General features: G+C 40.2%; 1 protein-coding gene across 1 annotated transcript; it reads right to left on the bottom strand.

The window, feature by feature from the left end:
* Window positions 1-1,960: 1,960 nt before the first annotated feature.
* Window positions 1,961-27,398, bottom strand: SPMIP3 (sperm microtubule inner protein 3). Its single transcript, XM_056106926.1, has 4 exons — window positions 27,343-27,398; window positions 22,041-22,136; window positions 14,131-14,207; window positions 1,961-2,055 (listed from the first exon to the last, which is right to left on the bottom strand). Exons 1-4 carry the CDS (start codon window positions 27,396-27,398, stop codon window positions 1,961-1,963), a joined length of 324 nt encoding a protein of 107 aa, XP_055962901.1.
* Between the last annotated feature and the right edge of the window lie 34,886 nt (window positions 27,399-62,284).

Genomic DNA, 62,284 nt, shown 5'->3' with positions numbered 1-62,284 from the left:
TATAAATTTATGTTTATTGGGTACACTGTATAAAAATGCAATTTGTGACAACATAAGGGAGAAGAATGGAGCTGTGTAGGAACAAATGTTTTTTGTATTGCTGCTAAACTGAGAGCAGTTAAAATTATATTGTATATTTAAGATATTGTTATCTCCATGCTAAATATAATTTTTTTTTTATTCAAGGTTATTGTAAAGGAATTAAAACACTACAGAAAGCCAACTAAATACAAAGGAAGACAGAAATGGAGTAAATGGGGGATGAAGAGACAGTATAGGTCTGGGAGATGGCCCAAAGAGTTGGAATGCGTGCCTGGCTGGGACAGTGCTCTGGGTTCAATCCCTGGCACTGAATGTCCCAGGCGTTATATTTATGGCATAAATATAGGACTTGAAGAGCACTGTAAATCAGTTAGACCTAACAGAACATTAATAGAACGATACACCCAAAAATGAATAAACATTCTTAAGTGCAAATAGAGCATTCTCCAGCAGAGATCTATGTTTTAGGTCACAAAAACAAGGGTCAAATTCCAGAGCATTTTACCTGGTCACAATAGGAGATAACTAGAAATTAATAATAGACAAAATTGAAAAATTAAAACATCTGGAAATGTAAAACCAATGTATTGGGGAGAAATCAAGAGAATCAGAAACTGCTTAGAGGGTGAGAATCAGAAACTGCTTAGAGGGCTGGAGCGTTAGCACAGAGGATAGAGCGTTTTCCTTGCAAGCGGCCGACCCGGGTATGATTCCCAGCATCCCATATGGTCCCCCAGGCACCACCAGGAGTAATTCCTGAGTGAAGAGCCAGGAGTAACCGCTGTGCATCACCGGGTGTGACTCAAAGAGCAAGAAAAAAAAAAACTGCTTAGAGATGAGGAAATTTGAATAGCACAACATACAAAAAACAGATGCAATGAAGAGAGTTTTCAGGAGGAAATTTGGTGAAAGGGAAAGCATTTCAAATCAACAGCATAACTTTATACTTTTAAGGGGGGAAAGTAGCTATATGAGTTCAAAGTCAGAAAAGAAATAACAGATTAGAGCAGAGATATTATTTAACAGTAGAGAAAATAAGAACAAAATCAATTAAACCAAAAGTGGTTGTTGGGGATTTTAATTTTCATGTCCTTGGCAATTGCACAATCTCTTTATTTGGGGAAATTCTGGTCTTAAGCTTTGTAAAAATATTTCTTAAGTTTCTCTCTGTTCTATCTGTAGAAAGTTTGTTAGATGATGTGCCTGATTTGTTACTGCTTGTCCTTTATTTTAAAGCAAAGTAGCATTTTACTAATTTTTTTGTAGTTATGTTTTTAATTTCTACAAGTCCTGAGAAATACAGCTTTTTCTTGTTTATTGGCATAATTATTTCCACACATCTCTTGTTAAATATTGTTTAGCACTTCTCAGGTGTGTGTGTGTGTGTGTGTGTGTGTGTGTGTGTGTGTGTGTGTGTTTCTGAATTCTGTTTCCTCTAGGGTTATCTGTTTATTTTGGTCTTGATCATTCATGTTGCATTACTACTTTTCTTTCAAGTATCTGATGATCCTTGTTTGGTTCATCCCATCTAAGATTAAGGCAATGAGAAGTTCTTTGCAACTATGTTCGTGGTGGTAGATTGTTAGCTAGTAGGCTTCACTTTGAGTATGGAACCAATGATATACTTGTGGAGACCTGGGGGCTAAACTTAATATTGTTTCAGAGCAGTTGCAACAAGACAAGTAGCAGCTTCAGAACAAATGGCAAAATTTTCATGAATCTTGAGTCCCTGCCCTAAACTGACCAACTTAATCGGAGAAGAATTTGTAACATGTAAATATTTTAGGTTTGTAGCCATGGGATACAAACTTAAAAGTAGTTCTGTTAGCATTATTTTAGTTTAAATGAATCACCCAAGAACACTAAATATTTGTTTCAAGTGCCATGGTTATTTTAGCTTAAAAGCTAAGCCATACTCTCAAAAGTTTTCTTCACAACAGTAGGACTCTGGCAGAGAATTAAGTTGTGTTGAATTCATTGATTTCAAAATTATGGTTGATCCCTTTTTCTGATCTGTAATGAGAAACAGATTAATGACTTACTTTATGATTAATCATGTTAGTCCTAAATAACTCCCAAAATATGTTCCATTGTCCTTTAAGCATTCATCTACAATAAGAAAAATATTTTGGGATTTATGATATGGAAATAAAGTTGGATTAAGAGACATATTTAGACCTGGGGCTGGAGTGGTACAGCGGGTAGGACATTTGCCTTGCACACACCCAGGTTTGATCCCTGGCATCCCATATGCTTCCCTGAGCACCAAATGGAATAATTCCTGAGTTCAGAGATAGGAGTAACCCCTGAACATCATTAGGTGTGACCCAAAAAGCCCCCCCAATTTTTTTTAATTAAAAAATAAAAACACAGCGGTAGGGCGTTTGCCTTGCACGCAGCCAACATGGCTGACCCGAGTTCGATTCCTCCGCCCCTCACGGCAGAGCCTGGCAAGCTACCCGTGATGTATTTGATATGCCAAACACAGTAACAACAAAGTCTCCAATGGAGACGTTACTGGTCCTGCTCGAGCAAATTGATGAACAACGGGGTGACAGTGACAGAAAAATAAAAGATACATACAGATCTATGTCAAAATGTTAATGGGATGGTAAATCAGTCTAGAATTAGGATGTTTTGTTTTGACATCCTAATTCTAGACCCAAAACTCTTTACATACTACATTACAAATAGGGTACTTTGTACAAACTGTAGTTATCACCCCTAAATCTGTATCCATTAGAGTTACTTCATATTCTATAAACTCTTGTTAACAATCACTAACAGTTACGCTTGTCTAAAGTTAAGAATTCAGTTAAGGCTTGGTTGAATCCAGCAATCATTGTATCTGCATTTTATGAACTAAAGACCAGGTGGTTTTAATGAGGTAAAGGTAACAAGTTTAATTTGTGCAGTGCTGTGCACTGTATTAGATGTGTTACCGTCGAGTCTCAGAAAGTCTATCCCACAGAGATTCATTGATTTGCAAAAGGTAATGGACTAGAGAGAAAGCTCAGTGGGCTGAGCTTATGCTCTGTGTGGAGGAATGGGTTCCATCCTGGCATGGTGTTGCCCCCTTCCCAGCACTGCCAGGCATGACCCCCTTCCAAAGATTCCCAGCACAGTACCTGAACATCACAGTACCTGAATATCAATATCAAACTGAAAATACTCACATTCATTCTAGGTCTTAAAAATCCCTGATTGTTCCACAGCACTTCAATAGCATTTAAAGAGGTAAATATTTATTGATATTAAGAATAGATCACATTTTATCCAGAGAATATGGCTCAACTTGCCATCTCTGGAGGATTTTTTAAATCTAATTTTTAATACTCTCTGAAGTTAGTAACATTGAACTGTACAATACTCATGAAGTAAAATAGCAACCCAAATCTTCTTAAAGATTGTACTATGTCCAAAATTCTATTATTTAAAAGTCTGAGGAATCGTCCTTGCTCCTAGTGATCCTTGTCGAAGGAATTTACACTGAAGCTGAATTATACACACATTTTACCAGGTGAATTCAACAATGAAGGTTCTGAGAACACACATTTCTAGAGGGATTCTTTCTGCCATTCAACTTAGTGACAGACAGGGATGTTCTTGGACCTGAAAACTATAATACAGAGCTGGGAAGGGTGGGTACTATGGGAAGAGTGAAAGGTGTGTGACAGAATAATTTTTTTTTACTCCCTTACCATATGGCAAATTGGAAAATTTTTTTAATGTGAATGTGATGGTGACTTCGTTGAAAGTCATAGAAAAATTAAGTGATCAATGGTATATAAAGCACTACTATACTAAATTATATGGATATCTTGATTCTATAAGGTTAATCTTATTTTTAATCCCCTTTCCAAGAGAAAACAATGAAAAATTTAAGGGTTATATGCTATGTTAAAAGCATATTTTTGAAGAATGACTTCCAGTTTTATAGCCTCGACAATTTCATCTGTGGTTTGAATTTCTCCGTAGCAGTTTTTTCTGTGTCTTCTACTGTGAGCTGCACACAGTGCTTACTAAACCTTTTTCTAAATTACTGAATGAACTCTCATGTGCTATGAAGGAATTTTAACAGATTTTTTCTAAATTACTGAATGAACTCTCATGTGCTATGAAGGAATTTTAACAGAGCAAGGATTTTTACTTTGGGGAGGAGGGTGTTGTTTGGGGGCCATATCCTGTGGTTCTCAGTGCCAGGGATCAAACCCAGGCTTCCCTGCAAAGTTTGTATTACAGCTTCTCCCCTAATGGACTGAGGAAGCAATAACTATGATTAATGTTTAATTTTTAATTTGTTCTTCAAAATTCCCAAATAAAAAAATTAATTAAACATTAAGGACATCATTTAGACATACATTCTGCCCTCAGAAACTAATTGCAAAGATTGTGACCAAAAGGTGAATGTAAAGATTTAACTTAGGAAAGCAACTTCATATAATTTCTGACTTTGCAGAGAGTATTTCTCCAAAAATTTCTTCAAGATGTCAGTTTCTTGATTTGAACAAATATTTGATTCAATTCCTTCTTTGTACTCTATCATTGCTCATGCTTACAATATTTCTTTGTTAGATTTCTTACAGATCAGCCTTCTGCCTGATCATTGTTTATAAAATAATTGCCACCTGAGTATCTTTCAAATCTATCAAATTCTCTTTACTGCCACCACCCATCATTACTGAAATCCCTAAATTGTTGGTTCTCAAACTGGATTGAGCCCTGGAATTATCCAGTGAATTTCAAAATAGATGCTTGGCATCTCTCACCTGATTTTCCCTATGACTGTGAGATTCTAATTCAATAAGGAATAGCTGGGCCTTCTAAAGTTCTTCAAATGATGTAGCTAAGGTTCTACTGCAGTTGATTCCTGATTCACTGTATTTAATATTTACACCATTCTACTTCTACCCTGCACTTCTTTTTGTACCTACAGATAATATTTTAATGCAACTTAAAAATGTCTTATTCTATAATACTAAAAGTTTGCCATTAGTCTAGAGGCATAAAAATCAAAAAAAGAAAAAAAATGAACTATAAAGCCCTTGTTCTGGTTTGGTATCTCTCCAGAAGCATCCAGTTCAACAATCCTCGTTGATTTCTGAGCACTGGCACACTTACGGAATTCCCAATGTGTTATGATTCTACTATTGGACATTTGCACATGCTATAGTTGCTGTGAAGCTCTTCTCCCACTCCCTACCTATCTCATTTTAGCATATATAGCAGATGAAATGCCATGGTTATTGTAATATTAGCTTTCCTCTTAAGCTCCTTGAATGTAGAAAACTTGTGTCTATTTTTGTTTCATTTGGTATTGCCAAAATCTAGTACACTGACCTGCAGATAGTATCTTAAATTATTTACTAAGGGATTAGATTAAATTTTAAAATAGTCAACTTAAAATCTCACCAAATACAATTGATGTCGTCACAAAATTTCAGGAATAATTCCTGTCCTCCTTGCTAATCCAAGCAGTTATCAACTCTAGTCTGTACTAAGTAGCTTCCTCATGGATTAGCATGCCCTCTCTCTCCAAAGATTGTCTAAGATACCGAGCAATCTTTCTAGAGTTCAAATGCTCAGGAGCTTTCAAAATCTCCCCATTGCTCTTAGAATACAGTCCAGCTCCCTTGACCCTCAACTACCCATCAAACAACACTGGTCTCATTTCTGTTCTTCAGACATGCCAAACACCTTTCAGCTTTTAGTTGCTATTCATTTTGCCTGAAATGTTCTTTACATGACTCATTCTTCTTTCCCAAGATTCTTCTAAAAAAGTTTTACAAATTTCTCTGAACTATGGTATTAAAGGTAAACCTCCCTTAGCTGAAGTAATCATCCTGCTTATTTCCCTTATTATCACACTACTTCAGTCTTATTTTTAAAACAGTGTTTTTGGTTATGCTATCTATACCCCACCAGAATATCAGTTCCAGTCTTTCCTGGCCACTGCACCCCCAGGAGACCGGGCTGTTAAGTTCATAAAGGGTCTTGGTCAATAACTGATTGCCAATTTACAGGATGCATCCCCACCCTGGTAATTTATACTTGCACTCCCCCTCCTTCCCCTCACCCCTCATGTTGATGCCTTGTGTAATTCCCCCTCAGGTTGATTTGGTGCTGGCTGGGATGACTCATAGGATACATTAGAAGAGATTGTGACTTTGTGATTTTGGAGCTGGGTTAGAAAAGTCATTGTCCTTTCCAGTTCATCTGGAAGTTCTCACCCTTGAAGCACTTACTGCCATGCCACTAGAACACTTGGCAGCTCTGTTGCAAATCTCACTTGAAAGGCACTGAGAACACAGCTCCCAGCTTTTTTTTTTTAATTTTTATTAGTGAAACACAATAAGGTACAGTTGTAGACTTAAAAATTTTTGTGCTTGGGTTTCAGTTATACAATGATCGAGTACCCATCCCTCCACCAGTGCCCATTCTCCACCATCACTGATCCCAGTATCCTTCCCACCCCCCATCCCTCCCATCCCACCCTGCCTCTGTGGCAGGGCATTCCCTTTTGTTCTCCCTCTCCTTTTGGGTGCTGTAGTTTGCAAAAGAGGCATTGAGTGGCAACCATGTTCGGTCTATAGTCTACTTTCAGCATGCATCTCCCATCCTGGGTGGATCCTCCCAACACCCTTTACTTGGTGCTACCTTCTCTATCTGAGCTGCCTTTCCCCCTAGCATGTGCAGCTGGCCTCCAAGCCATGGAGTGAACCTCCTGGAACTTATCTCAACTATTCTTGGGTGTTAGTCTCCTATTTTGTTTCTTTATATTCTCCAGATGAATGCAGTCTTCTGTGTCTGTCCCTCTCTTTTTGACTCGTTTCACTTAGCATGATACTTTCCTTATAGAACCACCTGTAAATTTCATCATTTCATCTTCTCTAACAGCTACATAGTACCCCATTGTGTAGATGTACCAAAGTTTCTTTAACCAGTCATCTGTTCTCAGACACTCTGGTTTTTTCCAGATTCTGGTTATTGTAAGCTGTGCTGCAATGAACAAACAAGTGCAGATGTCATTTTGACTATACTTTTTTTTACCTCTCTGGGATATATTCCCAGGAGTGGTATTGCTGGGTCAAATGGGAACTCAATTTCTAATTTTTTGAGAATCGTCCATACTGTTTTCCAAAAGGGCTGAACCAGTTGGCATTCCCATCAGCAGTGAAGGAGAGTCCCTTTCTCACCGCATCCACGCCAGCACCGCTTGCTTTTGTTCTTTTGGATGTGGGGGAGTCTCTGTGGTGTGAGATGATATCTCATTGTTGTTTTGATCTGCATCTCCCTGATAATTAGTGATGTAGAGCATTTTCTCATGTGCCTTTTAGCCATTTGGATTTCTTCTTTGAGAAAGTTTTTGTTCGTTTCATCACCCCATTTTTTGATGGGGTTGGATGTTTTCATTTGTGGAGTTCAACCAGTGCTTTGTATATCCTTGATATCAACCCCTTATTAGATGGGTATTGGGTGAATATTATTTCCCATTCTGTAGATTGTCTTTGTATTCTGGTCACTGTATCTTTTGAGGTGCAGAAGCTTCTTAATTTAAGATAGCCCCATTTGTTTATCTATGTTTCTACTTGGTTGGTCAGTGGAGTGTCGTCTTTGAAGATACCATTAGCCTCAATATCGTGGAGGGTTTTGCCAACCTTGTCTTCAGTGTACCTTATGGATTTTGGCCTGATGTTGAGATCTTTAATTCATTTTGATCTGACTTTTGTGTATGTTGTCAGGTCGAGGTCTAAGCCCATTTTTTTTGCATTTGGTTGTCCAGTTGTGCCAGCACCATTTGTTGAAGAGGCTTTCCTTTTTCCACTTCACTTTTCTTGCTGCCTTGTCAAAGATTAGGTATTCATACATTTTGGTGTTGTGTGTGTGGATATTCCACCCTCTTCCATTGGTCTGCGGCCCTGCCTTTGTTCCAGTACCATGCTGTTTTAATTATTACTGCTTTCTAGTAAAATCTGAAGTTGGGGAGGGTAATGCCTCCCCACGTCTTTTCCCCAAGAGTTTCTTTAGCTATTCATGGCCTTTTGTTGTTCCATATAAATTTCAGGAGTGCTTGATCTATTTCTTTGAAGAATTTCATGGGTATCCTTATAGGGATCGCGTTGAATCTGTATAATGCTTTGGGGAGTAGCTCCCAGCCTTTTTGTGAGACCCATGGAATATGTGTGCCTGATAATTATGTGAGTGTTCTGCCTTGGACATGAATTCTTCAGCCCTTGACAAACTTTCAGATGATGCAGCACTCTGACTTCTGGTCAGAACCTTGAGAGCATCTCAGAGCCAACCTGTCTAAGTGACTCAAGTCTTAAGTCCCTAATTCACAGAAATCATGAGATCCCTAATTCACAGTTATCATTACTGATATTTAAAAACAGTAGATTTGGGAGTGATTTTTTACTCTGCCATAGATAACTAAGATATACTTACTCATTCTGTATGGTCAAGGGATTGGAACTATAAATCTCAACTCTTAAATTGATCACTTAGTTAGATCACCCAATATAACTAAGGGATCACCCAACTATATTTCTCATCTGATGCTGTGTAGTCTGCACTTTCCATGATCTCATTTTCTATTGTCTATAGATCCCAACTTGATATCTCTACTGCTTAAATCAAGTTGTTCTGTTAGAGGTACCAACAATCTTGCAGACAAAGTGAGAGGCTGTGGAATTATTTTTGATGCCAATTTTGTCTTGTAAGTTCTCTATTAAACATTCCTTATATGTTTTCCCATTTCCCATGTAAGCTCCTTCGTTCAATTTGAGAGCAAAGATCAGGGAATGTGACATTTCTAGAGTTAACCTGCACTAATGACTAGCTGCTTGCTTGAGATGGTTTCTTTCTTTTTTAATGATCTTTACCACTTTATATTTTATTAATAAAATACCGTGCTTTACAAAGTTATTCATAGTAGAGTTTTAGGTATATAACATCCAACACAAATCCCATCACCAGTGTCCCTTTCTATCCATCATTATCCCCAGGTTTCCGCCCATCCCCTAAAGAGGCTTATAAAACTGTTATATGCCTCTTTGGCAGGCATATAACAATTTTATTTCATATTACTTTATTCTATGAAACTTGAAGGAATAACAAGTCAAATTATCAGAAGATGAATCAATAAAAGTCAGTTTGTCATGGTTGATTGCTAACCTTTCTTTACCTATAAAGGGCAACTATATGCACCACTCATGGTGGACATACCCAATGCCACATGTTGGGAAATTTCTCTTGTCCTTTAAAAGAGCTCTTTTAACACTTCTTGGAAAATTGACTTCAAGACTATGAACTCCCTAATCTGTTGCCTGCCCATGAAGCTCTGTATTTTTCCTTCAAATCTGAATGATAATTTATCTGCACAGTAGCACTGTCACTGTCCTCCTGTTGTTTATCGATTTGCTCAAGTGGGCACCAGTATTGTCACCATTATGAGACTTGTTGTTACTGTTTTTGGCATATTGAATACTCCACGGGGAACTTGCCAGCTTATCCCACTCTGCCGTGTGGGTGGGATACTCTCGATAGCTTGCTGGGCCCTCTGAGAGGGATGGAGGAATCGAACCCGGGTCAGTCATGTTCAAGGCAAACACCCTATCCACTGTGCTATGGCTCCAGCCCAATTTATCTGAATAGAGTATTTTTCATGAGATGTTCATTTTGTTGAATTCTTGTACCATATCTTTCTAGTTCATAGAGACTATAGATTTGATAGATCTGTACATCTTATGGGCTTTCCTTTGTATTGTAAATTCCTTTTTTGATCTTGCTGCTATGAATATTCTCTCTATCTTTGTTTTGTTTTTATCTTGAGCAAAATGTGTGTTGCAGTTTTTCTCCTTGGGTCTATTTTTGTTGGACCCTTTGGGTCTCTTGCATCTCAGTGCCTATATTCCTCAGCTCTGAGAAATTCCTTGTCTTTTTTTTTCTCTACAAACATTAAAACTGGTTTATTAAGAAGAACGTGAAAATGTAAAATATCCCACATAGATTATACATATATTTTTTTTTTCTTCTTTTTCTCTATCCCCAATAGACAGCATTGTCTAACATGGTGGCAGCTACCACAGACTACCTGTCATTCTGCCTCTGCTATAATTAAGGCCTGTCCCACAGGCACTAGGATAGTCAGTGCATGGGACAAAGGGGCCCACCTAGCCCTCTTTTTTCAGTTCCCTGTCCAAAGTGGGTATGTGACTCTGCCTAGCAGAGACACAGACAGTTCAGCTGAGGCCTGCAGGCTAATCCTGAGAAGTGCAGAATGAGAACCTTACTGTGCTTCATTTTGGTACACACTTTGGCATTGAATATTGTTCTTTACAAAATTGATCCAGAGCATTAGATCTACCAGCCACTTGAAACACTGAGGATAGCAAATAAAATGAGCCAAGAACATCTAATGCCATTTTGTTTACCCAACTCTGGAACCTTTAATCTCCAAACTTTGTTATAAGAGATAAACATCCTTATTTCAAAAGTGATTGTTAGTCTAGTTCCCCATCATTTGAGCTGAGTACAATCTTGATAGAAGCTGTTTCTGTGATAACTGAATAAATGCCTTATGTTTATTTTAGTTTTAATGCAACTCTATTAAGAAGCAGATATTGTCAATTTTATAGACAATAAAGCTGAGTATAGGGAAAGTAATTATCTCCCACCCAACTTATTGGACTGGGGTGGCTTCAAACTTAATCCTGATTAAAGCTAACACTTTGTCACTCAGGTAGCTGCAAAACATGAATAAGCCTAAAGTTCTTTCAGTACCCTAACAAAATGCATGGACACAGATGCAACATGTAAAAAGTTCACATGCTTTTTCACTTATATTTGAGAAATTCTTACTGATTTCTTTATTGTTTCTTCATCACATTTGCCTTCCTGTTCTTCAGGAAGTCTGATGATTCTTTTATATTCTTATATTCTCTTGAACTTATCCCATAGTTTTCTGCTGCTGTTCATTTCTTTTCAGACTATTTTCCACATTCTGCTCTTTCCCAGTGTTTTTCTCCTTCTCGTCTTGGAGCTCTTTCCTTCCTTCCTTCCTTCCTTCCTTCCTTCCTTCCTTCCTTCCTTCCTTCCTTCCTCCCTTCCTTCTCCTCCCTCCCTCCCTCCCTCCCTCCCTCCCTCCCTCCCTCCCTCCCTCCTTCCCTCCCTCCCTCCCTTCCTCCTTTCCTGCCTTCCTACCTCTCTCCTTTCTGTTTTGCATCATACCTGGTAGTGCTTAGGGATCATTCTTGACAGTGCTTTGAGGATCATACGGGGAACCAGGGATTGAATCTCAGTCAGCCATGTGCAAGGCAAGCACTTTAACCCTTGTACTGCCTCTCCACCCCAGATAATTTAAATCTTAACCAGTCTAAAATTTAAGTTTTTAAAATTTATTTTTGGGCCACACCAAACTGTGCTCAAGGCTTATTCCTGGCTCTGCACTAAAGGATCACTCTTGGTCGTACTAAGAGCACCATATAGGGTGCCGGGTATCAAACCTGGGTTTGCTTCATGCAAGGCAAGTGCCTTACCCACTATACTATCACTCTGGCCTTAAAATAGCACTGTCCTCCTGTTGTTCATCAATTTGCTTGAGCAGGCACCAGTAACATCTCCATTGTGAGACTTGTTACTGGTTTTGGCATATTGAATACGCCACTGGGAGCTTGCCAGGCTCTGCCGTGCAGGCGGGTTACTCTTGGTAGCATGCCAGGTTCTCCGAGAGGGGTGGAGGAATCGAACCCGGGTCGGCAGCATGCAAGGCAAACGCCTTACTGGCTGTGGTATCGCTCCATATAAATTTAAAACCCCTTATTACAGAGCATCAAGAGATTCAGAGAAGCTAAATGTCTCACCCAATGCCAGCTAAAATATCTCAGACCTAGAAGACTATTAGTGTTTCATACTGCTCCATCCTGCCTTATTGCCACAGCTTTCTAGCTGCTCTTTCCTGAAGTCCACTCCTTCTCCAACTCCACTAGATCAGTTCTGACATTAGTGTCTTCTGAAGTTGACTGGATAGCTCCCTTGACACTAATCCTATAAGGGCTCTGAATTTCTAAATTTAACACCTACTCAGTTCCAGCCATTCTCTTTTCCTCTGCTGATCTTTTATTTTTCTATTTCTGCCTTGCCCAGTCAGGCTTACATCTTCATTTTTAGAGTCCTTTCTGCTCATCCCCATCCCAAATTTCATCATCTATATTCTTATTCATTACTACTAGTTGTAGTATCCCCTTCTGTCATGTTGCCTACTTTATTCTGAAAATGTCAGTTTTCTATACATATATATTGCTTCTCTGGCTGATCTAGAGAACAGTGATTTTTATCTTCCAACCTTATCTCCCATTAGCAATTAATCATTCTCTAATAGGTTAACTGTTGCCTCATCTTCCCAATTATATTTTCACTGTTTTCCATAGTACCTAATACACTGCTAGGGAGATAGCATTGTATTGGTAAATATTTCACTGCTCTGCTGTATGTTCACCTGGTTCTGTATGTTTAGAATTACCTTCTACATGTTTGTTTTATAGTCTACTTTCAGCATGCTTCTCTCATCCTGGGAGGATCCTCCCAGCACCCTTTATTTGGTTCTCCTTTCTCTATCTGAGCTCTCTTTTCCCCTAGAATGTGTGGCTGGCCTCCAAGCCATGGAGCAAAACTCCTTGTACTAATCTTGGCCACTCTTGGGTGTTAGTCTCCTATTTTGTTACTTTATGTTCTGAATGCAATCTTTCTATGTCTATCCCTCTCTTTCTGACTCATTTCACTTAATATGATACTTTCCATGTAGTACCACTTGTATGTAAATTTCATGACTTCATCTTTTCTAACAGCTACATAGTACTCCATTGTGTACATGTACCAAAGTTTCTTTGCCACTCAACTCCTCTTTTGCAAACCACAACACCCAAAAGGAGAGAGAGAATAAAAGGGAATGCCCTGCCACAGAGGCAGGGGGGATGGGGGGGATAGTGGGTGGGAGGGGTACTGGGACCCGTGGTGGTGGAAAATGGCCACTGGTGGAGGGATGGGTGTTTGATCATTGTACAATTGAAACCCAAGCACAAAAATTTGTAAATCTACAACTGTACCTCATGGTGTTTCACTAACAAAAAATTTTTCTAAAAAAGTGTAAATGATGGAGAATGGGCACTGGTGGAGGGATGGGTACTGGATCATTGTATAACTGAAACCCAAGCACAAAAATTTGTAAGTCTACAACTGTACCTCATGGTGTTTCACTAATAAAAAAAATTTTTTTTTAAAAGGGCTGGAGCGATAGCACAGCAGGTAGGGCATTCGCCTTACAAGCGGCCAACATGGCCGACCCGAGTTCGATTCCTCCGCCCCTCTCGGAGAGCCCAGCAAGCTACCGAGAGTATTCGATATGCCAAACACAGTAACAACAAAGTCTCCAATGGAGACGTTACTGGGCCCACTCGAGCAAATCGACAATCAACGGGAGGGCCTTTACCTTTACCTTTAAAAAAGAATTTGATGAAAACCACAAAAGAAAAAAAAAGAATTACCTTCTACAATAAGCAAAGGAGAAAACCTTAGGTGTATCTAACAAGATTCCCTGGTGGCAGAAGAATTGTAAAGAAGGTGCTAATGACTATCACTTCAGATGCTAGTGCCCCACCTACATTTCCTCAGGTGAAAGAAAGACAATTCATACTTAGTCTTGAAAGAGCAGAGTAAACAGCTCTAGAAAGACAGGAGGGGCTGGAGTGGTAGCACAAGGGGTAGGGTGTTTGCCTCGCACTAGGCCAACCCGGGTTCAATTCCCAGCATCCCATATGGTCCCCCGAGCACTGCCTGGAGTAATTCCTGAGTGCATGAGCCAGGAGTAACCCTTGTGCATCACCGGGTGTGATACCCCTGCCTCCCCCCTCCCAAAAAAAAACACAGGAGTCCCACTGAGACTCCCTGACCATGTCTCCTTTCCAGCACCTCCTCAATCTTTGGCAGCTTAATGCTAGGCATGCTCTCTGGGACAGCAAGGCCCTGGGAGAATCTCATGTGTGATCAGCAAGGTTGATTTCAAAAAGCAAAAAAACAATTGACCTGACTTACCAAATGAATAAAATGGCAGGGAATAATCTCTTTGGTAAGACGTCTCTTTATACCATGGTTCGACAGGCATCGAATGTCTTCGGAAGAAAATATATCGAACGAGAGTTTGTTGGTCAAATTCAGGTTGATACTGAGTCGTTCTCGGGACTGGAATTGACAAGTCTCTGTGATAACTAGATGAAAGAAAAACACTCACTTGGTAAAATAACAACAGTACATTTCTCATCAGCTGGAACACTGTAGAAGCAAACACAAGGCCACTTGAATGGTATTGGCAGGGTTCTATAGCCCCAAGGCTCCTCTAGCCAAGATTTCAGTAGCTTTCTCAAAAATTGTATTCCCTAGCAGACTGTAGCTCATGGTTAGTCAATTAAAAAAGAAAAAAAAATTGTACTCCCATTTTCCCATTACCATCCTTCCTCTTCCTCAGTCCTCTGTTATAGAAGGCAGCCAGCATCAGAATTTCCACTAGATCTGCTCATGCATGATTACTTCCCATACTTCAGATTTTTCTAGGACTATTTCCATTGCAATTTTTCTATGTTTGTTGGTTCTCTAAAGAAACTACTATTTTATCTTGACCACACCAACCACTATGATGCGAATTGATGTTTGATGAACCTGAAATCACCTCTCACTTTTCTTCAATTAGATGAGTTCTGTAGTAATAAATTATATGAGTACTTTAGTAGTAAAGTACTCATCTAATTGAAGAAAAGTGAGAGGTGATTTGGGGTTCATCAAACATCAATTCGCATCATAGTGGGTAGGGTGTTTGCCTTGCAAGCAGCCGACCAAGATTTGATTCCCCCGCCCCTCTCGGAGAGCCTGGCAAGCTACCGAGAGTATCTTGCCAGCACTGCAAAGCCTGGGAAACTCCCTGTGGTGTATTCGATATGTCAAAAACAGTAACAGCACGTCTCACAATTCGTTATGAGACATTACTGGTGCCCGTTCGAGCAAATCAATGAACAACAGGAGGACAGTGCTAAAGTGCTACTAATTTCCTTATCTTCAGTTAGATGAGTACTAATAGATACGAATTTTTTATGGAAATAAAACAAACATTACTAAAATTTGTGTTGAATCACAAATGATCCTATAGAGCTAAAGCAAACTTGAGAAAGAACAAAGTTGGAGAAATCATGCTTCCGGACTTCAGATTATACTACAAAGCTATGGTAATCAAAACTATGACATTTTAAAGATAGATAAATTGAATGGAAGTACAGAAATAGACCCATGCATGTATGATCAATTAATTATGATGAAGGAACCAGGAACATCAGTGGAGCATATACATTTATTTTTCAATAAGTGAAAAATTAAAACTGGATTTTTACATGCAGAGGAATGAAACTGGGTCCCTAATTTACATCATACAAAAATAACCAAAATGGATTAAAAAATTAAATATAAGATCTGAAATGTAAAGAGTTCTGGGAAGAAACAGAGAATGCCTGGATATTGATCTTACCAATAACTTATGGCTTTAACACCGAAATCAAAGTAAAAAATAAATAGGTGGAACTACAGTAAACCAAAATGCTTTGTCCAGCAAAGGAACCATTGACGAAATTTGAAGATAACTTAATGAATGGAAGAAAATATTTGTAAACCATGTCTGATAATGAATTGATATTAAAAATTCATAAGAAATCTGTGCAGATCAATAACAAAATGAGCAGTTCAGTCTAGAAATGGGCAGAATGCCTGAATACACTTTTTTTTTCAATTAAGACTTGCAAAGGACAAATATGTACTTGAAAAAGTGCTAATAATCACTAATAATCATGGAAAAAAGAAATTAAAGGCACAGTGAGATTTTTCTCTCACATACAATAGCTATCATCATTATCAACAAAACTAAACCCCAAGAATTAGTGTTAGTGAGGATGTGGAGAAATTGAAGCTGGCCCGGCCGCCTGCAAGGCCCTACCCGCTTTGCTATCTGTCCCTCTCAGAGAGCGTGGCAAGCTTCCAAGAGTATTCCGCCCACACATCAGAGCCTGACAAGCTCCCCATTGAATATTTGATATGCCAAAAACAGTAACAAGTCTCACAATGGAGACATTACTGGTGCCTGCTCGAGCAAATCGATGAACAACGGGAGGACAGGCTACAGTTCTACAGTGAGGATGTGGAGAAAAGAGAACTCTGTGTACTTTGTAGAAATGTAAATTGACCCAGCCAATATAGAAAACTTCTTGAGGTTCCACATATAAGTAAATATATGCCTTTCATGTGATCCAGCAATTTTGCTTCTAGGTATATTAGGTATTTATCAGCAGAAAATTAAATCACGATCTTGAAAACTATGTCATCATATTCATTGCATCATTGCATTATATTTGACCTGAAAATACCTAAATGCTCTGTGTGTGTGTGTGTGTGTGTGTGTGTGTGTGTGTGTGTTTCCAAATGGAAATTCTGTCATTTGTAGCATTAGGGATATATGGTAAATATGCTAAATGTAGAAAGTTAGACAAAGAGTGTATGATCTCATATATATGTGGAATCTTAAAAAATCCAAATTCATGTTGGAGTCCTTGGAGGAGATAGGTTGGTACATTGGCAATGGGTGTGGTGTTGGAGTTATGGTATGAAAAATATTATTAACAGTATTGTATTCCACCACAGAATCACACAAAAAACTATTTTAAAGAAAAAATCTCCTAGAATCAGAACAGGTTGGTAGTTACCAAGGTGGGGGTAGGGGGTGGTGAAGGAAATTGGTGAAGGTGGGCAAACATATAAACTTCTAGTTATGATATAAATTCTGGGCATGTGATGTGTAGCACAGTGATTATAGTTAATACTTATTATAAAGAATATTTGAAAGTTGCTAAGAGTAGATATTGAGAGTTCTCATCACAAGAAAAAACTTTGTAACTGATAATTGTTAACTAAACTTGCTGTGATGAGCATTTTGCTATATATACAAATAACAAACCATTTTGTTATATACTTTAATAGGACATGTCACTTAAATTTCTTTGAACTAGGGAAAAGGAACTAGAGAGATAGTACAGCGAGGATCTACCAGGTTCAATCTTTAGCAACTCATATTGTTCCCTGAGCCACACTAGGGGTGAGCCCCACACACTGAGCTAGGAATTAGCCCTGAGCATCCCAGGACTGACCCAAAAGTGGAGAAGGAGAAGTAAGAAGAACTTAAATATAATCATTTTGCAGTAGGAAGTAGTCTTACCCACACAAATCAGTGTGACCTAATAACTTGTACAAAAGTGATTGAAACTGCCTAATCGTCTCTGGAATGTTTACTTACTTGGGTTAAAAACTTGATTGCAAAATTTTCTTTTGATTTTGGGGTCATAATTGTTCTCAGGTGTTACTTCTGGCTCTGTGCTGGAGCATCACTCCCAAAGGTGCTCTGGAAACTGAGGTGCTGTGGACTAAACCTCAGTCACTTGAACCATCTCCTCTATCTCTTCCTATTTATTCTTAACTAGAAGTTTAACATATATACTTAGTACAGACTAATATTTGTATATTAAACTACTAGTGTGATATTTGCACTGTTTTGCCCTTAAGGTCAATATTCAGCAGGCACAAGTTAAGATTCTCTCTGGAAGAAGGACTATATTTAAGTGCAAAACATTAGAATTCTCTGAGGAATGTCAGAGTTCTTCATCTGCCTCACAGGCATGGGGAATGGGCCCTGTGCAGGTGTCCTTTATAGCCTGATTATGGGGTTGTCTTTTTTTTTAAATTTATTTATTGAATCACCATGAGAACAGTTACAAAGCTTTCAGGTTTAATTCTCGGTCATACAATGATCAAACACCCATTCCTTCACCAGTGCATATTTTCCACCACCAAGAACCCCAGGATACCCCCCATCCCACCCCTCCCCATGCCTGTGAGGCAGATGATTTCCACTTCTCTCTCTCTCTCTACTTTGATTACATTCATTATTTTGACAAAAGGTGCACCATTATTATTTGGAATTTCCCCCCAACAATCAGACCTGCTGAAAAGGCATCGTGAAATAATTTGTTTTCTGTTGCTGATTATGAAGATCATATGATTTTGGATTTTTGATATTTTACTAATTAAGTCTGGGGGGATTTCTGCCAAAAGCTGCATAGTTCCAAGATTGGTTTGTATGCCTCTGGGTCCATGGCTGAGCCGGAGAACCGATCATGGGGGAAAACTCGTAGTCTCGGCGGGGCAAGAAGGACTTGCTGGTTCTGCCCCCCCCCCCCCCCCCCATGAGGCTGCAGTTGCCCCATCACCGCGGGCTCATACCTGGCTGTCCAATAAGCTCTGAGGCAGCAACCACTATGCCGTGGGAGGGGAAAAAGGCTGAAGAGACAGGCACCCTTTCCCTGGGGGGGGGGGGGGCAGAGGGGGAGCGCATGGCACCATAGCTTAATGCACAGTCCATTCACATTTCTGCCCAAAGCGTCTGGGTTCCGAATTAGATCCGTGTGCCTCTGGGGCCATGGCCATGCCGGAGAGCCACTCATGGGGGCAACTCCTGGTCTTGGTGGGGTAAGAAGGACATGCAGGTTCCGCCCTATGGGGTTCTGTCTTGACTACACTTTGGAAGAGGGTGTTGTCCTAATGAGACTTTAAAGTATGCTTTTGAAAAGAGAAATAAAACTGCATTCTGGCAAAAATAAATAAAGTCTGCTTTTTAAAAAACAGCACAAATAGCCTTGAACAGATAATTTTATTTTTTTAATTTTTTTTTTAATTAAAAAATTTTAATAGTGAGACATCATGAGGTACAGTTGCAGACTTACACATTTTTGTGCTTGGGTTTCAATTATACAATGATCAAATACCCATCCCTCCACCAGTGCCCATTTCCCACCACCACGGATCCCAGTATCCCTCTCACCCCCACCTCCTCCCCCATCCCACCCTGCCTCTGTGGCAGGGCATTCTCTTTTGAACAGGCAATTTTAAAATGTGGATCAATGTAATTTTCAGTGTTCACACCAAACAATTGCACCCTCAGACAACTGCATCTCCTCTGGACTGCATTTTATTATCTAATTGGATTAGATTGTGATACCATGTGAAATACTACTAAAGCTACTTCCTGTTTGATTATTTATCAAGTTTGACAATATACTGCCTTGTTGATTCCTTGACTTCCTATTCTTTGCATAAAGGATAATCAGGAGTTGACTCAAATGCTATGAACAGAAGATAATTCGTAAAATTAACTCGATGATGAAATAAATAATAGCAATGATATGTCAAATGCTTGCTATGTTTGTAACATAAATTTTATTGAACAGATAAAACTATTTGGTATTAGAGAAGCAATGGAAAATGCACAATGTCAAACATTTCATGTCACTAAATCCTAGGTTTTAATTTGCAACCGCTGTGATTTCCAGTGTCCTTGAATTAGAAAATAATGTCAAAGTACCATTTTTCCCTTATACTAAAATCACATCCAGAAAGGCAGAAATTGCTTAAGTCAAAATCACATTTTTAACTGAAAAGGAAACTGAGTCTCAGGAAAGTTGAGTTCTTTGACCAAGTTTATATATTTATTTATGTGTAGAGTGATAGCACAGCAGTAGGGCATTTGCCTTGCGTGCAGCCGGTCCGGCCAAGCCGGGTTCAATTCCTCCACCCCTCTTGGAGAGCCCAGCAAGCTACCGAGAGTATCTTGCCCACACGGCAAAGCTTGGCAAGCTACCTGTGACGTATTCGATATGCCAAACACAGTTACAACAAGTCTCACGATGGAGACATTACTGGGCCCACTAGAGCAAATCGATGAACAATGAGAGGACAATGCTTATATATTTAAATTTTTCCCTTACACTTTATATAAACACTGTGGTTTACAGAGCTGTTCATGATTATTTGTTACAGGCATTCAATATTCCATTTCCAATTCCACCACCATTCCACCTTCCCTTCACCATTGTTTTCAATTTTCCCAATCGCCCCTTAAACTTGCCCCCATATAAGGCCCTTGGTAATTTATTTTATGTTGCTTGTTATCAATAATTTGCTAACAGAATGATCAAAAATGTTTTCTTAAAAGAAAGGGAAAATTGGTGTATCTACCATGGAGCATTAAGATCTTGTGTTAAGATTAAGATGATGTTACAGGTTAAGCCTTTTATGTTTATGTTTTGTTAATTGAGATTGGTTGCCTTCTGTGTTAGATCCCATCCAATATGGTGTGCTACTACTATCAGTATTGTAGAATTTGAGATGTTGCTACAGAAAGTTCAGAATTTTTATTTTATTTTTCAAAGGAATCACTTTGACAGTTCCAAAGCTTTCATGTTTGAGATTCAGCCATACAATGATCGAACAGTCATCCCTCCACCAGTGCATATTTTCTACTGCCAATGTCCCCAGTACTCCCCCCTGCCCTTCACCATCCCCCACCCTCCCACACACACCCAATCCCAGTCCTCACCCTACCTCTGTGGCAGACAATTTTCCCAATACTCACTCTGTCTCTACTTTTGGGCGTTAAAGTTTGCTCGAATTTTCCCACCACCATTCAAGCCTGCCTGCCAGGGGCAGACACTAGATAATTTATTTTCCATTGCTCACTTTGAATATCCTGAGAGGTTGTGAAAAACAAACTCCACTTCTAGAATTCTAATATTGAAAATGGATGCGTTCCAGAGACTTCTCTGTAGGGCACTAATTCATTTGGGAATAAAACTGGAAGTCTCTGGACCAGGGCTGAGATGGCGCCCAGAGGCAGATTGTGGGCATGACAACCAGGATTTCAAGTGGGCGGGAGCCAGGGAGGGACAGCCTGACTCCTCTGCCAACACTGTGTGGCCTGGAGACTTAGTCCTGGAACTTACCTGGAACCCGCCTTGCTTGTGGAAGCTTGTGGTCGCTGGGGTTCCATCTGGAACAGGCGGGGAGAGGGCACCTGCTCCATCTAGGGTGCACCAGTGAAATTTGTTTGGTATGGGGCCCACAGAGATCTCTGGCACTGTGGTGTTTTCCAGGACTCACTGCTGTATCTCTGAACCAGGACTGTTGGTGTGCTGAGATGGCGCCCGGAGGCAGATAGTTAAGAATTTTTAAATGAGTGATACAACTGGAGTTAAATTTTTAACTGGATGATGTTTTTGGGGTGTGTGCATAACTACAGGGGCTTCCAGAAGTATAGGGGCTTTGCAGGGGAGGTAGCCTGCCTGGAGGTTTCAGTCACAAAACCCACATACATGAATTTTTCAGTAGATTAACTTCTGGGTGAGACTCAGCCTGAGGTAGTGGAGTTCAGCCTGGGACATGGCAGTGATTATGGAGTGTGGGAGCTTTCCAGCTGCAAGAGCTCAGTTAAGACAGGTGCTGGACTCACCTACCCTCCTTTGGAATTCCCCAGACAACTCAGCCATGAGTGTGAGTGTCCAGAAGTCGTCTGCAATTTGTTGGTCTCCTTCAAGATTTATGAGTCTCTAGATCATGACTGGAAAATGAGCTTATATGGCACCAGAGGAGGTTTGTGGGTGTGACTCTTTGACCAAATTTCTTTAAAAATATCTCTTGACTGTTATTATTATCCATTTTTATTTTGTATATTATATATTTTATTTTTTGTATATTATATTGTGTATCCATTTTTTTCATTATCATTCTAACTGTACTGAAACTTTTGAAAGAGCGATAGCACAGCGGTAGGGCGTTTGCTTTGCACGCAGCCAACATGTCCGACCTGAGTTTGATTCCTCCACCCCTCTTGGAGAGCCCGGCAAGCTACCGAGAGTATCTCGTCCACATGGCAGAGCCTGGCAAGCCCCCTGTGATGTATTCGATATGCCAAACACAGTAACAACAAAATCTCCAATGGAGACGTTACTGGGCCCGCTTGAGCAAATCGATGAACAACGGGAGGGCCTTTACCTTTTTACCTTTTAGGATGGAGAAAGATGTCTCACCTGGGAGATTCCTGTCTGCTATAATCAAGATGAATTCTTGCCAGCTGGCTAGGGAGGTAGCCTTTGATGTCCTTTCCTTGATGAGGAACAAATAAACTAGTGGAGAAAGTGGGGAGATAATAAAAAATTAGTTATTACAGTAGTTTTTTAAAAGAAGAGTGCAAGTGTGAGTAACTAAAATCTATCTGGTCTTGTCCTGGTACAGAGTTCTTAAAACTCTTGGAACTTCTTGAGGACAGGGCGGGGTGGCATGCCACAGCCACTAGTTCTCAAGGGCTGCTCCCAGTGTTCTGTGCTCAGGGGTTGCTCCTGAAAGTACTCAGGAGACCATGGAGTTCCAGGAACCAAGAATTCTTGGAATTTCTTGGTAAAAGTGTCTTCTTTGTTATCTGGGATTCAACTTTGAGGATCTATAAGGAAATATTTGATATGTCTTTTATTAGGATCACAAAATCAGGGAAGAAAAAAGATACACAAAATCAGTGGCACTGGGGCATATATTAACTATTGTTAAAATACAGTAATGAGTCTGTAGTGCTTCCTTGTACCATTGTTTCTACTTGTGATGTGTTTACGAATGGCTCAATTTTTTTAAAACACTAATAAGTCTGGTGGTTAAAAATGAAGAAGCACTCACAATGGTCAAAGCATACAACTCTTGTAACCTGGAGGAATGACTCACCTCCACTTGGAATGATTAGATTGTGAGGAAGTTTTGGAACATAAGCATGAATGAAAGAGAAGAATGGGAGGAAGCAGTTCAGCATGCGAAAACAAGTTGGCAGGAGGGTTTGTATGTGCAAGAGGATGTGCTGTATTGGAGGGCATGAGGCCAGTCACTATAGGTGTCCCCATATAACTCTGTGTGCGTGTGTGCGTGTGCGTGTGCGTGTGCGTGTGTGCGTGCGTGTGTGTGTGTGTGTGTGTGTGTGTGTGTGTTAGCACCTGTCTGCTCAGAAGCACTGTCAATACTGGTTCAATACTTGGGAGTCACTGATAGTGCATGGGAGATCATTACTTCGACTATACTTTTTTTGCTTCTCTGGGATATATTCCCAGGAGTGGTATTGCTGGGTCAAATGGGAGCTCAATTTCTAATTTTTTGAGAATCGTCCATACTGTTTTCCAAAAGGGCTGAACCAGTCGGCATTGCCACCAGCAGTGAAGGAGGGTCCCTTTCTCGCCACATCTGCACCAATGCCGGTTGCTTTTTTTCTTTTGGATGTGGGCCAGTCTCTGTCCAACCAGCATTTCTTAAAAGTACATAATTTACCCTGAAGATTGCTAGGTTCTGTGGACTCAAAATTGTATAAGAAGTATTCCTTGTCATCAAAATGTTCTCAGTGCTTAAATAGTCAATGAAATATAGAGGGAGTTGGGAAGGCAAATAGAATAGGGAAGAATCCTGGTGAGGACTTCTGTGGTTAATAGAATCCAAAACTTTGATAGAATTGGGATCAGACTAGAATGTTGTGACGAGAGAAATATTTGTGGGCAGCAGGGACCTTGCTGTCTCACTCCTGTAAAAGGCAAGTGCTGTAAGCAGGGTGGATATGTCTGTCTACGCAAACAGGTTCTTAGGGAGCTTTGATTTTCTGAATAACACATAGACTGTCTGGGTCTGCCCCACTGCCTGGGATAGTATGACTGAGCCCTGAAGAGTAAATAGTAGCAGGGGAATTGACTCATAAAAAGAGAGAAGCACTGGCACAATTGGCATTTTGAATACATGGGAGTGGGAAACATCTTTCTTAGTCATCTCTCCAGTTTCTGAAGCACTGCCTTGGGAAGAGTCTCTCATACCCTATAATAGTTTACCACGAATACAGCCTCACTTCCCAAGCAACATTGGTTCCTCATAATTGCTTAGTATGTTTTGATCATGGATTCTTCATAGGCTTGCATACAGCGAATACCTGCTGAAGACAAGTGAGTATACTGAACAGTGCCCCTTCTAGCAGTCTGTCAGTGCCATTTTGAGAATGAAGAGATCTTTGACCAGCACCAAGGAACATGCCTGCCTGAAATTTCTTGAAGCAGTCTCGGTGGGGTTTGGTCCAGGAGTAGAGGAGAAGTGGGAAAGAGTGTAAGCAGGAGGGCTTTGGGGGGAATGAGGGCTAAGTAGAGCCATGTGAAGAATCGCACACTCTGCCCCAACTATTTGCAAGCTCCCTCGTGGGGTCTGCACCTTAGAAAAATCTCCTGCTGAAGAGGTTAACATAGAAGACCTAGCCAGGGATTTGACTGTCAAAATTCTGAAATAGGCTATAAAAAGTCCTCTCCTTCGTATTGGCTAGGAGCAGACTGTCTGACTACATCTTATTTTTCAGCTTATTATTTTTCATTCCATGACAGCTTGTTTTTTTTTTTTTTTTTTGAGATGTGTTTAGTCCAGACAAGAGTAAGCTTGTTCCCTGGGAAGGTAAATGTAAAAGGAATCCTTAGCCACAGACAAAATTCACACAGGAGGTCAGAAGTGTTCATTCCCCAAAACCTGGACTCAATCTGAGTTAAGCCACATGACTGACTATAGAATTCTGTTATATCTGTGCCTCATATTTTACAAAGTGTCTTTAGATATGAGCTGACATTACTATGGCTAACCTTGAAATGTAAAAAGCATTAATACCTCATAATAGGAGAGGAGACTACAGCTCAGAAGTCTAAGTGGACTTTCAAAATATCACCCAGCTAAAAAAAGTCATCTTTAATCTAGTTCTTTAAATTCTCTAACATCTATCTAGAACTCATTATGTGTACACAGATGACTTCTTTTCACTAGAGCTCAACACTATTTTTGGATAAACTCTGTTATTCTACTTATGAGCAGACAGGAAGTGAGCATCATTTGCCAAAGGAATAGGAGAAGAAATGGAGGATCCACCTCCCTTTTCTATGCCCTCTCTGCAGCCTTATCTCCCTGATGTTAGCCGCTTTTAATTCAACAAATATTGCAGGCTCTGATGAGTCTGCATTTATTTGTTGCTTGACCTCCTGGTAACTAATACTACCTGTGGATGTAGTCCTTATAGGAACATCCTGGTTTCCACACTCATCAAATCCCAGCTCAATGATAGGCTTATAGCATGGGGATGGAATAAGTTAACATTTGCCCCTGACATAATTCTTGCTATGAGAATTCTGTGTGGACACTGCTACTTATTAACCATTTAGTGTTTCATTTTATTGGTGTATCTACATTTGTAGTTCAATTGTCCCTTGAATTCCCCCCAAGATTTAGGCTTTTGAGTTAAAGGCATGTGGGAGAGGAGCAGCAGAAGGGCTGATGGTCCACTGATTATGTCACTCATCAAATACACAAATAACTGACAGAATTATGCTTTTCTCATTATATTCTGTGCATGAAGTAAACATTATGCACAGAAGACCTATCCTATAAAGCCATTAGCCTGACAGAGGTTCTGATAGTTGAAGAGGCCAACCAGTCCATCTCAGGGAACATAACATGGAGACTAGTTAAGTACTTAATTAAGAACATAGAAAGTAGAGTCAGATCAATTCATCTGTACAACTCGAGGACACTTACTTAACTTGGATCTTCATTTTTTCTCTGTACCCAACCGCTAGGTAAAGGTTAAATAAGTTCATACTCATTCAAAGTACTGCTTGCCACACAGCAAGAACCGCAGAAATGGAAGTTGTTTTCCAGACAGCAAGTAAAGAAGTAAATCATTTCATTAAAAATTGTCATAAAGATTCTAAAGGAAACCATAAAAGGGCATGGAAGTAGAAAGGTAGGCAAAAGGATATGACCTTTTTCAGTAGGGAGTAAAGGAAGAGCTCTCTGAAGGGCGGAGCAAGAAAAGCGGGGGAGAGAGAAAAATCTGAAGGAACTAGAGAAAGATGATAAGTGGCCTGGAGCTATGAGAACTCTGGAGAGACTAGGCTCTTGCAATTGAGTTTAGATTTTAAACAAAAGGCAACGGTTTGTGGCTTTACTCTATGGAGGGCTGTAATCCAGTTTGTATTTTACGAAACTCCCTGGGGAATAAGCTCTTAAGAGGACAAGAGTAGGAGTTGCTCTAGATTAGAAGGCATAGTAATGTGGGCCGGGCAGTAGAAGCAAAGTGAAGAAAAGTATTTCAGTGAGGGATATATTGTGGAACAGAACTTGTGGATCAAACCCACTGTTCCTCAAATACAGGAAGAGCATAAAGTAGACCAAAGTGTGGCCCTCTCTTGAGATTAAGGGTAGGAGGAGCAGGGATGCCAAGTCTTCTCCAGCACAGTGTGCCTGCTCTTGGACTCTGATAGAGAAATGTCAGAGAACTGAATCTACATTCCCTTACAGCTGACTTAAACTAAGTCATGTGACTCTGACTTGATTCCCCTGAGCTCCAAGATAGGAGCAGACAAGGAAAATTCGTTTCCAGAGTCCTCAGCTTAATAATATAGTTTCACAGGCCTGCCAGTAGGCAATTTGAAGCACAAATACACAAACACCACTAAGGGCCTAGGGAGAGGAAGAAACCTAGAAAGACTGTACCCCATTCCAATCTAACGTCCTACTTCCTCCTCGTCTGTAATTCCTCTGAAAAGAGGGCTCTGAAAGTATCTAGAAAAAAAGCATCCTTTCTCATCCCCTCCTTCAGTAATTTCTAGCAGCAACAAAACAAAACAAAACAAAAAAACCCACAAACCAAAAAACCACTGTATCTCTGGTGCCCTCTTTGGCCCCTCAAAATAAAACCTAAATGCTAAAGTAAATGAGAGACTTGCTCAACTTCAGGAAGCTAATGAGATTGCAAGTCTTAAAGTCATTTGCCCAAAGTTATTTGCTATGTGAGGCTTCTGCTTTAATCCATAGCATCTTAACCTGCAGATCTCGAAGACTGCCAGTCACTATCTTGTAGCAAAGTAAATTATAGCACAACAAAACATGCTTTTAGGACTTGCTATTAGGCCATTGGTGGAGAAAGAGTAAAACTCCAAGTTTCTGTCTGTGCAGTCAAAACCATACTACAGAAGCATGGGAGTCACTTTATTTTTTAATCCCAAGAGGGTAAAGGAGACCCCTCTAAGAGATGCAATTGAGTCATTCATTTTACAAAAGAACTTCCCAAGAAAAAACCCAAGAGCCTTTGCATCTTTGGAGAATTTGGTATTGCCTGTTTGCTTGAATGTGGCCATGAGAAAGAAATTTTTGATTTTGCTACTTCCCTCAACCCAAAGAAATTTTACTAGAACTCCTCACAACAGATGTTTCCATCATGGAGCAGCAAGGGGAAGTAATCCTAGTCCCCAGGTGTTTTGCCACAACTCTGAACTGGAGTAACACTACCTTGGTAAGGTCATTGGGCGCTGGTCAACAAATTTTCTCAGCTGCATGGCAGTCATGCTGGCTATTTTTCTGTAAAAGAGGGGGGGAAAAAAAAGATTGGACAGTTACATGGCAAGTTACATTTGTAGGCATTAGGTATATACTTTGTACTACAAAGTTTGTTTTAAAAACTGTACATCCAATATGGAAAGTATCATGCTAAGCGAAATGAGTCAGAAAGAGAGGGATAGACATAGAAAGATTGCATTCATCTGGGGGATATAAAGTAACAAAGTATGAGATTAATACCCAAGAATAGCTGAGATCAGCACCAGGAGGATTACTCCATAACTTAGAGGCCAGCCGGGTATCCTAGAGGAAAAGGGCAGTTCAGATAGAGAAGGGAGCACCAAATAAAGGATGTTTGGAGGATCCTCCCAGGAGGGGAGATGCATGTCGAAAGTAGACTATGGACTGAACATGTTTGCCACTCAATGCCTCTTTTGCAGACCACAACACCCAAACGGAGAGAGAGAACACAGGGGATTGTCCTGCCACAGATGCAGGGGGGGATGGGGGGATGGGGGTGGGAGGGATATTATCCATGGTGGTGAAAAACGGGCACTGGTGGAGGGATGGGTATCTGATCATTGTATAATTGAAACCCAAGCACAAAAAAAATTGTAAATCTACAACTGTAAAAAAATAAATAAAAAAAAAAACTGTACCTCACGGTGTTTCACTAATAAAAATCTAAAAAAAAAAAAAAAGGACTGGGGCCAGAGTGATAATACAATGGGTAGGGCTTTTGCCTTGCACGCGGGCAACCTGGGTTGGATCCCTGGCATCCCATATGGTCCCCCACACACCGCCAGGACTAATTCCTGAGTGAAGAGCCAGGATTAACCCCTGAGCAATGCTGGGTGTGATCCGAAAAGCAAAAAAATAAAATAAAGCAAATAAAATAAATAAAAGTAGGACTCTGTAGCTACTACTTAACTAGTTAGGAAAATAATTATACTTGCTTTGGCTGACCTTGGGACAATATATGGTCCTCTGAGCAGATCCCTGAACACAGAGCCAGGATAAGCCTTGAGGACAGCCCGATAACCAAACAAAAACAAAACTAGAGAGCTAAGTATGAATTAATTTCTTCTGAATAAAGTAAAGGCCCTCCCGTTGATCATCGATTTGCTCGAGCGGGCCCAGTAACGTCTCCATTAGAGACTTTGTTGTTACTGTGTCTGGCATATCGAATACTCTCGGTAGCTTGCCGGGCTCTCCGAGAGGGGCGGAGGAATCGAACTCAGGTGGGCCGTGTTGGCTGCATGCAAGGCAGACACCCTACCCGCTGTGCTATCGCTCCAGCCCTGAATAGATGTACAATGTGGTCCTGGAAGACAGAAATGAGACAGGGCATTTTCTTTCTTTCTTTCTTTTTTATTGTTGCAAGGGATCTCATTTTTATTTTTATTTTTATTTATTTATTTTTAATTTTTATTAGTGAAACACCATGAGGAACAGTTGTAGACTTACAAATTTTTGTGCTTGGATTTCAATTATACGATGATCAAATACCCATCCCTCCACCAGTGCGAGACAGGGCATCTTCTGCTTTGACTTTTTTCCCTGAACACTGGTAAGGTATGGTATTTTCTTTAGTAGAACCCCAGTATCTAATTAACAGCTATGAAAGTGTCAAGAAGCATTTGTGTGAGGAAGAGAGAGAGAGACTGCAGTGGGTGAGGTACTTGCCCTACACTGATCAGGTTTGAATCCCTAGCATTCCATGATTCCCCTGAGCCCACCAGGAATGATCTCTGAACAAAGAGCCAGGAGCAAACCTGAGCATGTGGTCCAAAACCAAAACAAACAAGCAAAAAACCAATGGCTTTGGGGACAGTGGCTGAAGTCTGTTTTCCAACAGAAAACACCAATTTTGAAAGCCTGGAGAGAAAACTGCAGGGGCAGTGATAGTTATTTGTGGGAAAAGATCCTTGAGCTTAGTTGTTCTAGAAGTAAACCCCTGATTTGGGTATAGAACTACTTCACTGATAGGTTAGTTTTGTGGGTGTGTTCTAGAAATTTCTGAGGGTCCTTCCCAGGAATCTTTCAGTCCTTCCCTTGGTTTTGTAAGTACCTTCATTATCCTTTCTGTATCTTAAACTAACCCTGGAACTATCCTTTCCCTGGAACTTATCATTATCCTTTCAAATCCTTTCTGCATCTTAAACTAATTCTGGAACTTTAATATAAATTATATATTTTATCATTTAAAATTTTATCTTGCATCTGATTATTAACAGGAGAATTTTTGCTATAGAAAACTACTACATATAAATACTCACTTGGGAAAGAACAATGGGGAGGAACACTGGGTGGCTGGGGGCAGAGGGAGGAAAAGTCTGTCTTTTTTATAGTTTTGAATTTTGTCTTTTGTATATGTTACCTATATAAAAGACAGCTGGGCTTTGAGTTGTATAAACATTGTGAATGGAGCAATAGGAGAACAATGGGCTGAGGTCCCTGCTACCCTTGCAAGCTATTTCTCAGAATGGATTGAATGTATTCACACTATTCCCAGCCCCCTGCTAAATTCATATGGAAGCCCTAATCCCAATTCTAATGTGATGGCATTTGAAGGTGGGGCCATTGGGAGGTGATTGGATATAGGGTGGAGCCCCCCAGAATGGAATTAGCACTTTTATGCAAGAGATTGTATGGCAGAGCCTGGCAAGCTACCCGTGGCATATTCGATATGCCAAAAACAGTAAGAGTAATCGGCCTCATCCCCTTAACCCTGAAAGAGCTTCCAATATGGCAGCATTGGGAAAGACAAGTAAGGAGAGGCTGCTAAAATCTCAGGGCTGAGATGAATGAGATGTTACTGGTGCCCACTCGAGTAAATCGATGATCAATGGCATGGCAGTGATGACAGTGATACAGTGAAGCAAGAGATCTCAGAGAGTTCATTTTCCCTCTTGCCACCACAAGTGATAATGTGAGAGTTCAACAGCACACACACTAGAAGATCACTCTCACCAGCAAGGACCTTGGCACTCAAATCATGAACTTGCAACTTCCAGAATTGTGAGAAGTAAATGCGAACTCCCCAGTCTATAGTAATTTTTGATAGCAAGTAATTATATCATAAATTTATGATAACAACCCAAAGGCACTTGTTTGTGGACTAATGATCTTAGTACCTCTCTAGAGAATTTGGTGAGGCAGTAACTTGTGTATTGTCACATAAAAAGCACTTTAAATTTTTTTTTTTTTATTGAATCACTGTGAGAAAGATCCTTACAAAGCTGTTCGTGGTTGGATTTCAGTCGTAAAGTATTCCAACACCAAAAGCACTTTTGAGAAAAGAGAATTATGAGTTTCTATAAATGAGCATATATGTGATAGCACAGCGGGTAGAATGTTTGCCTTGCATGCGGCCGACCCGGGTTCGATTCCTTCACTCCTCTCAGAGAGCCCAGCAAGCTACGGAGAGTATCCTGCCCGCAGGGCAGAGCCTGGCAAGCTCCCCATGGTGTATTCGATATGCCAAAAACAGTAACAAGTCTCACAATGGAGACGTTACTGGTGCCTGCTGGAGCAAATCGATGAACAACAGGAGGACAGTGCTACAGTGCTATATTGTATGTTAGGTAACATGTGTTTACTTGTATTAATCTCCCAGAAACTCTCCCATTTATTATCACTATATTAGTGACAAGATAATGAAGGTATTAAGAAGTAAAGTAACTTGTACGAGGTCACTGAAGAATTAGGATCGGAACTCTGGCTTTAGAAGCTACTATGTTGCTACTCTGCTCTATAGCAACAACTGCAGAGCACTTGGACCATTAGCTAAACAAAACTAGGCCCCCAAAAGCAGTAGCCAGGAAGGAGAAAGAATTAGGGAGAAAAGTGTGTGGTACCTCCCCATCATTTCTTTTAAAGTCACAGTGTGTTAACTCCTTGTCCACAGGCCAGCTAGCTGTTTAATTTCAACTCAGTGTTTTTCAGGCAACTTGAAAATTTTCTAACAAGATGAAGTTACAACAGAATATTTTCGCTAGCAAATAGAACTAGTTGTTTAACAAAAAAGTACTTTTACTTTTAGCTCTGTGCTGATAGGTGGAAAACAAAGAAAGTCACAGAAGAGAAAATGTATGTAAACATAACTGAGCTGAGTGAAAGCTTTGTGACTACTTTTTCTTTTAATTATTATTGAGGTTTCATGATCTATCATCGTATTGATACCACTCTATAATATCTTTGGCAGTTACTGCACCACACCCCACACCAGATTACTGGGATTTTAAGTGACATGCTGGACAGAAGAATGAACCATAGTCCAGATATTTGTGCTCTGAACAGTAACAGCACCAAGTGTGCCTTTGATGATAGCGTGATTGCTCAGTGCTCAGAAATTCTGAATCAGCATTATGGGAAATAAAGCAGTCCAAGGTTTCCATGCTTTGACCATATAAAAATATTTTCAAAGGAACATATTAACAACCAACTTTGAGTCTAAACCTAAATGACTAGAATAATTAGGAGGACATGTCTGGGAATGATTACAAAACTGTCTCTCTTCATTTTTAGATGATTCCTCTTTCATGAATATAAAGGATACCAAATCATATCTTGGATTTAGTTACCCCTTGAAGACATAAGATGTAGTTTGTAATAAGATATGTCAGTACATTTTATTTTAGTCTTAACAAATAGTGTTACAAAATCTAAATGTGATAACTAAATCATGAACACATGTTAAGCTTACTGTTTCCTTACAGTCAACACTTTAACTGCTGTTCTTGGCACCATGAGCAACATAACTTTCATCTCCTATATTAGTTGTCTTGATAGAAAATTTTCCCTCAGATGTGCTCCATATTTTTTCAGAACAAATGAAAATTCTATTGTACCTTTTGTTCATTCTACCTTTTATTGAATTTTATATTAACTCTAAGAAAACTTAAACCTATCCTTTTCCTTTTTTTGGTGGGTAGGGGAGATGTTGGTCCAGTGACTGTGGGGCTTACCCCCAGTTCAGCAGTGTTTGAAGACCAAAAAATGTTGGGAATCAAACCCAGGGCTTTCTGCATGCAAACCCTTCCTTTCTTTTCCTCCCTTCCTCTCTCTCTCCCCCTCCCTTCCTTCCTCCCTCCCTCCTTCTCTCCCTTCTTTCCTCCCTCCCCTTTTTCCCCTTCCTTCCTTCCTTCCTTCCTTCCTTCCTTCCTTCCTTCCTTCCTTCCTCCTTCCTTCTCCTTAAAAACAATATTCTCAGTGAAAATAATGCTGTGAAATAATAGTAAAATGATTTTCAAACGACTGTTAATATTTTTAACTTTATATACATTTTTTGTATGGAATTAAATAATTAAAAACCATAGTAGATATTCTACTTTCTACCCTTTGGTTTTCTTTTAACAATACCAGAGGAATAAAGTCCATATTTCTACCAAATAACTTTTTATTTTGGGGTCACACGCAGCATGCTCAGATGACACTCCTGGTTCTTTGCTCAGGGATCAGTGCTGGGAATCAAACCTCGGTTTGCTGTGTGCAAAGCCAGTGCTCTTCCTACTGTACTATTTCTCTGGCCCTGGTATTTCTACAGAATATTCTTAATAATATTGAATGTCCCTTAATTTTTGATAAGGCCCACATTACACATCCCACTAGATTCTTGATGCATATTCTGTTTTACTTTTCTTTGAAACAATGATTACTATCTGCCATAGTTTATGTTCACCAATATCCTTGCTTATCTCTTCCATTAAAAAGTGGTCTCTACTGAGACAATGGTAGAAGGAAGCAGGTACTCTGGTGGAAGGTGTGGTGTTGAGCATTGTATGCATAAAACCCTATCATAAATTGTATTGTAAATCACAGTGCCTAAAATATATTTGTTTTAAAAATGTTATTAAGACACCATGATTTGCAACTGTTCATAGTAGAATTTTTTCAGACATATAATGTTCCAACACCAATCCCACCACCAGTGTCTTCAGGTTCCTCACACCTTCCAGCCTGCCCTCTTGGCCAGCATATAAAAACATTTATTCCATATTGCTTGCGTCAACAAAACTTAAAGGTATGGCAAATGGATTATTAGAAAATAAATCAATAAAAGTCAATTTGTGATGATTGAGTGCTACATGTTTTTAAACTTTTGTTAATCTAGTAGAGGAAAACCATATGCACCACTGGTGAATGTCGTTCTGAATGCCACATGTTGGGAAATTTGTTCCTTCCTTAAAGTATATCTTTTAGTGCTTCTTGGCTATGAATTCCCTAAGCTGTTGCCTGTCCATGAAGTTCTGTGTCATTCCTTCAAATCTGAATAACAATGTAGCTGGATAGAGTATTCTTGGTGAGATTTTCATTTCAGGGGAATTTTTGTGCTGTATTTCTCCATTCTCTCTTAGCTTGTAGAGTCTCATTTGATAGATTTTCTATACATCTTATGGATTTTCCTTTGTGTATAAGTTCCTTTTTTTAATCTTGTTGCTATGAATATTCTATGTTTGGATTTTTGTCATTTTGAGTATAACGTGTCTTGGAGTTTTCCTTGTTGGGTTCATTTTTGCTGGGTTCAATCAGGCTCTTTGGTCTTGGTGCCTATAATCCTCAACTGTGGGAAATTCTCATCAATGATTTCTTTAACTATTTTTTTTCATATTTGCCTTGAACATGACTGACCCAGGTTACATATTTGGCACCCTATATGGTCCCCAAACACCTCCAGTGGTTATCTTGGAGCAAAGAGCCATGAGTAAATCCTAAGAAGCACTCCTGGGTGTGTCTCGAAAATGAACAAACGTGCTGGTCCCAGATTATTTTGGCAGCTATCATCTTTACCCACCTCATTCTTCTCATTATATTGCAAAGTGCCATCATCCAATAAAGTACTCAATGCAAGCTTCAGAATGAATTAATAAGTAAAGAATCAATCAGTTAACCATTCATTTCAGTAACCTGGTAATCTAGGTACAGTTTGTAAAGATTTAGCCTTGTTCTTCAGAACCCAAGTGCCAAATGCGAGGTAAATAAATAAAAACAGCACATACAGGGATTGGAGCAATAGTATAGCAGGTCGAGCATTTTGCCTTGCACAGGCCCACCTAGGTTTGATCCACAGCATCCCATATGGTCCCCCAAGCACTTCCAGGAGTAATTCCTGAGTACAGAGCCAGGATTAAACCGAGCACCACCAGGTGTGACCCAAAAAGCAAACACAAACAAAAAACATACAAACAAATGAAACATTACTCAACTATCAGAAAAGACAAATTTTGCTATTAGCAAAAACATGAAACTAGCTGGAGGATGTTCTAATAAGTAAAAAGAGAAAGACAAGTACCAAAGGATTTCACCCAGATGCAGGATATGAGGAAACAAAATATCAACTGGGCCTGCTTGAGCAAAATCGATGAACAATGGGAGGACAGTGACAGTAATAAATATATAATATCAATAGAATAAACAAAACAAAAATCCAAACTCTTGCTTAGCCCTCAGAACTGATGTTTTTTGGAGAGAAAGGGCATAGGGGCACTCAAGGAATAGGAGAGGTCTAATGGACTGTGGTAAAGAAATATTTGCACTATGGTAAAGAGTGGGTTGTGACAGCATACTAAGAGGTAAGTAACTTTCATGAAATTTATATACAGTGATGTAAATCAATGTTATCTCAATATAAGTATTAAGTAAAGAAATTGATGTCCTTAAATTGCTTTTTTGGTGCAGAATAAGATGCCTAAAGAAATAGAAATACTCTATTTCTAAGAAAAAATAAAGCGAGGCTAAATTTTTTCCAATAATTTAAAATTTGGTGTGTGTGTGTGTGTGTGTGTGGAGGGATATTTACTCTCAAAAAGAATTTTTGACTTTACCAAAAATTTTCCACAGTTTATTTAAATTGTGTACCTATTTCAAGAATATTCAAAATTCAATGAAGCACTTATTAATGCAACCACCAACTGAGACCAAAAAGACCTAAGGGCAGCAACTAGAATGTTGTTACCTGCTCAGTCTGCAGTGGTACATACCTCTTTGTTCTTAAAATCAGTTCTCAGAGGAAGATAGTTATTTCAACTGCCTTTTGGTGCTGGATGTACTGCACAGATATAGGACTTAATCCCTTTACATCATTCAAAGGGTATTGTGATGCACTGTAGGTTAGAAATTTCTGCTAGGTAATGCCTTTGGATCTTGGGCTTAGGGCAAGCAGGGATCCTTTGAGTGTGCCTAACTGCACATTAATGAAAGGGTGAAAATTATTGTGTAAAGACAACCCATAAGGACGGATATCCTAATCTATTTTATCAGTGAAGCTTTCTTTTCTATAAAGATTATTCCAAGGAGAACATAAGGTCAAAGATCTGGGTGGTGCTCTACTGACAAGTTAAAACTGAGGAAGTAGTTTTGGCACGAAAGACAAATAAATTCAACTCTGCTTGTCCAAGACTAGATTAGACTCCATCCCATTGCTACTGTAGATATCAAGGGAGGTTTAGATCACGATACCCAAAAGGAACAGACTGGCATGAAGTTTGCCCTTTTATACCAGAATCTCCTGCCTCCGCACCGGGCTGTCTTCACGGGGGCCCCTCAGAGGGAGGAGGGTTGAGTTTTCCTCCCGCCCCAAGCAGAACCCCAGCAGACGAAAACCTCCAGAACCCAAACACAGCCATGCTCCAGACCACTCCCCACATGCTCGGATGAGCCTCACGCATGAAAGAACTGGCAGAGAAACCCAGGTATGTGGGACCCGTGGCTGAGATCTCCAAGCCTGCTCAAATCGGGACTGGGCCTCCTCCACCCAGATCCCCTGTTTTCCATTAGCTTGGCAGTCACACACACAAACCACCCCTGGCGCCATGTAACCTCATCAATGGCTAAGATCCAGAGACTATAAAAATAAAGATCCCACAAGAGAGCAAAGCAATATTTTGGTCCGTCCCTCTCGGAGAGCCCGGCAAGCTACCGAGAGTATCCCGCCCGTACAGCAAAGCCTGGCAAGCTACCCGTGTCGTATTTGATATGCCAAAAACAGTAACTATAATGGGTCTCATTCCCCTGACCCTAAAAGAGCCCCTAATATGGCAGTGTTGGGAATGACGAGTAAGAACTCGACAGGGATGAATGGAGATGTTACTGGCGCCCGCTCGAGCAAATCTATGAACAACGGGATGATAAGTGATAAGTGACAAGTGATACCAACCATTATCAAAAATAACATGTTTATTCACTATCAGCTTAATGAATCCGTATCTAAGCTTAGTAGCATTTGCAAGTAGAAAGAAAAGTATTTCTGTAAGTTTCACCTGACACTTTGGAGTGACCAGGAGTTAGTATGGGAATCCCCTTGGAAGCCTAATTTACAAGAAATATACACAAAAGATAAACTCTGGAGTCTTGGTGGTGCAATATTTCGTTGAAAGCAGATATAGGGAAATTTTTAAATATAAAACTTTATCCCGAGTTTACTCTAATAGAAATGATAAATGGTTCTCTTTGTTGGCCAAGTGACTTCTATGTGCCAGTCTTTGTGCTAGCTATTGACACAGCACCACAAGTCCACACCATGACTATAGAAAGAAAATATCTCCAGTTGAAACAAAAGCTGGAAAATAAAGGAAGTTAACCAAAGTCATACAAGTAGACTGTAATGAATCTAGGATTTGAATACATTTTTTTTTATTGAATCACTGTGAGCTACGGTTAAAAAACTTTCATGTTTGAGTTTCATTCATACAATGAGAACACCCATCCCTCTACCAGTGTACATTTTCTACCACCAATGTCCCTAGAATCCCCCTCATCCTATCCCACCCCTCTCCCTGCCTCATATGGCAGACAATTCCCTCTTACTCTCCCTCTACTTATAGACATTATGGTTTTCAATAGAGATATTGAGAGGCCGTCATGTTTGGTCCTTTATCTATTTTCAGCACACATCTCCCATTCCGAGCAATCCCTCTAACCATCATTGACTTAGTGATCCCTTCTCTATCCCAGCTGCCTTCTCCCCCTCCCCCTTCTCCTTCTTGCTCATAAGGCAGGCTTCCAACCACACCACAGACAGGGGCTCACATCCAAAAGAACAAAAGCAACCCATGTTGACGTGGATGCGGGGAGAAAGGGAATCTCCTTCATTGTGGTTGGAATGGTAACTGGTCCAGTCTTTCTGGAAAACCATATGGACGTTTCTCAAAAAACTAGAAATTGAGCTCCCATTTGACCCAGCAATACCCACTTCTGGGAATATATCCCGAGTGTGCAAAAAAGCACTGTAGAAATGACATTTGCACCTATACGTTCATTGCAGCACTGATCACAATAGCCAGAATCTGGAAACAACCCACGTGCCCAAGAACAGACGACTGGTTAAAGAAACTTTGGACTTGAATACAGTTGAATGTGACATAGAAACCCAGGTTGAATGACATTGTGATTAAAATCTATTAACTTTTAATTTAAAAAAAATTTTAAAAAGTCTGTTTATGCAGAAGCAAACAAAAATTCTGATTTTTTGAAATTATATATGGCAATTTATAAAAGAACTAAGAAGAAAGAAATGAACACAAAATTCACTAGCCAGAAATAACCCTTGTCTACTGTCTCAGTGTCATCATAAATGAATAATAGACCTTTAAGTTAGATAATTTTGTAAACAGAAATAGTTGTTAAAAGCTGGGATCACACTATACATTATGTATATATAATATAAAAATAATTTATGTAAATTTAGGTACCAAAACAATTTTATACTTTTTATCATTTTGAAAGGTTTGTGACTTTATTTAAATAAATTATGTGAATTACAGAGTTACAAAGTCATTCATTATTAGCTCCAGGCATATAATGTCTTTCACCAGTGTCTATCTCCCTTCACCAATGTCCTCAGTTTCTTCCCAAACCCCTGCACTAGATAAAGGCAGGCACTTTCCACCCACCCACCCCACCCATTTCTTTTTTTTTTCTTTTTGGGTCACACCTGGCGATGCACAAGGGTTCCTCCTGGCTCTGCACTCAGGAATTACCCCTGGCGGTGCTCAGGGGGACCATATGGGATGCTGGGAATTGAACCCGGGTCGGCCGCGTGCAAGGCAAACGCCCTCCCCGCTGTGCTATCTCTCCAGCCTCCCACCCATTTCTTAATGTTCCCTTTTCTAACTTATTGTTCCACACCTATTTCAGCAACAGCTTCCTACTGAAGACAGTTCTCCTACTCTTTGTTTCTATTGCCTTCTGGACTTTTTCATTCCCTTACGAAGTTTCTTTATATCCCACACATGAGACATCATTCAGTGTCTGTTCCTTTGCCTCCAATTTCACTCAACATGATACTCTCTGGATCCATTTATGTAGCAGAAATTTCCATGACTTTATCTTTTCTTACTACGGAGTAGTATTCCACTGTGTATGTATACTATAGTTTCTTTATCCAGTCATCTCTTCTTGGGCACTTGGATTGTTTCCGGAATTTGGCTATTGTGAACAGTGCTGCAATGAACATAGGAGTGCAGATGTCTTATCTGGATTGTGCTTTGGACCCTTAAGTAGATTCCACAGAGTGATATTATTGGTCATGTGGAAGTTCAATTGTTAGTTTTTTTTTTTCCTTAAATTTTTATTAGTGAAACACCATGAGGTACAGTTGTAGACTTACAAATTTTTGTGCTTGGGTTTCAGTTATACAATGATTGAGTACCCATCCCTCCACCAGTGCCCATTCTCCACCACTACCAGTCCCAGTATCCCTCCCACCCCCTTCCCCCCATCCCCCATCCCACCCTACCACTGTGGCAGGGTTTCCTTTTGAGTGCTAAACCACAACATTTAAGTAAAGTAAAAAAAATAAAAATAAAGTGTTTCAAGGCTATTCTATGTCTTTGCCTACTTCCTAGTTTTTTTTTTAATTAATGACAATATTGACTCTAAAAAGCTTGGATCAGTTTTCATTACCATCAGCAGAGAATGTGGGTCCCTTTTTCACATTCTCAGCAACAATGGTTGTTATTTTTGATAAGTGTGTCTCTCTGGTGTGAAATGGTATCTCATTGTTGTTTGGTTTTCATTTATCTATGATTATAACATAGAGAATTTTTCTATATTTTTTCCATTTATATTTCTTCTTTGAGGAAATTCCTATCCCTGCCACCCTTTTGATAAGATTGGATTTTTTTCTTGTAGAGTTCTATTAGTGCTCTGTATATTTTGGGTATTAACACTTTATCAGATGAATGAGCGGAAAATCATTTTTCCCAATCTCTGGGCTATCTTTGTATTCTGGCTGTTGTTTCTTTTGAGTTATAGAAGCTTCTTAATTTAATGTAGTTCCATTTGTTTATCATATCTTTCACTTGTATAGTCAGTGGTGTTTCATCCTTAAAGATGTCTCTAGCTTCAATGTCATGGAAGGTTCTGAAAATATTTTTCTCTATGTACCTTACGTATTCTGGTCTGATATCAAGGTCTACCGAATGTAACCTGCCCGCATGGCAGAGTCTGGCAAACTCCCCGTGGTGTACCCAATATGCCAAATACCAGTAACAATGATGGGTCTCATTCTCCTAAAGAGCCTTGAATATAGCACTAATCTTAGGGCTAGGATGAAGGAGACGTTACTGGGGCCTGCTCGAGGCAATCAACAAATAACAGGATGGTCGTGATTCGTGATTCATGATCAAGGTCTTTAATCTTGACATAAGATTAAAATTGACTGTTGTGCATGGCATTAGAAAGAGGTCTAGTCTTTTTGCATGTGGCTGACCAGGTACCCAACACCACTTGATGAAGAAGTTTCTTTGCTCCACTTCATATTATTTGCTCCTTTATCAAAGATTAACTATATACCTGAGAGTTGTCTCTGGATCTTCAATTTTATCCAGTGACCTGAGGGTCTTTATTTATTTTAGTACCATGTTTTTTTTAAATTACTAATGTTTTGTAGTAAGTTTGAAGTTCTGGAAAGTGATATCATCCACATTCTTTTTCCCAAGGACTTCTTTGGCTATTGGGGGCTGGGGTGGGGGTGGGGGCTTATTGTCCCATGTGAGTTTCAGGAGTGTTGAATCTATATCTTTGAACAATGTCATGGGTATCCTTATAGGGACTGCACTGGATTATGTATAATGCTTTAGGGACAATTGCTGTTTTGATTATGTTAATCGTCCCAATCCATAAGCAGGGATGTGTTTCCACAACCTTGTGACCTCCTTTATTTCTTTAAGAAGTTTTATAGTTTCTTTTGTGTAGGTTTTTCACCTCTATAGTTAAACCAACTTCCAGGTACTTGTTTTTCTGAAGCAAAATTGTCAATGGGATTGATTTTTTTAGTGTTTCTGGCTTCTATTTCATTATTTGCATATACAAAAGCTATGAACTTTGCATGTTAATTTTGTGGCCAGCCACTTTAATATACAAATCTATTGTTCCTAGGAGCTTAATAGAGTCATTAGATTTTTCTAAATTTAGTATCATGTCATCCACACAAATAGTGAAAGCTTGATTTCTTTTTATCTTGTCTTGATGCCCTTAATATTCCTTTCTTGCCTAATTACTATGACAAGTACTTTGAATTCTATATTGAATAGAAGTGATAAGAATGGGGAACCTTCTTTTGCACCTGATCTTAAAAGGAAACCTTTTACTTTTTCCCAATTGAGTATCATGCTTGCTGTGGTATTGTGGTAAATGGCTTTGACTATGTTTAAAAAGTTCCTTCAATTCCAATTTTATTGAGTTTTTATCATGAATGGGTGCTGAATCTTGTCAAATGTTTTCTCTGAATCTATTGATGAGATCATTTGAGTTTTACTTTTTCTTGTATTCATATGGTACATTATATTGATTGACTTGTGTATATTAAACCATCCTTGTATCCCAGGAATAAATCTCACTTGATCTTTTTGATGAGTTGTTGAGTTTTATTTGCTAATATTTTATTTAGAATCTTTGTCTTAGGGATACTAGGGATATCAATCTGTATTCTATTTTTTTGGTAGTATTTCTGCCTGCTTTTGGTAATAGGGTAGTGTTTGATTTGTACAAATTGTTCGGGAGTGCTTCTATTACCTGAAAGAGCCTGAAAAGGATTGATAGTAGTTCTTCTTTAAAGATTTGAAAGAACTCACTAGTGAATTCTAGTGGCCATGACTCTCCATCCCTGTCTCTATGTCACTTTGGCCCAACCTTCACCCCCACCTTTTCTCATAAGCCTATTACTTATTTGATTGACAGTTGTGGTTTGGGTGCATATTATAACTTGTTATTTATTGATGTGCATTCCCTTGATTTATTTCTCTGTACAGTACAGATGTATCTGTCTTTCTGTCTCTGACTTGTTATATATCCACAACCTCTAGTTCTATTCATTTGCCATGAACTGCATTGATTTTATTTTTTTTCTTGTGACTGCATAGTATTCACTGTGTATATGTACCACTGTTGGATATGCATACACTTTATTTTGGATATGCATACACTTATGGAAATAGATAGATGCTTATTTAAAAAAATTAATTACGGGGGTATGGTGCCGCCAGCAGGTCAATCTGTACCTGTGAGGTGAGTGCATGAGCAGCCTGATGGCAACATCAGACTTTCAGATACCCCAAAATTGCTGCTGTGCCTTTGGCCAGACCCCAAAAACTTGGGGTAAAGTTTACCAAGAAAGTAAACGGCCAGAAGTTAGGTATGTGGGAGACACACCCACAAACCATCTCTGGCTCAGCTATATAATTGGAGGCATGGCCTCTCTGGTTCCTGACCGAATTGCTTAATGTCCATGATCCCAGAGTCTCAGAAATGAATCTCAGAACCCAAAGACTTTTGGCAGAAGTGCGTCCTGTTCCTGCAGTAGGTTACTGGGGCTGGGCCACTCCAGGTGGGAATAGGTTTTGTGCCTTGGCCTGTTCCCCCTGGCAGCCTGGTGACCGCCATCCTCCAGAGGCCACTGGACTGTCAGGATTGGGCCTGCAGTGACAAGACACACGGGTCCTCACCACATGGGAGTGGAGCTGACTCTTTCTCCCCATCCCAACGAGACCCCGAGTCGCCACCTACAAACAGCCTCTCTGGCTCCTGATCAAGCTGATTAATAGCCATGATACCAGAGACTCACAAACAAATCTTGAAACCCAGCGGCTTTTGGCAGAAATGCATCTGGACTGTATACAAGGTGGCTGCCGGCTCAGAGCTTATTGGAAAGCCAGATATGAGCTGGCAGTGACTGGGCAACTGCAGTCTCATGGGAAGGGGGGCGGTACCAGCTTGTCCTTCACGCCCTACTGAGGTCACACGTTGCCCCCTACAAGCAGCTCTCTGGCACGGTCATGGTTCCAGAGGCAAAAGGACTTAATCTAGACCCCAGAAGCTTGCGGCAGAAAAGTGAATGGACCATGCGTTAAACTACGGCGCCATGCTTCCCCAGGAGGGAAAGGGTGTTGCTCCCTTCCGCCTTTTCCCCCCCTGGCAGCAAGGTGGCTACCACCTCAGAGCTTATTGGAAAGTCAGATATGAGCTGGTGGTGACGGGACAACTGCAGTCTCATGGGAAGGAGGGCGGTACCAGATTGTCCTTCACGCCCTACCAAGGTCACGAGTTGCCCCCCACAAGTGGCTCTCTGGCATGGCCATGGCTCCAAAGGAAAAGGACTTTATCTAGAACCCAACAGCTTGCAGCAGAAAAGTGAATGGACCATGCATTAAACTACGGCGCCATGCTTCCCCAGGAGGGAAAGGGTGTTGCTCCCTTCCACCTTTTACCCCCCCTGGCAGCAAGGTAGCCGCCACCTCAGAGCTTATTGGAAAGCCAGGTATGAACCGGCAGTGAAGGGGAAACTGAAGTCTCATGGGAAAGGGGGCGGTACCAGCACGTCCTTCACACCCTACCGAGGTCATGAGTTTCCCCCCACAAGCGGCTTCTCTGGCATGGCCATGGCTCCAGAGGCGAAAGGACTTAGTCCAGAGCCCAGCAGCTTGCAGAAGAAAAGTGAATGGACCATGCATTAAACTACAACGCCATGCCTCCCCAGGAGGGAAAGGGTGTTGCTTCCTTCTGCCTTTTCCCCCCTGGCAGCAAGGTGGCCACCACCTCAGAGCTTATAGGAAAGCCAGGTACGAGCTGACGGTGATGGGGCACTGCACCCTCATGGGAAGGGGGGCGGTACGGGCATGTCCTTCATGACCTACCGAGGTCACAAGTTATCCCCCATGAGCAGCTCTCCAGCACGGCCATAACACTAGACACACAGAAACCAATCTCATAATTATCTGGCTCTTTGCAGAAATACAAAATCATGGCCGCGTGACATTATATGATTCTCATAACCAGCTATGGAAAACAAAATATTTCACAATGCCTTTTCAGCAATTCTGATTGTTTGGGGGGAATTCTAAACAATAATGGTGCATCTTTTGTCGAAATAATGAATGTAATCAATGTAGAGAAGAGTTAAGTAGAAATAATCTGCCTCACAGGCATGGGGGGGGTATATTGGGGTTCTTGGTGGTGAAAAATGAATACTGGTGAAGGGAAAGGTGTTTGATCATTGTATGACCGAGACTTAAACCTGAAAGCTTAGTAACTTTTCCCAAAGTGATTCAATAAATAAATATAAAAATAAAAATAAATTAAGGTGGAGTTCATGCCCAATTCAATCAGCTAATCAGAGGCTGAATAAATAGCAGTACTCCTACAAAAAATAATTAAAAAATTAATTAGATCAATCTGAAGAGAGGGGATGGATAGTGATTTATGGGGCCTTTACTCCACTGAAAAACTGGCAATGTTTGGGAAGAAAGCTTTCAAAATGGGGGGTTCTATAAATACTCTTGTCTCTGCTCCCTCTCTCAGTGATGATTCCTTTGAGATAAATCCATTTCAGAGGCTTCTGCACCTATAGCCACTGGTCTCCTTCAATATGTATAAGTTTATCCTGGTTAGATTGACATAGTTAAGCAAGTGCATGTAAATATGTTTGCCCTTTCTGATGATTGTTGGTTTAAGACAATAAATAAGGCATGGGATGGAGAATCAGGATTCAGTTCACAAGGTTGTGAGCCACTAGCCCTGTATTTTTTCTCTTATTTCTATCTTTTTTCTTAACCCTCACTGTGCCCCTGCCTCAGATTGTTCACCCTGGGCTGGTTCCCAGTATACCACAACTTCTTTATTCATTCATCTGTTATTAACATTTAGGTTCCTTTGATATGACAGATATTCTGACTATTGTACTAAGAGCTGCAGTGAACATAGGTGTTCATATACCTTTTCCAGCTGAAGTTTTTGTGTTTGGTGGATAGGTGTAGAAGTGGGCTAGCTGGATTAAACAGGTGATCCATTCTTAGGTTTTTTAAGAAATCTCCATATTGTTTTCCACAGAGGCTGGACCAAATGACATTCACTCCAACAGTGAATTTTTTTTCACCATGACTCCTCCAACAATACTGGTTTCAGTTATTTTGATATATGTCATTCATATATCAAAACAATTGATGGGAGGTGATACCTCATTGTCACTTTGACTTGTGTTTCCCTGATACTAATTGATAATTAGAACTTTTCCATTTAATTAAGAGCCATTCATGTCTTCTTCATGAACATAATATTCAAATATTTTAACGTTAGAAGTATATTCATAAATAATTCTTCTCTGGATCGACTGTTAGCTCACAGTTTGGGAGTCATCTTCTCTTTCTTAAAGTTGCATTCCTTCCCTAGTGACATCATAGAGTTCTTAAATCTTCCTCTCTTGCATAGGACATTTAAATATTCTTTTTTCTAATGTTAGAGTATTGCTATTTATTCAGCCATTGATTAGACTGATTGAATTCAGCATGAACTCCACCTTACTTTCCCCCCCCCCTTTTTTTTTATAATTTTATTTATTGAATGACCATGAGAACAGTTACAAAGCTTTCGGGTTTAAGTCTCGGTCATACAATGAAACACCTATCCCTTCACCAGTGCCCATTTTCCACCACCAAAAACCCTGGTATACACCCCATCCCACACCCTCCCCCTACCTGTGGGGCAGACAATTTCCATATTACTCTCTCTCTACTTTTATTACATTCAATATTTTGACACCAGACCCGCCGTTATTATTCGGGATTTTACCCCAACACTCAGGTCTGCTGAAAAGGCAACAGTAGACAATTTGTTTTCTATTGCTGGTTATGAATAACATATGATGTTGCACGGCCGCAGTAGTGGCCGCCTGATTTTGTCACTGTCCTCCCGTTGTTCATCGAATTGCTTGAGCAGGTGCAGTAACGTCTCCATTTTGTTACTGTGTTTGGCATATTGAATACTCTCGGTAGCTTGCCAGGCTCTCCGAGAGGAGTCATGATTTTGGAATTACAAAATTTTAACCAATGAAATTTGGAGGGATTTCTGCCAAAATCTGCTTGGTTCCGAGATTTGTTCCTGAGTCTCTTGGATCATGGCTGTTATCAAGAGCCAGAGAGGTTCCTGGGCGGCAACTTGCGATCTCGTTGGGGCGGGTAGGAAAGGGCCAGCTCCACCCCCATCCCATGAGGTGCTGCATGTCTCGTCACTGCGGGCCCAAATCTGACTGTCCAATGGCCTCTGGGAGATGGCGGCCACCAAGCCACCAGGGGGGAGAAGGCTGAGGGACAAGACCCTTTCCCTTCCGGGGTGGTCCGACGCCGGTAACCCATTGCGGAGACTGGACGCATCTCTGCCAAAAGCCGCTGGGTTCTAAGATTTGACTCCGAGTCTTCAGGATCATGACAGTTAAGCAGTTCATTCAGGAACCAGAAAGGCCTTGCCTCCAATTATATAGCTGAGCTGGAAGTGGTTTATGGGTGTGTCTTCCACATACCTAACTTTTGGCCATTTACTTTCTTGGTAAACTTGGCTCCAAGATTTTGGGGCATGGCCAAAAGCACAGCACCAATTTTGGGGTAGCTGGAAGTTTGAAGTCACCATCAGGCCGCTGATGCTCTCACCTTACAGGTACAGACTGACCTGCTGACGGCACCATACCCCCAGGACATTTAAATATTCTTTTAAAATCAAGTATAGCCTCATAATTCTGACAATAGAAAAAAAAACACTAGGTGCATTTGAAAAATAGAAGCATATAGGAACATTTTTTGAAATCCTTCCACTGGGGACACTAGTATTAATATTTGAGCTCATTAAATCATAATTATTATTGAGGTAGGTTCCCACATTATACTTAGAACCCTTATCAAGGCTAGCACAAGGTAACTGCCTTATAATTAAAGACTTCTTTTCTAGAACAGTGCTAATTATTTCTTACCTGCTTTCCTGAAACATTCCTTTTTTTGGCACCTTTGAATGCGGTCAGCTCTATCTGGCAGGAACTCCTGCAGTTTCCCTACTTCCCTTACTGGATTCTACCTCTCTAATATAAATATATCTTCAAACAGATGAGCTCTCTAGCCACAAAGAGGGTGAGAATTCCAATAGTAGGTAATGTAATATGCTAGATTCTCTCCTTAAGACAGGAGTATTTCCACACCTGTTACATAGAGTTTATTCTCCCTCTTGATAAATCACAACTGAATCTCTCTCCAAGAATTTTTCCTAGCTAAGTAAAATCACTTTACATGCTTCACAATTCCATTGCAAGCAGCCCACGCCATTGCTTTGTCAATATGAGAGAATACCAAGATCTGAACTCATGGTTTCTGTTTGGACAATCATAACGAGGCAGTGCAGCTCTAAATATGTCGGTGGAATCAACTGGTTCAGGCTGAACTTCTGAGCTATTTTCTCCTCAATTCAGGTCCTTTTTGTTATATACCAGAGATAGATTCTAATAAGCCACTCCCACAAATGTTTCTGTTTTAAAATCTGTTGCCCAGGGAACCTGATATAAAAGATTGGTTTCGGATGTGATTCGAAGAAATCAGCTCTTCTGTAGTGGTGGTGATGATGATGGTAGTTAGGGACTCGCACATGTGTTATCATGAATTTGCCTAGTAAGCCAATATTGCACTTTGTGGAGCAGTGTGAGGTGTCAAACTCAGGGTTGAAGGAATGGAAAATAAGTGGTCTACCACTAAACCATGTATCCAGGTCAGGAAGTTAAATCTTAATTTAATTTTAAAATTCTATCACACACTGGCAGACTATTGGTGAGGGCTTCACAGCTGGTGGTAGGGAAAGCAGGGACAGTCCTTGACTTTCTATTGTGGAATAATGGTTAATTTTTCCCATATGGTGTAAAAGGATGTGAGTAGAGTAGAATAAATGGGCAGGTAGGACAGGTACTCCTACTTTTCAGGTAGGAGAAGGAATTATGAAAGCAATAAAACCTGGTGACTTTTAAGGGGTACCATCTCTGTTTTACTGCAAGAGGTGAACATTTGAGGATCATTAGTTTTGGCAAAATGCTAAAGCAGGGGATTACCCTTTGCTGTACTTATAAACTCCCATTTTCTTCAGCGAAAGTCTAAGACACATGAAAATGAGACCTAGGAGTGAACATAAGGACAGTGGAGATCCAGACAATAACTTTCACAGATTTGGTATGCCAACATTAAAGTCACAGAAAGTAGTGGTAACATAAGGTTTGAGATGAGGAAAATGAGATAAAAATCACGCGATAAACCTGAAAACTCAGACTTCCCTGAACACCCTTAAGGAGAGGCTGTCTTGTTTCTGTTAAGAGTTATTGTCCTTCCTATGTTTGGTTCCTTGGAAGCAATGAAGAAGCCTCATTCATCTCCTTTTCATAATCTAGGCACACCTCAGAGATACTGTGTATTTGGCTCAGGCCATTGCAACCAGTGAATGACACAATAAAAACAAATCACATTATTTATATTTCCTTGGACTGGGGATGTAGCTCTGTAGTGTGCATGACTCACATGTTCTGGGTTTGATCCCAGGCATTGTAAAAAGAAAAAAAAAGAAAAAAGAAAGAAAAGGAGGGTGGTGATAGTTCAGTATTAGAACACCTGCCTTCCAGGCACAAGACACCTGCCTTCCAGGCACAAGGCACCTGACATCACCACACATGTTGAATTTGATCCCTGTCATTGTCTCACATGCTGAGAGAGATCCAGGCAACACCTTTGCTTAGGATCCCTGGCACCACAACAAGAAAAGTATGCTATCTCTAGCACACAGCACATAGCAACCAAGTGCATGCTATCACCACAACTAAAGCATGTGACTTCTGGAAAGCACTGTAACTAAGTATGTGACCCTACTCTTTACAACAACCAAGTATGTAGCACTGTAGCACTGTCCTCCCGTTGTTCATCGATTTGCTCAAGTGGGTACCAGTAACATCTCCATTGTGAGACTTGTTGTTACTATTTTTGGCATATCAAATATGCCACGGGGAACTTGCCAGACTCTGTTGTGCAGGTGGGATATTCTCAGTAGCTTGCCAGGCTTTCCGAGAGGGACAAAGAAATCAAACCCAGATCAGCCGTGAGCAAGGCAAATGCCCTACCCACTGTGCTATCGCTCCAGCCGGAAAGTAGTGAGTGGTCGCAAGGTCAACCTAAAGTCAACCTGCAGCAAACTATAAACCAAGTATGTAAGCCTATTTATTATTTACAACAACAATAAACATGAGGGTAAGGGGGAAAGCTTTTAAAAAGCTGTATCCACATAATATAATACCTTATTTCTAAGAACCATGCAGCTAATATCTATTAAGTATATTTAATCGCTAAAATATGCTAAACATTTCCTGAGCATTCTTCTTGCCAATGGAAGATCTTGCCTCAGGGACAATTGACTACTAGCTTATTAGGATTATTGTTGCTATCTGGTTGTGGCACTTTAATCAAAGATGGCAAGGACTAGAGAGATAGGACAGTGAGTAGGGTTCTTGCCATGCATGTGGCATCTCACATAGTCCCTTGAACACCATCAAGAGTAATTCCTGAGTGCAGAATCAGGAGTAAGCCCTGAGTATTGCCAGATATTGCCCCCAAACAAAAATAACAACAGAAAGATAGCAATAAACTATGACATCAATTAACTCTTCCTTTCATGAAAGTAAAAGAGAAAGCCTCACTTTCGCCCTTGTGTGAGAGAAAGTCAGTTTCTTCTCTCCAGATGTTCCATCTCTCTTCTATCAACCTGCCACACATGCCACGCCCAGTGCTCTGTCTCAGCATTCTAGGGGCTTCCCAGGAACATAAAACTCTTCCCTGGACTCTAGACTGACAAGGAGATTAAGATAATGGACAATCATGGAGTCTAGACTGATGGGGAAACTAAGATAATTGGCAATTAGGCTTGGAGGGTTTGTTTCCCATTGCCAGTAAAGAAAGAAGACACAGTTTCCCTTGACACCTTTCCCCCATTGACCTGACACATTTCATTCCCAATCTCATTCTCATACCACACCAGTAATGGAGATTTCAGGATCATAAAATTCTGTCCTGGAGCCAAGATAAGGGGGGAAAATCCCAGAAAGATTTAGACTAGCTAGACATCATTGTAATTTTGGGACATCTTTTGTAAACACTTGCCAACTGATAAGGGATGCCAGGAGCCCTTAAAAAGGCCTACACAAAACTCCCTTACCTTAACTTAATCCCATACTAAATTGCTCTTCACTTGGGGAGCTTTTATTCTTTTCTACTTCCCAATAAAGTTTTTTACTTTCCAACTCTGAGTCTGAGCATCTTTATTATTCGATATTTACATTCTTGAAAATATTGAAGAACCGGGAATCATGAGTGAACGGAGAGCTGCCTCAACCCCTTCCGCCTCATCTGCATCAAAAGGCTCCTATGTAGCATGTGATACAATTTGGTAGGTTCCAGCAGTAGAACCTCTTTCAAACTTAAGAGTCACTCCTTTCAAATGCTATCACTGCTTTAACTGTCACTGTCATGTCCTCCTGTTGTTCATCGATTTGCTCAAGTGGGCCCAGTAACGTCTCCATTGTGACATTTGTTACTGTGTTGGGCATATCAAATAAGCAGGCAAGATACTCTCGGTAGCTTGCCGGGCTCTCCGAGAAAGGCGGAAGAATCAAACTCGGATTGGCCATGTTGGCTGCTTGCAAGGCAAACACTCTACCTGCTGTGCTATAGCTCCAGCTCCCCACTGCTTTAACAACTAAGTTTAGTATTCTAAATAATTGTCATTTCAACAAGGCTCAAAAATTTTTCAATACATTTCACGTTAAGAAACTGAAAAAAGCAAATGACCATCTATTGAAAGTTTAATCATGGCTTCACTTATAATTCAGTTTCTAGGTATTATCACATCTACAATTACTTTCTCTTCTAAAGCTTTGAACCCTTCAAAGTCAATGAAGATTAAAATCAACTTCTTCCAGACTCTTATTGATGTTGATATTTCCATGAATTATGCATGCTATTAATGAAAACTAGAATGATGAGTTCTTTCCAGAAGGTTTTCACTTTGCTTTGTCCAGATTCATCAAAAAAATTAGTACTTGTGGTGATTATAGTTGTATTACATATATTCAAGGGTTGAGGGGCCACCCAAGTGGTTTTCAGGGGGCCCTTCCTGGTGGTCTCTGGGAAATCTGCTGGAAGCTCAGTACCAACGCATGAGGATACAATGCATGTCCTGAGGCAGAGCTCAGGGGCCAAAAGGGCCACACTAGTGACATTCAGCCCCTCAAGGACTGTATCTGGTGATGCTCGGCAGAATCATATTGTGCTGGGAATAGAAATTGTGTCAGCTGCAAGCAAGGCATGAAGCTTAACCCCTGTATTATTTCTTCAGTCCAAAGTATATTTCATAAACAAGACTTGAAAGATGAAATGATTCCTTGATCCATGGGTTTTTGAATGAATGTTGTGGTCACAGGCATGGAAATAATATTAATCTCCTTGTGCATTAATTAAATTAATTAAAGCTCTTGGGTGACCAGGTGCATTGTCAGTGAGTAATGATATTTGAAAGAAATCTTTTTTACTGAGCAGTATGTACCAACAATGGTTTTGAAGTATTCATTAAGCCATGTTGTAAACTTGTGTGCCACTGTGCAGACGTTACTATTGCTTTACTAAAGCACACGTAGTATAAAACTTAGCATGATATTTAAGAATACTAGAAATTTTAAATGGTGAGCATTATCTTCAGCCTAAAGTCATCACCTGCATTAGCCCCTAAAGGGGAGTCAGCCTTTGAAGTTTTGAAACCAGGCATTGCTCTCTCTTTTTTTGCTATGAAAATTCTAAATGAGATTTTATTCCAATTTTTTTTAAAAAAAGCTGTGTTGTCTACTGTAGGATAATACTCTTTTGTCCTTCCTCAGGTAGCTTAGGTTTGTCAGCTCACACCCATCTAAGGACACTGAACTTGTATTGTAAGCAATGTCCTTTCTGTGTGGACACAGGAAGACAGTTAATATTATGCTTTGTAACTTGGGAATTGATTGACTCCGAATAATATTTACTCCTGGGCATCTGATTTCTTGACTCAGTTGCCCTTAGTTCCTAGCACCCTAAAAGCAGGGTCCCGACGAGGGACTGAATGGACCCAGGGCAAGCAGTGAGCTACCCTGGCATCGAAATGGGCCAGGCCAAAGAGCCACGATACTCAACTATAAGTTGAGGGCATGATCATGGACAAATGCTGTCATGATCCAAAAGTAAGTAACGACGAGACTAGGACCCTGCTGGAGCTAGGAAGATTAACCTGGCCTGAGGACTGCAGAATGTATAGTGAGATGTTCTCAGGAAGAACCAAACTAAATTTATATCTCTTACTGTGCTCATACAGAATGACATTGCTAGAAATATTAGAAGTAGATTTATTACAACTATTTAAGTAGATTACTAACTGAGGGAAGAACACACCCTTGTTGGGATCCCACCCTTGGGTGGATCTCCTAGTAATCTGAAGTAATCTCTGTAGATGAGATTTTATCCTTGAGTTAATCTCCTGGAGGAGTGGTCTTACCTCTCTCTGTTGATTCGTCAGTATTCAACCCACCTTTATGTCACCGCCTTATGTGACTGCTATATAAACTAAGATGTAAGCTCGGAGAGGGGAGTCAGAAGCGAGAGAGCTCGGGCTCCAGAGATCCAGAGTCAGAGCCAGAAGGAGAGAGGTTCCAAGATTGGGGCCCAGGAGAGAAGGAGGCAGAGAAAGACAGGAGTGAAGAGGATTGGAATAAACTACTATTGATATAGACCGGCCTGGCCCTCGTTTCTTCTTCCGTCTGCCCTTGGCCAACAGCCGTTCCAGGCCACACACAGCGGCTCAAGAGCACCGAACGCAGGCGGTGAGACAGTGCCATCCAGTGAGCCCGTGAACACACAACCTTCGGCGTGATAAGATTTTACAGTCTACATCGAAAATCTCTGGTGTAGTATAGCCACTTCTTTCAATGATGTTGGCTAAATCTTGTAACTTCCTGTAGTTTCTACACCAATATATGCTGCTTTGCCTTTTTGCTTTAACCTCAAAAACCACCCTACTAGTTTAAAATTCATCTTCTTTATCTCTTTCAGTCTTCGTGCAATTGAAGAGTTAGGGTTTTGTTCTAGATTAGGTTATGGATTAAAGGAATGTGATGTTGATTTGATCTATCTAGAACAATCAGTGAGGCTGTTTTGATTTATTATTTGAGTGCTTATTAAAGTAGAACTTTTTCCTTCATGTTCACAGTTGATTAATTATTTGACACAAGGGGCCTATGTCAGCTTTTGACATGCCTTCCTCACCAATGAAGTCATTTTTAGTTTTTCAACTGAAAATGAAAAACATGTCTCTTCTTTTCAGTTAAACACTGATAGGTTTAACTTATAGTTTAACACTGATAAGATAACTAATGAACAATATTTTATTATTTCAGGGAATAGGGATATCAAAAAAAGGTGAAATATGGGGTAATAGCTAGTTAATATATCAATACACATACACTTATATATTCATTTTTCTGTTTAATATGAATGTGATATGTGGTAATTCCTGCCAACAATTTTAATAATAACATAAAAGATTGCTCATCACAGATTACCATAGCAGCATAATAATAATGACAACCTTAAAAGTATTGGAAGGATTACCAAAATGTGATACACAAACATGAAATGAGCACATGCCATTGAAAAATGGCACTAGTAGACCTGCTTGAAGAAGAGTTGCCACAATTCTTCAATTAAGAAAAAAAGGCTATCATTAGCAGAATTGACAGTTATAGCTAAATTAAAATGGAAGAAAATAAATACTTGCAAATCACAAAAAATCAAGGCAAGTCTCTACCCCTTTCTGCCATCCTACCATCCTAATTATTAACAAATAATAATTAGGACACTTGACACTTGACATCTGTTACTCATCAATTTGCTCGAGCAGGTGCCAGCAATGTTTCCATTCGTCCCTGTCACGTGCTAGTTAGCCCAATGGCGTCTGCTCATTTTAGGAACACAAAGAGCCTCAAACCGATCGTTCAGGGTCTTGATGAAGAAGTTTGGCCATCTCATAGGTGGGTGGCCACTCGATCTTTTGACATGCAGTGGAATCCAGTCGGTAATGGCTCTAGTCCAGCAGTTGTCTCCAAATCTTATTACATGCCCAGCCCATCTGATTTTCGACGCCTTGGCAAATGAGACAGCGTCCCTGATTCTTGACCATCAATGGAGGTCAGAACTCCGGATTCTTTCTCTCATTTGAATGAATCATGATACTCCAAGCATAGCTTTTTTGATTCCTCTTTGGGAGACCCAAATAGCCTTCTCATCCTGTTTCCATAGGGCCCAGGTCTCTGAGGCGTATGTTAATGCAGGAGGAACAGTGGAATCAAAGAGATGTGCCCAGAGCCAGAGGTTCTTCATCCTCTTAGCTATTTCTTCAACGCTCTTGAAGGCGTTCCAAGCCACTCTCTACGTCCTGCCATAAGTCAGGTGCCAGGTCATTCATCATGTTGACTTCTCGACCTAGGTAGACATAACTGTTGCATTTGGAGATGTTCGTCCCGTTGAGAGGGAATGGAACGTCAGGAATGAGACCGTTTCTCATAAACTTTGTCTTCATGAGCTTCATCTGTAGTCCGACCTTTCCACACTCACGGTTGAAGTTGGCCAGCATTTGTGCTGCTTGGCTGATGTTTGGTGTTCTAAGAATGATGTCATCAGCGAAGCAGAGGTAGTGTAGTTACCGACCGTCTATCTTCACTCCCATTCCTTCCCATTCCAGTCATCACATAACGTTCTCAAGAGTGGCACTGAAGAGTTTCGGTGAAATGGCAAACCCCTCTTTTGACGTCAATGATCACTTCCTTGTAGAATGGTGAGATTCTGGCAGTGGATCCATAATACAGCTCTCGGAGGATCCTGATGTATTGTTTGAATCCCCTGTTTGGCTAGGGCCTCGATGACCACTTCCTTCTCAACAGAATCAAAAGCCTTCTTTAAATCAATGAACATTAGACAGAGCGACATCTTGAACTCCTGACAAACCTCAATGAGCTTGGTTATCATGTGGATATGGTCGATTGTGCTGAATTTTTTTCGGAAACTGGCTTGCTCACATGGTTATCCTTCATCTAGTGTTCTGCCAATCCTATTCAGGATGACTCGTGTGAACAGCGTGTAGATGACAGACAACAGGCAGATCAGGTGATAATTGCCAATGTCGTGGATGTCTCCCTTCTTGTACAGTAGTAAAGTCCTGCTGGTTTTCCATTGGGACAAAACCTTGAGTTCATACAGGTAGCATGTGAAGAGCCGAGCTAGTGAATTGATGAGTACTGACAGCAGGCTCTTCAGGTGCTCAGGTCTGACCTTGTCTGGTCTGGGTGTTGTTTGCTTCTTTACCGACGAAATGGCGTGTCGGATTTCAGGAGGGAGAACGTTGGGAATGACATATCCATCCTGCGGAATTTGGTATGTGGGCAGGTGGAAGTGGCTATCAAAGAGATCCAAGTAGAAGTCATGAATAATCATCTCCATTGCGCTTCTGGAAGATGTGATAGATCCATCAGAATGTTGGAGGGGAGTAATCTTGGTCTTGTAGTTGGTGATGGACAGGCGGGCGTTATGAATGCTTTTCCCAGCTTCTGCCGCATCTGCCAGCACTGCTGCTCTTCTCTCTTTGAGGTCTTCCTTTATCACTTCTCTGCACTGCTTTGTGAGCTCAGACTTTCGCTTGCGGTTGCCTGAGGCTTGCCTCAAGCCACTTTAGAGAATGGGCTGGAGAGTTTTTGAAGACAGGCTTTTTTTTGTGGTATCTCTCTCTTGGCGATCTTCACACTATCATGAAGGTGCTGAACCAGCCGATTGTATTCCTCCTCAATGTTGTCAATGATGACATCTTCCCATGTTGCAGCAATAGTGCCAAAGAGCTCCCAGTTGGTGATCTTTCTGGGAGTTTTCTTCTAAAACTTTTCAGCCCTTTCTCCCTGCTCTGTGAAGTAGATTTTGCATGAAGGAGATAGTGGTCTGATCCCATTTGGAATTTTGGGACAACAGCGACATCGGTCAGGCAAGACCATTGATTGAATATGATGTGGTCAATTTTAATTAATAATTATAATAATAGTATAACATGTAGAAGAATATTGGTCTTGTGTAAGAAAGGAAAGAAATTATGAGTCAAAGGAATACAACCTGAATTCTAATCAGAAAGAAAGATTAGACCAGTTTAATTATTATAAAAAATAATTGGTTTGAACTCTGTACCACTGCACTGTAGCACTGTCATCCCGTTGTTCATTGATTTGCTCAAGCGAGCACTAGTAACATCTCTGTTGTGAGACTCTGTAAACATGATAAATTCAGGAAAGATAAGAAAGAAAGAGAAAATCTTTTAGATTAAGAGACTAAAAGAGTAAGGACAAATATAAGCACCATGTAATTTAGACAGGCTCCTGGCTCGCATTGTGTTAAATCTGCAGCAGGTTCCCTGTTAGGACCGAGGTCTAGTTCTCCAAATATAATTATTGCCTGCTGACAGATCATAGCTCATTCCCTTCCCAAGAATTTCCCTTGGCTAAAAGAAATTGCTTTTGCCAAGGATACACACCCTTCTCAGGCAGCCCACACCCAGAGACTGGTTAAGACAGGGATACAGAATTTCCATTCTCCTTGTTTCCAGTTTGGAACATCTCCAAAGTTCCACTCTTGCTTCAGATCACTGCATGTCATTGACTGAGGCCACTGATGTGAATGACTCACAGTTCAGCTGGTCTGTTTGCCAGACTCTGTTTTCTTTAGTCCTTTACAAGTGTTGCTATAGGAGCATACCCCCAGTAGGCTGTCCCTGTGGTACATTTCTGTCTTGGAAGGTGTTTCCCAGGAAACTCTAAAAGATCAAATCCAAACTAAAAGACTTTCTGCATTTAAAAGTTGATTCTGCACTTGCTTTCAGTCAAATGTTTGGGGAAGTAATAGGGGAGTGGTGATTAAAAAATACTGTATTATGAGTAGGCTTCAAAAAAGGTGCAAGAAAAAAGTTCTATTGTGAGAGGTGGGGGGAATTCTCAAGTTTTCAGTGACCTGAAATATTGTTAGAAATAAAAAATTTTCAGCCTTTTTTCACTTTGGAGAAGTAGATGTTATCTCTTAAATCAATCTCTCTCTTTTTCTTTCTCAATTTTTCTCTCCTTTCACACTTCTCTGTGTAAACTTTTTTAAATAAAAATATTTAAAAATAAAACAAAAATTTTATAACTAGCAATATTTCTCAAAACAGTTAAATATTTTACTATATCAAGAAAATATTAAATAAATGCTTGCAGAGAACCTACCAGGTATATAGTACTGTGTTGGCTCATGGGTTAATGAAGTAAATATAAGAGATTTGGAATCAAACATGTGTCAGAATTATATCTCTGCCACTTGTACCTTGGCTATAAAGTTAGGTAATAAAACCTACCCCAAAAGGTTATTCATATCAGAATTGTAGGAGATAATATGTATGACTGGACTTGATTGGTTTGCAAAAGTTGCTTATAACAGGTTAGAGGACAGTATAGGTCTCAAAAGCTATATAAAACATGATGTCTCTCAGTCCATAAGGAAAATTGCAGTTGTACACTTTTGAAGAAGAGTTGGCAGAATCAGACAATGAATATTCCACCATTCATCTAGTCTTGCCAGATTTGTAATATTTGCTGTGCTAAATAATTATTTTCATTAGGTAAAGGTAAAGGCCCTCCCGTTGATGGTCGATTTGCTCGAGCGGGCCCAGTAACGTCTCCATTGGAGACTTTGTTGTTACTGTGTCTGGCATATTGAATACTCTCGGTAGCTTGCCAGGCTCTCCGAGAGGGGCGGAGGAATCGAACTCAGGTCAGCCATGTTGGCCACTTGTAAGGCGAATGCCCTACCTCTGTGCTATCGCTAGAGTCACTTGAAAATAGGTATTACGGTACCTATGTAATTTTGTTTTGTTTTTTGTTTCATTTTGTTAATACACATGACTGTGCTCAAGGCTTCCTTCTGACTCTGAGCTCTGATCACTCCTGGAGGGACTCAAGGGACCATATGGGTTGTCGGGGATCAAACACACGTTGTCCTCATGTAAAGGAAAGTGCCCTCCCCACTGTATTATCACTCTGGATGGAACACAATCCAAGAACATAACATTTCAGTTTGTCTTCCCTCCCACCACCACTCTCATTCTCCATCTCACCCATCCCATCTGACCTTTGTGGCACAGCATTCCCTTTTGTTCTCTCTCTCCTTTTGGGTTTTGTGGTTTGCAATAGAGGTATTGAGTGGCAATCACATTCTGTCATTTCCCCCCCAGCATGAGCTGCTGGCCTCCAAGCCATGGAGTGAACCTCCTGGAAATTATCTCAACTATTCTTGGGTGTTAGTCTCCTATTCTGGTACTTTATATTCCATAGATGAATGCAATCTTTCTATGTCTGTCTCTCTCTTTCCAAATCATTTCACTTAGCATGATACTTTCTGTGTAGAACCACTTGTATGCAAATTTCATGATTTTCATAAATTTAATAAATTTCTAACAGCTGCATAATATTCCATTGTGTAATGTACCAAAGTTTCTTTAACCAGTCATCTGTTCTTGGGCACTCGGGTTTTTTCCAGATTCTGGCTATTGTAAACAGTGCTGCAATGACAAGTGCAGATGTCACCTTGACTATACTTTTTTGCATCTCTGGGATATATTCCCAGGAGAGGTATTGCTGGGTCAAATGGGAGCTCAATTTCTAATTTTTTGAGAATCTTCCATACTGTTTTTCAGAAGGGCTGAACCAGTCTGCATTCCCACCAGCAATGTAGGAGGATCCCTTTCTCCCCACATTCACACCAACACCATTTGCTTTTGTTCTTTTGGATGTGTGTCAGATCATTGGTGGTGGAGAATGGGCACTGGTGGAGGGATAGGTACTCAATCATTGTATAACTGAAACCCAAGCACAAAAATTTGTAAGTCTACAACTGTACCTCATGGTGTTTCACTAATAAATTTTTTTTAAAAAGAATAATTTTACTTCCTATTAACCCCAAAATGCTGACTTATTTAAGAAATATGTTACTATTTTTATACCCTCTCTAGTACAGTCTAAATGAACTCAAAAATGTTTTTTTATAGTTGACTTTAATTTTAATGATGCTAAGATCCAATCAGAATTCAGACATTGCATCAGCTTGTTACTGCTGGCCTCTTCTCATCTTTAACATTTTCTCTTAATTTTATTATATTTACATGGTAACGATTTGCTTTTAGAGTCCACACCAATTATGTAAATGTCACACCGGCTATACTTTTTTCTCATTTCCTTCTGAATAGATTCTGAGTAAACATTTCTGAGCAGAGCACTTACATATGAGATACTGTGGCATATTAGATACTGTAAAAACCTAATCCATATGGATATCAATAATACTTTAATAAAGCAACTTTTTAAAAAAGCCAAACTAAGAAGTCAGATAAATGTGTGTGTTTGAGTGTGTGTATGTGTCTGTGTGTGAATTTTTGGGTCACACTTGGCACTACTCAGGGACTACACCTGACTTTGTGCTTGAGGTTCACTCCCAGAGTACTAAGTGATCAGAAGACCATGCAGTGCTAGGGATCAAATCCATGTCTTCCATCTGCAAAACAATGTGTTCAACCATTCATCTATCTCTCCTCCTCAGTTGGATAAAATTTGTTGTATTTAAGTTACAAAAATAATAAATATTGGTTTGGTAAAAATATTTTTGAAAGGCAATCAAAATGAACCCTGAAACTGGAAGAAGCATGAAAATCATCAAACATCAGGAGTCATGAGCTAGGATGTCTTGGGACACACATAGTAAGGGTTCTTGGTTTCCTGGACATTGAAATTGATGTGACAATGACACAATGATGCAGTCCCATATATCAAGAGTTAGGATTACATAGCCACTGGAGAAATAGGATCAGGCTCCCACTCCAACTGCTTTCTATTTATGTGATGGTGACTACTTACTGTTATATGAGGCTTATATAGAAGTTATTTTACTTGTTTTATTTGTTTGGTTTTCCCAACTTACCAAGGGAACTCTCCGAAGAATCCCAAAGAATATCTCCTGAAGGATAAAATGATTTTACGTATTTTATGGACCAAATGTCTATTTGCCATACAATTCTTATGTTGAAGCTCTCACACCAAAGTGATAAACTTGCAGATGGGACCTTTGGGAGGTAAATAGGAATAGATGATAATATGGGAATAGGGCCCCTACACACACACACACACACACACACACACACACACACACACACACACACCAATGAAATGTCATGTGAGGAAGAACTAAGAAGGTAACGAACGAACTCTCATCAGGAACTCATGTCACCTAATCTTGGACTTTCCAGTCTTAAAACTGTGAGAAATATATTTCTATTGTTGAAGCTGCCAAATTCACCCACACTGTTGTGGCAGCCCTAAGACAGAGATACAGTGGGAGTGGGAGGGTGGAGCACCAGGTGAATTTAGTAGGTCACTTTCAACCTCACTCATGGAACAGATAGCTAATCAGAATATCTAATGGATGGCTGGGGGTAACTTAGGGTGGTAGATAAAAGGAGGTCTCCAGCCCCACTTTCTCTAGACCTGAACTCTTTCAGGACTCATTCTCTTCCCTCCCCCTCTCCCTCTCTCTGTCTCTCTGTCTCTGCATCTGTCCAGCAGACTGCAGGATCAGGTAGGGCTTGAATGCCCAGACAGATGGCCTAGTACAGACAAGCCTCATAAGTCCAGACTGAGGAAGAATACAGGCAGGAAAGGCTTACACACCCAAGAAAACTCAGATTCAGGCAGGACTTGGATGCCCAGGCAGGAACAGATACTAAGCAAAGGAGTCTGGCACACCTGGCTAGCACCAGAAACTGGGAAAGCTTGTACAGAATGACAGGAATTTCTGGGGTACAATTGAGAGGCCCAGTAACAGATTTAAAACACAGGGATCTGGCTCACATCTTTATGGTTGTGGCCTGAGACTAAGGAAAGTGTGCACAGTGTAGGGACTGACACAGGTCCAGGCCATCATTCACTAGAGGTGAGTAGACTGTGTGGGATGACACAGAGAGACTATACTAAGGACAGGGACATGCAAGGTCCACGATTGGTGATATTATTAATGGGTAAAGGAGACCCATGAACATTTGGGGAGAGATCTAGACCCGCTTAAATTGTACAATATATTCTAACTTTAATCTTCTGAGGTTTTTTTTTAAATTATAGAACCGTGATTTATAAAGTTGTTGATAGTTGAGTTTTAGGCATATAAGCCGGTAGGGCGTTTGCCTTGCACGCAGCCAACATGGCCGACCCAAGTTCGATTTCTCTGCCCCTCTTGGAGAACCCGGCAAGCTACTGAGAGTATCTCGCCCGCAAGGCAAAACCTGGCAAGCTACCCGTGTTGTATTTGATATGCAAAACACAATAACAAGTGTCACAATGGAGACGTTACTGGGCCCACTCGAGCAAATCGATGAACAATGGGAGGACATTGACAGTGACAATATTTCAACACCAATCCTACTACCAGTGTCTGCTTCCCTCCACCAGTGTTCCCATATTCCCTCCCCACCCTGCCCCATCTCCAGTTGTCGACTTGATAGGCATATTACAAAGTTCCAGTGGTTGCAGCTTAGATCTCATGTTTTCAGTTTTGTTGAGCTTGTGTTTTAGATATATGGCTGTAACACTCATCCATATCACCAGTATAACTAAAACCCTGATGCCTATTTATCCACTACTTCCTGTTCTCTCCTCCACACTCCTTGATTTCTTTCTTTCTTCATCCTTCCCCTCTCTAAACACTATGGTCAAGGGTGATCTAGGCATCCTCCCTTTACTACAATACATTTCCTCATTCAGTATCCTATATACCACAGATAAGTAAGATCAAAAGGACATCTACATGTTCATTGCTGCACTCAATATTATCTCTGAGATTTGAATGCAAATCTTTTATATTATTCATATTATTTGAATATGAAATATTGAATATTTCAAATAATATTCATAATATTATTTAATAATAATTCATATTTTATATTATCCACCTGCACAGGAAATCAATTTTTGTGCTAACAACAGCGCATATTAGTCTGCTTTTCAGACCTATGCTCTGTTCCTTATTGTCACCATGCCTTATATTTGAAAGTAATTAACCAATCCTTTTCTTTCATCCTTTGCATTTAAAATCTCACTGATCAATTAGAATTCTTAATAGTCTCCTCCTGCTGGTCCTACCTCTCCCCTCAGTTCAGCGTGAATGGCTGTGGGACTATTGGATGCTTCCCCTCTTCCTCCCTAACACTCCAGTCTAGTCAAGATTATACCTGGCTTTAGTCCAGTGAGTCCCAGTGATTGGGCTTCATTTTTAAGTCATTCATGGCTTACCTGTCTTTTTGGGCAGTACAGAATAAGTAGCCTCTGTGACTTGAAATTGCTAATGATACATAACAAAAAGAGCCAGTGATAAAAAAAAAGTCTGCATGAGAGTAGTTGAGGAATATTTTCTTCATTGATAAAAAAGAAACAGTCCCC

This window comes from Sorex fumeus, unplaced genomic scaffold (genome assembly GCF_029834395.1).
Source record: "Sorex fumeus unplaced genomic scaffold, SorFum_2.1 ptg000007l, whole genome shotgun sequence".
Classification (NCBI taxonomy): domain Eukaryota; kingdom Metazoa; phylum Chordata; class Mammalia; order Eulipotyphla; family Soricidae; genus Sorex; species Sorex fumeus.
This window is presented reverse-complemented; position numbering and strand designations above follow the sequence as displayed.

What these genes read in the sequence shown, in the direction of transcription:
- SPMIP3 (XM_056106926.1), bottom strand. Translation starts at nt 27,398, where the DNA reads ATGACTGCCATGCAGCTGAGAAAATTTGTTGACCAGCGCCCAATGACC. An exon ending in CGCCCAATGACCTTACCAAG is followed by an intron (nt 22,137 to 27,342) that starts GTAGTGTTACTC and finishes TTTCTCCACTAG; the next exon opens with TTTATTTGTTCCTCATCAAG. An exon ending in CCTGCCATTTTATTCATTTG is followed by an intron (nt 2,056 to 14,130) that starts GTAAGTCAGGTC and finishes TTCTCATTACAG; the next exon opens with ATCAGAAAAAGGGATCAACC.